Source organism: Diceros bicornis, chromosome 12 (assembly GCF_020826845.1).
Source record: "Diceros bicornis minor isolate mBicDic1 chromosome 12, mDicBic1.mat.cur, whole genome shotgun sequence".
Taxonomy (NCBI): Eukaryota; Metazoa; Chordata; class Mammalia; order Perissodactyla; family Rhinocerotidae; genus Diceros; species Diceros bicornis.
Genome location: NC_080751.1, coordinates 44,667,716 through 44,732,825, shown reverse-complemented (window position 1 = coordinate 44,732,825; position 65,110 = coordinate 44,667,716). Strand labels below are relative to the sequence as shown.

The 65,110-nt window shown below is 39.1% G+C and overlaps 1 protein-coding gene across 3 annotated transcripts; it reads right to left on the bottom strand.

Annotated features, from left to right (window-relative positions):
* Nucleotides 1-14,139: 14,139 nt before the first annotated feature.
* THUMPD2 (THUMP domain containing 2) lies at nucleotides 14,140-62,742 on the bottom strand. 3 transcript variants are annotated; one of them, XM_058551370.1, is made up of 10 exons: nucleotides 62,613-62,738; nucleotides 55,121-55,256; nucleotides 52,500-52,909; nucleotides 51,476-51,553; nucleotides 49,378-49,430; nucleotides 44,092-44,179; nucleotides 37,349-37,420; nucleotides 36,474-36,588; nucleotides 21,451-21,559; nucleotides 14,140-15,082 (listed from the first exon to the last, which is right to left on the bottom strand). In XM_058551370.1, exons 1-10 carry the CDS (start codon nucleotides 62,736-62,738, stop codon nucleotides 14,641-14,643), a joined length of 1,629 nt encoding a protein of 542 aa, XP_058407353.1. In that variant the 3' UTR covers nucleotides 14,140-14,640. The 3 variants fall into 3 exon arrangements, with proteins under 3 accessions (XP_058407353.1, XP_058407354.1, XP_058407355.1); XM_058551371.1 differs by lacking the exon at nucleotides 55,121-55,256 and having other exon boundaries at nucleotides 62,613-62,688; XM_058551372.1 differs by lacking the exons at nucleotides 14,140-15,082; nucleotides 36,474-36,588 and having other exon boundaries at nucleotides 21,488-21,559; nucleotides 62,613-62,742.
* Between the last annotated feature and the right edge of the window lie 2,368 nt (nucleotides 62,743-65,110).

Below are 65,110 nucleotides of genomic sequence, written 5' to 3'. Positions count from 1 at the left end.
CCCAGGGACATTGGCACAACTGTGTGTGTCCCCAGTAATGATTGAGGACAAATTCCCCCCAGTCTTGCAAAATAGAACTTTGAATAGAAAGTACATGGATTTACAGAACCCCTGGGATTGTAGACTAAGAATCGTGTTCATCTGCCATATATAAACAACATTTAAAAAAAGAAGGCTTTAAGCAAACCCCATAGGCCCCTCTTTTTAATAATGTTGTCCTTGGTTTATTTGTATTGTTGGAACCATTGCCACCTACTTCAAGGGAACCCTACCCCCTCCTTCTTTGGAGCACTGTGGATTCTTGACAATTAAGAGTCCAGGATATAGGAAACTTATATACAATGTAATTTCTCCAGAAAAAGCCATTGTGTCTTGCAACAAATATTTATCGGATGCCTACTATGTGACAAGCCCTATTCTAGGCACTTGGGGAACATCAGTGAAGCAAAACAGATAAAGGTTCTTGCCCTTGTGAAACTTGTTCTAGTAAAATGCAGTAAATTATAAGTAAAAAATTAAAGTTACCCTTTCAAGACCCAAATAATTTCATAAGTCCAGGATTAAAGTAATTCAATGTGGTTATTAAAATAAGTTTCTTTTGAATTACACTTTCATTGGCTGTGCATTTCACTTCATATCATTGTTATTTGGATCTATCCTCAGTAACATAAAAAGTACATTATTAACTTTTTTGGGGGGTTGCATCCCAAAGATTTCCCATTTGAAACTTAAATCTGAAAACGATAAAAGTGTACTGCACAGGTGAACTTCAGTTACCTGAGCTAAGGAGCCTTGGTTCCTGAGTTCCTAAGGTTACCTGAGCTAAGGATGAAGAAAAACATGGGATCCTGGAGATTCAAGAGGCCAAAGGTCAAGATAAACCACCCACTGGAGGCCAGAGCATCTGGGATGCCAATCCTGCCTGGTCACTGCCTCCAGGACTGCTCAGGCTCTTTCCTCTGCTGGGACACCCACTCATACTCTGCCTGGCTGCTCACGCTGACTTTTCCTTGTGTCTCAGCTTCAACACAACACTCCTTGAAGCCTGCCTTGAACATGCTACACTGCTTTACCCCTTTCTCAGCCAGTTATACTCTGCATGCTAATTGCTTGTTCACCCCTAACTGGATCATAGACTCTTGCAAGGTGTCAACTGTGTCTTGTTCGTGTTTTGTCTCCAGAGCTTAGCCCTGGAACACAGTAGGTACTCATAAATCTTTGCTGAATAAATGCATGGATTCAGAGTCACAAAGATAAACTCTCATCTTCCCTGGACAGAACTGACTCTCTTAGCACCAATTTTAGGGAGCCCATAAAAAAAAATAGTAACATAATGGGCTAAATGGAATGAGAATATGGCTTGGCAAGCAAGTAAGCCTCATTAGAATAATTAAAGGGACTATTAACCCAAACTAACCCAGATATAACTTGAAATGCGTTATGAACTAAGTACTATGGATCATTTATTTGATGGCTCAAACAGTATTAAGCTGGTAACCTCAATATGATTCTACACCTCAATTTAGAGCTTTCCCATTTATGTGCGGGTATGTTTTAAATCTCTAATTGGAATTCTGAAAGGAGTGCTTCAAAAATGACTTGTTTGAATGCAAATAGCTATACTGACCAAAAACCCTTTTAAATTGCATTATTTGAATTTCTCTGGAGCCCTGTCCTTTAACCAGAAGGAGAGGAAATTCTCCTTGCTGCAGGACAACCCTAAACACTTGGCGGTGCTCAGGGCACCCCACTGCATACTGGGAACATGGCTATCCAATATATTTCCTCTCCATATACAACCCATATTTTGCCAGCCTTCAAAGCAAGATTTCTAATTGTTCTAAAACCTATTAGAATATGTCTTCTTGTAGCTTCCATAAAAGGAAAACAAATTAGTTGACTATGACATAAGATACTTTTCTGTCTTTATTTCCTATTTTTTCTCCCTATTAGCTCGTCCTGTAAAATACTGCCTGCTATGCATAAGGCCCTGGGCTACTCATGGGCCTCTCTCAGGTCCTCTCTGCAGGTGGGAACTGAGAGAAAACTGTGGGGCTGGAGTGGCGAGAGCAAGGGGGCAGTGGTGTAGGTGAGATTGCCAAGATAGGCAGCGCCTTGTTGGTCACCAAAAGGAGGCCGGATTTTATTCTGGCAAAGGAAAGCAATGAAAGTGTTTAAAGAAGGACAATGATGTGATCTGATTTCCACTTTAAGAATGCCACTGTTGCCGCTGGATGGAGAATGGACAGGAAGAAGCCAAGACTGGAGGTGGAGAAGCCAGTTGAGGAGGAGGATGTTGCAGGAGTCCAGGAGACATGATGGCCTGGACCAAGAGGGTGGCAATGCAGATGGAGAGAAGTGGGTGGATATATTTTAGAGACAGAATTGAAAAGACTTCCTGGTAAATTGGATGGAGGGGGAACAAGGAAGGGACATTATCAAGAATGACAACTAAGCAATTTTTAGAGTTAAATTATTTACTAAAGAAATTATGGTCCTTGTATCAAAAAGGAGATAGCATAATTTGAAAAAAAGAGGAAAAGAAAAAAAAAGACTAAGTTTTATGGTAAACCCAGTGTTACATAGGATGGCATTTATCCTTACCTGGGTGGAACCCAGGACTGAAATCTGCAGTTGAGAATATGGTCCAATGACTCCAATGGACCTTCTCTCTAATTGAGCCAGCTGCCAGCCTCATCCTCTTTGATTTCTAGATGTTCTCCAGAAGCTACCTATACCAGGGCTGGCAAAGAGGATTTAGTTTGAGTGTGACCCTGATCAATCAGTGATGACTGGGAAGATTTCTGTCCAGCCACAAGGGGAAAGGACGAAGTGATTATGAGTGAATGGGAAAGGCAGATGTCACACACTGGCCACCCCCAGCTTCAGTCACACCAAATGGACTATTGCCCTGCTTTCGTTAAGTCCCCATCGTGTCTTAGGGCTGGCGTTGTCGACATTCACAAAATGCACAGACCACTGCCCCACTCATTTTGGATGGCCAAGACTCTGATGATGCCACTGCCTTGAGTGAGTTGTGAGGATGGATGAACTAACTGTACCCTCAGGCTCTTTAGGAACTGTTCTAAACCTATACAGGACCTTAGAGGTAAATTTCCTCAATATCTGCATGGATGTGGAGTGACACCCTCTGGGAATTCTGGAAAGTACAGGGAAGCCTTGCTAGAGCAGGGGTTCAAGGAGGCTCCATTAGATCCTGACAAGAAGGGTGTAGGACTCCATTGACTATGCTCCCAGCACACAATAGGTCCCTCACAATCATAGACAGCTGTCAAGCTCAGGACATTTAGTTCTTGAATCATAAAACACCTTTTATTTTTATCCTCATGGCTTTGGCTGTCAGTCAAGTTGACTGATGAGCACATAAATACTTGCTTTAGAAACTTGGCCATGCCTGAACTGAGCTTCACTCAGCTGTGGCTTCAGTGGGCTTCAAATTCATTCCCCGCATGTAAAACACATCATATCTCATCAGACCAGTTGGAGCTGTTAAGTATAAGAACACAAAAGGAACCCAATTCCTTTTGCATAAATTGCTAAGGTTTTCTCATTTCTCCCTAAGCCCTGGTTTTCCATTTGTTAGTTTTGAACTTTATTGGGTGCTCAGAAAAAAATCTTCTCTCTTTCAAAGCACTTGATTCTAAGAGGATGGTGCTGGAGTCCCATTCCTGTCAATTCCTAGATCTCCTTCACACTTGTAAATGTTAGATATAAACAAGAAGTGGAAAAGAAAGCTCTAATTCTCAAGTCCTCTCCTGTTCTGTCTCTTGGCGTGGATGAGACTGACACAGCGTTTCCTCAGTGACTATTCCAGGCCATGCTCTTTACAAACCTTATCTTGTTTTTATAACCTCTACTTTATGGATGGGGAAACTAAGGCTCCTAGTGGTAAAATAACCTTCCCTAAGGTACTAAGCGGCAGAGTCACGGTTTGGATTCTGGTCTGCTCACTCCAAAGCTATTACTCTTTCCACTTTCCCATGTAGCATCCACATCACCTACTTGAGACTCAGCACAAATATCAGTACTGCATTTTTAACCATATTTGAACTTATTTCTCAAAATTTTATACATCTAGATAGATTCACATTCCCCTGCGTTTTTCATGGTTCTCCTTGGAAGTTGCTGCTCCGCAGTGTTTAATCAAGCTGCTGCATTTCTAAACCCAAGCACACGCTGCCCTTTGTAATTCTGTAAAGAATGCCAAACCTATTTTATAAGCACAGAACCTCTCCCTACATGAGTGACCTTCAGGAGGTCCTACACTCTGCAGTAGCCTAAAGGTATGACAGCAACTTTAATTACCTTCTCGACACTCCCCCCTCCAAGAACATTTCTAGAAATTCCCATGTCACCAGGGCAGCTCCAAGATTAATATGTAAGTGAATAGGTCCTCCTTACTTAGTCCCGTGAAAGCTTTCCTGGTGGCTTTTTAAAAACTATTAAATGAAAGCAATTATTCAAAAAAGGAGGCTATATAGCTTTGTGGTTAGAGATAGGATAGGAACTCAGAGACTCATGAATTTTAGTTCTTGTTTTGTGACTGTCTTGACGTGTGGCCCTGAGAGTCAATCATCTCTTCTGAACCTCTGGAGACAATTATGAGCTGACGTGCTTTCCAGGGATGTTGACAATAACTACACATTTAAGAAGCCCACGAAACATTCTGAACACCTCTATAAAATTTTTATTTTCTTTATCCAAGTTGAATGTGAACTCATTTGAAAAACATAGCATGTAAATTACACAAACAATGAAATAAAGCCATCTGATGTTGAGTCAATGTAAGGACATCTTCTAAGTTTTTTCTTACACATCAAGGAGAGCACGTCATTTTATACTTTTTCTTCGAGAGGTTGGTCGCCGTGCAGTGACTTCAAAACAAAACCAAACCTCAAGACAGGCTTGGGAGGTATATGAAGGCTCTGATAGTCATTCCTGTCAGCAATAAAGGAAACTGAGACCCTGAGCATTAACCCATGATCTCTCAGCCAGTCTTTGGCAAGGTGTCTCACTCCACAACAAATGAGCTGACTAGGTTTTGAGGTCAATACGTCTGAGTAAGCATCTGTATTCCTGCAAACATGTCGATGGAGCATCAGCATGTGCTTTATATGCTTCTGCTGTGACTACAGTAAATCACTATCATGCCAACATGTTTCTCAAATAAAATGGACTTGGGAATTGAAACTAAACCAACTGTGAAAGGTAATCTGGGGGAGACAACACAAGTGATTAATGTGGTATTGATTCAAAGGATGAGCCAGCTCTTAAACAAAGAATTTTCCAAAAAAGTAACAGTTTAAAGAGTGTTCAGGGCTGGCCCGTGGCTTAGCGGTTAAGTGCGCGAGCTCTGCTACTGGCGGCCCGAGTTCGGATCCCAGGCGCGCACTGACGCGCCGCTTCTCCGGCCATGCTGAGGCCGCGTCCCACATACAGCAACTAGAAGGATGTGCAACTATGACACACAACTATCTACTGGGGCTTTGGGGAGAAAAAAGGAGGAGGATTGGCAATAGATGTTAGCTCAGGGCCGGTCTTCCTCAGCAAAAAGAGGAGGATTAGGGGCCGGCCCCGTGGCTTAGCGGTTAGGTGCGCGCGCTCCGCTGCTGGCGGCCCGGGTTCGGATCCCGGGCATGCACCGACGCACGGCTTCTCCGGCCATGCTGAGGTCGTGTCCCACGTACAGCAACTAGAAGGATGTGCAGCTATGATGTACAACTATCTACTGGGGCTTTGGGGGGAAAAATAAATAAATAAAATTATAAAAAAAAAAAAGAGGAGGATTAGCATGGATGTTAGCTCAGGGCTGATCTTCCTCACTAAATAAATAAATAAATAAATAAAACTGTAAAAAATAAAAAAATAAAGAGTGTTCATAGGAGTAGGGAGCGGTTTCCAAGAGAGTTAGAGAGAAGGTGAGGGAAGAATGAAGGTGAGCTGGAGTGAGGTGGGCTGAAGGGTAGGGAGCCATGTGGAACCATGTAGAGTGGGAGACTTGGATGCCCTCTTCTCACAACCTTGTCAAAAAAATACCAGTTACTGTGGGGAGTTAGATAAGTGAAGAATGCAACGGGTTAAGATGAAATTTAGTCCAATTTTATTATTTTTTAAAGCAATCAGCCTGTGAGTCTGTGATACGCCTACATAATCAAGAAGGGTGTCAGAGAAAATGTCAAGCTTTTACCTAGTAATGGTTGAGCAGCTGGTTCTGTGCTGCATGATTCCATACATTCCAAAGTCACAAAGGAAAAAAGGAAAAAAGTCTTCCTTCAGGGGATAACAGCTGAAAACCTTTTTCTTTTTTCCCTTGTAACATTGCAGTGCATGGATTTGGTCAGAGGGAGGGGGAGTTTGGTCTAGCATCTGGGCCTTTCTGGCTCTGTTCACTTGGTTGGCAGATGACCATGGAAAGTAACCTGCATGTGGTCATTTGACTATCAGATCTATATTGAGTGCCTGGTGCGTGCCAGAGACTGACTCAAGCGCAGGGATAATCAGTGAGAAAATCAACAAAACCATTCCCCTCAGGAGACGGACAATAAGCCAACATGTCATTTGTGCTGGTGGTAGGTGCTATGAAGAGAAACGGAGATGGCTAGGAGAATATTGTGAAGGGTGAGGTGATGGCTCATTTAGATAGGGAGGACAGGAATGGCCTTGCTAATAAGGGGACATTTGAGCAGAGAGGTTGAACAATGCAGGTATGTGGGGAAATGTCCAGGGAGAGGGAACAGCAAGTACAAGGGCCTGGGATGGGATGGAGCTTTGCATATTCCAGGGACAGCAAGGGAGTGGAATGAGAAGAGAGAGTGTTAGAGATGAAGTTGGAGGAGTACCAGGGGCAAGATCAAGACTTTTCGTTTGTTCTGAGTAAAATGGAAAGTCATTGGAGGGTTTTGAGCTGGAGAGTGATATAATCTGACACATAAAAACAGAAACAAAAACCCTCTGTCCCAGTGAATTAATTATCTTTGGCTCCCATGCCAGAGGCCAGTACTGGGCATTTGGGGCCCCCTGGAAGAAAACATAGTTAATATGCCCACTCTTCTAAGATGAACTCAACCTCAAATAATGTCGATGTATCAAGGGCAAGAGTTACAAAAGGGCAGCTGGAAGAATGACCACGAAGTGGTAGAAATAATGTGTAAGAGAGAGGGAGGCAGGTACGGGGGAGACCTGGAGTAATTGCTCTCATTTGTTACACCCTTGAGAAGGCAGTTACTTGCTGAAGGAACTTGATGAAAACTGACAATACTAAATGATTGTGGCATTCAGATGGCAAAATCATACTTCAAATCTCCAGATTCTCTTGAACATAATAAATTCATAGAATTTAACTAGAGCACAAAGCTGAGCTCTACATGTGCCTACACATGTTTTCAGTTGTGTCTTTAAACTCCCAACAAATCCATCACTTTTCACTCTCACATGTTTTCCTGGACTCTTTCTTCTTTCTCTCTCTGGCAAGCTCTTTCAGAGAACAGTTTCATGCCTCCATTTCCGGAGGTCAGAGACCATCTTATCTCTCAAAAACTTGGACTTTTGGTGGCGCCCTCCCACTCTCCGCTTACCTCTCTTTCTAGAGAGCCGTCATAGCAGCATTTCAGGCAAGGCCAGTTTACCAGGGAGCATCCCCAGTGTCCGACACATAGCAAGTACTCAGTAAATGCTGGATAGCTGAATGAATAAAGGAACAAATGAGAATTGAAAAGGCTCCAAAGACTGTGGGAAAACAGTGTTTGTATAACATGCATAAAAATACTCACTTGAGATTTCTTAATTACAAGGATTTCTCTGTGAAGACCTTGCATCTCACCTAATTTTAGTCTAAAGACTTTCCTGCTCAGATTCTTGAACAATTCTATTTACCTACTATCTAAGTCAATATGTTTGAAAATCAGTATATTTGAAAACCTTTTGAAAATCAATGTATTTTCAATCCCTGACGAGACTTAGCTTTCTGGGTTATGTAGGAAGCAGGTCTCTCCTGTGACAGCTGTCTGTCTCTTGTATGGCTTTCTGAGTGTCCCTTTGATTTGCTGTCCTCAGACCCACAGGCATTTGTTTGTTCCCTTCTAGCAGGAGCCAGTATAATTTAGTTCAAGAAATATTAATTGTTCTCATGTGCCACACCCTGTGCCAAAGGGGGAAAATACTATAAAATCCTCCAACTAGAAGATATCCTCAAATTTTAGAAAATTCTCAAAAAGCTTTATTGTCTTATGCATTTGCTATTAAAGATATTTTAGTAGTAATTGATACCATGATTTAATTCTGCAAAGCACAAAAGATAATTAGAACCACTGCCTCCTTTGATCTCTACTGCTGTCATTCAAGTCACTGAAGAAACACGTTTTTCTACCAGCCATTTGCTGCATCTTGGTTAAATACACAAAGATGTCCAATTCCACACATTTTTTTTTCCCCTAAAGATGCAAGTAAGGCTTAGGCACAGAATAAAAAAGACTGTATTATTCAAAATCTTTGAGCGGCCAAAACATTAAAATTAATTTTGGGGGAGTAGCAAAGAATGTAAAATTAGAAAATATGGAAAAGGAGAAAACGCAAAACATATGGGAGCACTCCACCGAGAATGAGCTAGGTAGTGTCTAGGTGACAGGGGTGTGCTTTCAGTAACCAATGTGTGTGGGGCTGCGTTCCCCGTTGCGATCAACAGAATCTCCTCTAGGTCGTTTAGCAAAAAAGTTTATTAAAAATATATTAAATTGTTCAAGAGGGCCAGAAAATTAGTCTGGGCGGCTATATAGCCAGGAACACCATCCAAACCCCATGACAGGACTGTTGCCACAGTGACCCATTGCAGCCTCTGCTGGGCACTCACACTGCAGCTTGCATCATTGATGTGGGACTCTGAATGCTGCCCTCTGTCCCTGCTGACCCCTGAGGCCAGATGCTTCTGCTGCCACCCTTCCAGAAAGTGGGTTCCATTATGGGGCCTGCTTCATTAGAGGTGATATGGTAACAGGTACCCCTCCCACTTCCACCCATTAGTCCCTTTATTCTGACTTTGGGAGAAAGAGCACCATCTATTGGTCACTGGTTCATAGCACACACAGCATCCCGTAGGGAGGCATCTTACCTTCTCAAGGAATTCTCTGTTGGCACAATAACTGTTCAGTAGGCTGCTCCACCATGCCATAAGGCCTTCTGTTTCAGGTGGTGGGGTACACAGTAAGTCTAGAAATCCTATGAGCATAGGTCTATTGTCTCACTCGCATCACTGTAACTGAACTCTGGTGAAAAGCATTGTTGCGTGGAAATAAATGAGAGTGAATAAGACAATTTGGTAAGTGCATGAAAGGTGCTGCTGGCCTGGAGAATCCAAATCCAGAATGAGTAGTTATTCCAGTGAGGACAAATTATTGCCCTCTCCACAAGGGAAGGGTCTCTACCACAATTCTGCTTCTGGATGTGGTATTATAACAAGGCTCAGGGTTGGTCATCGCTGCTGAAAATTCAGCAGCAGTGGCAGTAGGCACGTTAGCCTTGGTGAGGAGAAGTCCTTGGCGGGCCAATGCATTTTCTCTATCCCTGAAACCATGGCCACTTTGTCCGTGAGGCCATTGAGCAAGGATGGCTGGGGAAAGGGGAAGACTGCCATCCACAGGGCACAGGTCAGGCAATCGACACCTGCATACTTAGAGCCTCCCCCACAGTGAGAACTCTTGACCATTGTAGTGGGACACAAATATTCTCCCACACTGGGGCCTGTTCTGAGATGTCCATCCACATTCCTCTTCTTCAAACCTCCTTTCATGTCGCTGACCATCCTTTCAAACTGGTCGCCACTGCCCACAGCACGGTGAGCATCTGTCTCTCGGGCCGCCTCTCCTTCCAGGCAAAGCGTATAATGTGGACCACTCCAAGTTCTGCTCCCTGGGAGGATTTCCTTTTCCCACTGTCGCTCGGCTCCAAGCAGGGCTGAAATAGCCCAGCAGTTAAATTCCAGCAGGTGCCAGCAAAACTTGCAGAGCCATCTGTGAACCAGATATTATTTTTTCCCTTGGCAAACTGCTCATTGGGAATTCCCCCTTAGACCATGGTTGTGAGGGAGGGAGGGTAGCACAACGCAGGATAAGATGCTGACTGCTCCTGGAGCCCGTGAGGACCGTCAGCCACGTGGAGCGCGGTGCTAATATCCACTGCTTCCACCGGATGAGGGTGTGCTGCTGGGCTGGGCCTACTGAACTTGTGGCTTGGAGGATCAAATCACTCCCAGTTCAAGATGGGCATTTAGGCCATATGGTCACCTAGTGTTCTGTGGTCAAGCCCTCAGTGGCAAGCCAAGAGTTATTTCTAAAAGGAGAATAATTACCCACACAAGAGAGCTTGGCTTTGCTCCAAAAGCCAAGAGGCTGCGGCTGTACTTCCCCTGTTAGGACTTGCTGCAGGCTCCGCACAGCAGCCAGGTCGGCCACAGACACTTGAGCACCATTAGATCTCCCGGGTCCTACGGGCACAGATGCAGAGCTGCTTACAGTGGGCCTGGACCAGCCGGAGAGCACTGTCTTGCCCAGGCCTCCATTAAAAGTAAATGAGTCAGAGCAGCAAACCCGAAGGTGACATAGGTTTCCTTCAGATGCCGAAGAATTCCATCAAGCACCTGTGCGTCTTTCTTGTTGGTGGCACTCATAGCTGCAGTTCCTACAAAGACATGGTATTGCTTTTGTTTGGCCATTTTGGGAGGAAGGGGGAGCCGAAGGAGTATGTGACCTTGGCCCTCCAGTCATGACACCCTTACTCCATGGCTCCGAAGGCCGTTGTGGAGATTCTGCAATTGCTGAGGGTAGCTATTCCAACTATAGACTCAGGAACTGGGGAAATTACCGCATAATTTTCCACTGAGAAAATTGAAGCAGTTAGAAGAGAACTTCCATGGTCTACCAGCACCACATCCACCCACTTTCCAGCATCTGCCCCCACTTACAGTCTGTTCTCCAACAACGCATTTCTGTAATGGGCACGAACTCAAATATTATAGCTAAGTGGGGGATGATGTCACTGTAATGTGGAAGTGATTTTCCCCCCAGCACATTAACATTTTGTGCCACTAGATAAGAGCTGCTGAATGTGAAGGACACCAATGGAAGGAGCTGATGGAGCAAGCCGCAGAATCAGGTTCTTTACACGATGCCCACTCCCTGCCCTTTCTTCTTCTTAGGTCCAGTTTGACCACAGGTCCTGTCTTGGAAGTGCTTATTGTGTAACTCAGCAGCTTTTACCCTCCTCTACCAAATTCTATCAAGCTACCTTTGCCCTTTTTTTGGAAAGGTGAAATCCCTTATTTACTGATGTAGTTATTTATAGGGAATGTAACATTTTTTTAAACCATGTTGTTTTTGTGAGTGCCCAGGTTGTAAAGTTGGATAGGTTTGGAATGATCTGCGCCAACCCTAATTTTTCCATAAATTGTATTATTTTTAGGGCATGAATTTGAGAATAAAAAAATTTTCGGGGGCACATTTATCATGTTATTGCAGAAATGCCTGTTTGCTGCCTTCCCACTCGTAGCCATGGAGAAATTATTCATGCTCTTATCTAAAGCTCATTCTTCCACGTGTGGACTGCATTCCATCCCCTTATTCAGAACACTGTTCCAGCATTTATCCCTTTTTCCCTACACTTCATCAGTTTTTTGTCTTTCCTGGGACATTCTCTTCAACATAAAAACATGCCCCTACTTCTCCCATCTTAAAAAAAAATCGTTCTCTCAATTCCACATCCCCTACCAACCTACCACCTCCATTCTTTGCTCCTTTTTCAGCAAAACTAGTTGAAAGAGTTGTCTATACTCGCTACCTCCAGCTCTTTCCCTATTTTCTCCTGAGCCCAATCCAGTCTGGTTTTGCTCCTTGTCCACCCCACCAAAACTCCATTATCAGGGTCACTGGTGACCTCCTCATTGCTAAGTCCAACGGTCAATCTCCAGTCCTTATCCTACTTGGCCGGCTAGCAGCATTTAATAGCTGACCACTCCCTCCTCCATACCCTTTGTTCATCTGCCTTCCAGGCGACCACTCATGGTTTTCCTCTTGCCTCCCTGGTAGCTCCTTCTCAGTCTCCCTTGCGGATTCCTCCTCTTCTCCTGACTGCTTAGTGTTGGAGAAACCCAGGGCTCAGCCCTGCTCCTCTTCCTTTCTCTCCTACACTCAGTCTTTTGGTGATCCCACAGGATCCCAGTTTCATGGCACCTATATGCTGAAAATTCCCAAATTTATATCTCCAGAGTAGACCTTCTTCTTAAACTGTCGACTCCAATATTCAAGTGCCTACTCAATACCTCCACTTGGATGTATAATGCACATCTCAAAATTAGCAAGTCTACAACTGAACTTCTGGTATCTCCCACCCAACCCGCCCCTCGTGCAGCCTTTACCCATCAGTTGACAGAAACTCCACTGTCCCAGGTGCTTGGCCAAAAATCTTGTAGTCATTCCTGCCTCCTCTCCATCTATCACACCGCGCATCAAACACATCAGCAGATCCTGCTGGTTCTACTTTGAAAATATATCCAGAATCCAGCTGCCTCTTACTTTCTCTACTGCTACTGCCCTGGGGCAAGCCACCATTTTCTCTTGCCTGGATTATTGCAGATTCTCCCAAGTGGTCTCTCTACTTCTACCCTTGCCTCCCTACAATCGATTCACAATACAGTAGTCACAGTGAGCCTGTAAAATGTATGTTAGATTGCTACCTGTTCAAAACCCTCTAGTGGTTTTGAGTAAAAGTCAAAGTCCTCATAATAGTCTTCAAGGCCCTATATGATCTAACCTGCCACCCCCACCTGCCACTCTTTAACCTCTCATTCTCCCCCTCGCTCACTCTACTTTAACCACATTTGCCCCTCTGCTGTTCCTCAAACACGTCCGGCACTCTCTTGCCTCAGGGCCTTTGCAACGGGCTGTTCCATCTACCTGGAACACTCTTCCATGTCCTTTAATTTGCTCAAATCTCACATTCTCAATGAGGCCTGACCTATTTAAAAATGCAAAACACTCTTTGCCCCTCATCCTTCTGTACTCCCCAATCACTTTACTCTGCTTTACCCCCCCAAAATTTATCACCTTCTAACTTATCAATTACTTGTTATGTCTATTGTTTCTTATCTGTCTCCCCAACTCGAGTGTTTAAGTTCTAAGGGTTAGGGATCTTTGGTTCACTGGTGTGCTCCAAGGGCCTTGAACAGTGCCTTGGCAGACAGTAGGTGTGTCACTGGCACCAGGTGGATCTGTGCAGTGGGGTGCCAGGTTCTCGGATAGACACAAAAGAATTTGAGAATGGACACACAGCAGAAGTTTTAACAGAGGAGGATTTATTAGCAAAGGGAAAGTACACCCCCAAGGTGGGGGGCGGGCAGGCTCGAGGGGAGCAACTGCACCCAAGTTGTGGTGGTTGGTGGCTTTGGAAGGTGGGGTCCAGGGGTTGGTGAGGGTCTCAGAAGGTGGACCAACCGGGGCATTGTCTCCAGCCCCATGTTGGGAGGGGTAGATTTTTTCCTCACATTGGCATCTCCGGAACTGTAATGGCAGTGATCCCCCACAAGGGAGGTCAAAACCGCAACGCAAATGATGGTATAACAAGGCTTGGGGCTACTCTTAGTCAGGGTCGGGGGGGAGTGCTACACGTCTGCAGAGCCGCTGCCCGGTAATTAGGACGCTGCACCTGGCGGAGTGACCTTGCTCTCAGTTCATATCTAGCTTCCTGCCTATCTCGGGCACGCAATAAATATTTGTGGTATGAATACGTGGTAGGCTCAGGTTCCAATGGGCTTGCTGTGAGGTGTTCTCAGGTAAAAATTCCACTTATCATCACCTGTGCTCCACTCGCCGCAGTCTGACCTGTGGACCTTGATACTGGGCCTCGGTTACATGCCACACCCTAGCTGGAAAACAAATTTTCTGCTTCTGCTCTGGAGAGGTGGGATTCACAAGGTGAAAAATTTCCCAAACATGGAAAGGTCGTTCAAATGGTTCCAAAGTACCCAAGAAGCTAAGCCACCACATTAGGCTATTGAAAAAAATGAAATCATATTTTCATCAACTTCCTGTTTCTTCTTCTTAAGCAGTGAACACAAGGAATGCATTTAATTTAAATAAGACTAAGGTGACAATTTATTAATGCTTTTCGGAAAAAAGCAAACTTTATTTTCCATCATGTTGGAGGATACTGGCTTAATTCACATTGTTATTATTCCCACTGATGTTTTACATAATAAAATTCATTGCAAATAAAAAGTATTTTCATTGCAATGGAAAAGAAAATTAACAGGTTCAAAAAAATCAAGTTTAATATCAAAAGAAGTAATACATAAAAGTTTCTACATTTTAAAAAATCTGATAGTTAAAATATTACCAAGCTTGTGATGTTTACAACTCACTTTATGAGAACCTCTGAAAACATCTGTTTGGAAACTGAAGCTTCTGCTCAGAAACTGTGCAGGCAGAGCAGAACGTTTCACATTCTGACAGAATACAGAGTTTAAGAGTGCTTTAGTTTAAGTATTTATTCGTTGTCCTTTGTCAGACCACATTAAGCCCTTTAGAGTCTAAAGAGAAACTGCCTGAGGGCCTGGGTCCCTCAGTCACACTCCTGTCTTCAGGGGAGTCTGTGTACCTGGAGCTCTGTGGCACTATCAAGATCCTGGAGACAACCACCTTCTAGCTGCACAGCTGAGGCATAAGGACTTGACCTGGGCCTACAGTGGCCAGCCTGCTCTAGTCCAGAAGAGTGCGACTTCTTATATTTACATATGAATGCACCTGTTTTTCCAAGGCTAACTCTGTAGCATTCCACTGGCACCAAAGAGCCAAACGGTGGCATTTTGTCTATGCATTCCTGGTGACCGGCTTCGAATGAAGATGACACTGTCTCTGATACGCTAGGTTCTTCATCAGGATTCAAACACTTTTCAATTCCAGGTTCACCTGTGTGGCTGCCCTGGGAACTCACGGGGATGCTGCTCTGCTCACGGTCTTTAAGGCGCCTGTGGTGATCTTCGCTGAGCAACAGTACGACAGTCCCGCCAACGTGAAGCACTCTGGGACAAAAATGATAATTGGTATGAGTACTTCTTTCTTTTTATACAACAAACAATCTCACTTTACTTAAAATATTTGGTGTTTTTAATTTGAAATTTAATTTTATCTAGTTAAATACAAGGATTTTGACAATTAGGTAGTATCTTCCATAATGCATATTCCTTATAGTAATTATGGAATCACTAGTACAAATCTGCTTTAATTATCTATTTTTACTCTATTTAAAAGGCAAGCCTCAAAGTAATTTATCGTCACATTCTAATAGATGATTGTACAAAGGAAAAGGCAAATGAAAGAATCCTAAAGGATCAGCATATATTAAAGGCAGTAGGCTGATGGCAGAGGAAACTCACCAGGAAGCAGTGAGGATATGAACAAATGAATGCAACAGGGAAGACTGGAAAAAGAAGGGACACCTTGAAATGTCAGCTTATTGAATTCATTTACTCAAGCATTTGACCAAAGTCTGTAGAGCATTTACGTGGAAAAAGTGACAAATCACACGCAGTCCTCTGAGCTGCTAAAGAGATCACTGAACAGGGGGAGAGGGAGGCAAGTAAAGAGTTAAAGAGCAAATGCCACCATCAAGGTGAGTCTGAGGTGCCGTGGGAACACACTGGGGGGGGGGTCCCAAACCCAGGCACAAGAGAGTGGAGAAAATCCCTGGAGGAGGAGATTACCCACAGTGTGAGGTAAGGACAGGCAGGAGTGAGCCAGGCCAAGTGCCAGCTAGGGGCTGGAGCGAGGGAGGGTGCCGGAAGCAGAGCAAGCAGCACAGGAAGAGAAGAGGAGGAGGCACTGCAAGGAGTTCAGCACCAGGGTGAATCAGCGTAGTGGGAGGAGGAGGGAGGAAAAGAGTTCTGTCTGGAATGTGCGGAGGTGCCTAAGGAATACAGCAGTGTGGATTCCAACTGACAGCTGGATACACAGCCTGGAGGTAACTAGAAGGACCAGGGCACGAGGTAGGGATTTTGGAGTTTTCAACAGTCAGCGGTAGATAGAGCCATAATTGTGGATGAGATCATCTGCGGTGGGAGTACAGAGTGAGAAGAGAAAAAGGGCCAAGAACAGAGACTTAACACTTAAGGAAGGATGGAGGAGGAGGAGCCCATGAAACATATCCTGAGAGAAAATCTGGACAATGATGTCATGAAAGCCGAAGGAGTAGTTTCAAGAAGGAAATCATCTCAACAGTTTCAACGTTATAGGACGAACAAGTGACTAAGATTATAAGAAGTCAGTAGTGAACCTAGGGACAGCAATCTTACTTGAGGGAGCAGCAAATGCTGGTCTGCTAGAATCGAGGGGGGGACTGGAAGGCGAGGAAGCAGAGATGTCAAGTGTAGACCACCCTTTGAAGAAGTTCGGTTGTCTAGGTAAGGAAACAAGATGACAGCTAGAGGACCAAGGGTTCTTCCCCACGCCCGGCAAAGATGTCAGGACCTTAAGTAGCTTCCCCTCATTGAAACAAGCAGCAAATCTAGACAAGTCTGTCTCCAAACTACATCACATAGTCATCTACTTCATGCCATCCTCACATCCTGCCTGCACTATCGCAACAATCTCCTGACAGGTCTTGTTTCCATTCTTGTCGCTCCTCCCACTCTCCCTTCCCAGTTTCCACATGGGAGACTAATACATCCCTCTCTCTCTCTCCCATTAGACTTCTAACAAGTAGAAACTCCTCCCTGATCTGACCCTCACCCACCTTTCGCACTGCACTGCCTGCCTGCTTTGCTCACTGTGGTCTGAACACACTGACACTCCTTCAGTTGCTCCAACTCAGCAAGCTGCTTCTTGTCTTAGACATTCGGCCTCGCTGCTCACTCTGCGCTTAACACTCATTCCCTCGAGTGCCTTCTCATCATTCAGGTCCCAGAGTTCAAACACCATCTCCGTGGAGAGGCCTTCCCTGCCTATCTCTCTAAGGCAGCCACTGCTTCTCTCTCAGTCATTCTCCAGCAAAATATCCCGTTTTCTTTCCTTCATGTTATCACTCATGATCTGAAATGATCCTGTATATTTATTAACGACCTGTCTTCTCACACTGGAATGCAAGCCCCACCTGGGCAGGGACCTTGTCCTAGTCACAGCTCTATCCCCAGTGCCTAGTACAGTGCGTGGTATATGCAGACCTCCAAAAGTGTCCGGGGAAGGGAAGACTGAATCTGGAAAGAACCAGGTGATGCACAGTTTGAAGATAAGAACGAGAAGTGGGCAGAGTACGATCCTCGAGGAGGCAGGAACTGAGAGGATAAACCCTGGTGAGAAGAGAGAAACCTCTTCTACTGAGAGAGGAGGGGCTGGGATAAGCGCAGATGTGGTTGTATACCATGGGACAGAAACAAGAAAACACACAAGTATCTCTAAACACATAAGAGAAAACATATTAAAATAATAAATGAGATATAACTTTTTTCTTACTGTATTAAAAACCAAAAGACTGCCATATTCAGGATGGTGAGACTAGGAAGAAACGAGCACTCCTGAGATGGAACTGGTGTAACTTTTTTGGGACAGTAGCTTAGCAATAACATACCAAAAATCTGAAATGTGTATAACCTTTGACCCAGCAATCTCACTTGTAGGAAATTATCCTAAGAAGATATAACAGTAGAGGTAGTAGAATAATGGTGACAAGAATGGTGATGACGCTAATATTTTTCGAGCACTTATTATATGCCAGGTACTGTTTTAAATGCTTTTTATTATATATCATATAATCCTCAGAATTATTCTTTCAAGTATGTCCTGTTAGCATCACCATTTTGCAGATGAAGAAACTGAGGCACTGTGGTTTTAAGGAACCTGGTCATATAGTAAGTTTGAAAACTGAGGTTCAGAGCATTGTTCTTTATTAAAATGAAAAACTGGGAATTATGTAAATGTTCATCCATAGGTACTGGTTACATAATGGTATACACATATAACATAGTACCATGGCGACCACTGAAAATTATAATGCACACTATAACAATTTATCAGAAAAGAGATTCATGACATATTGTTGAGTGAAAAGAAAGGTTGGTTACATTACAATAAATTAAGGATAAGCCTACTTATGTAAAACCGAAAAATGTATCTATTTGTACATATGTACACAGAAAGATGCATACAAGGACATTCACCAATTTACTTACTGTAAATTTTTTCAAATAATGGAGAAAATAAGACAGTAAAAATCACTTGAAATCCTGCTATTCAGAGGTGAATATTTTATTTTTTTTGGTGAGGAAGATTGGCCCTGAGCTAACATCTGTGCCAATCTTCCCCTACTTTGTATGTGGGATGCTGCCACAGCATGGCTTGAGTGGTGTGTAGGTTCGTGCCTGGTATCTGAACCCGTGAACCCTGGGCTGCTGAAGCGGAGCATGCGAATTGAACCACTATGTCACTGGGCCAGCCCCAAATATTTTTGATAAATGTCTTTCTAGGCATTTTTCCATGTTCACATATACATAATTTCTTACTAAGAAAGCTATTCAGAATATGAAAAAATATTTTCCAATTTGCATTCCTCTGAACACCAGTGTAGTATGAAAGACGATTTCTTGAAAAAAAAAAAAAAGAGAATTCTGTGGTCAATAAGTTGGGGAAACTCTGTATCAATCAACATAAAAGAGATTGCTCTTTTGTATGTGAACCTGTAAGTCTAGGGTTAGACGATACAAATAGTCCTAAATTATTTGACCTTGGAACGCATTAGGCCTTAATCTTCTACCACCAATCTCTGTTCCAAGCAGTCTGGTGTATTCATTACTCCTTGAATGTGCCTTTTGGAGTATTTACTTAACAAATACTTATTGAACATCTGTATAAAACATGGTGTGGTCTCCTTTTTTATTCTTTTCAAATTTCTAAATTTCACTGAAATCTTGCTCCTTCCATGAATCCACCTCAAGCCTCTTGGGCACACAGTGACTTCTCCTTCCTTCAAACTGAGCAAGTTGAATTTCTAATTTTGCTCACATGTTTTACATGGTTATATTGGAGAGCAAAGCTCAAATATTAAACTTCTCTGAATTCCTCACAATGCTCTGTGCTCATGAGATGGTTACTAATGAAATAAATTAAAGGAGGAAATGATTGAGCTGAGAGTGCATAGCTCATGCCACCAGGGCAATCATTTGTCTGACAATCTTTAATTCTGATTGCGTATTCTTTCTTGAAGAATCTAGTTCAGTATTACATACAGGACTATTTCCATTGCCTATTATGAACAGGTTTACTTGTATTTCTTCTTATTTTTATTAACACAATTCCCCCTCCCTTCCATTTTCTGTCTAGAGCCTTAAACTATTCATAAACCATTGGGACAAAAGTTATTTGTATATAGATATATTTATATATATCCCTACCTACTTCCCAAAAGGATTTGAAGTTTATACGAAAACATCAGGTAAGAGCTAACCGTTACTGAGCACTTTCTAGGTGCTGAGCACTGTTCAAAGAGCTTTAAATCCACTGAATCCTCAGAACAATGCTATGAGGTAGGTACTATTATTGAAAGAAGAGGCACAAAGTGGTTAAGCAATTTGTCTATGACTGAAGAACTACTAAGTAAGAGAGCCAAGATTAGAACCCAGGTACTCTGGCTCCAAAGCCTGTCCTCTTCACCACTGTATTATGCTACAGTGCCTATATAAACCTCAAACCATAAAAAGTCAAAAGTCAAACCATAAAGGCTGTGGGCAGGCGGCAAAGAAGCTTGGTCAGAAGAGAAGTTTCATGTCCAAATATGTATACCTTCAATTGATCCTACTGAGGCACTCAAATTCTGCAGGAAATCTTGAATATCTTCCAGATTCTCAGGTAAATATTTAAATTTACTGCCACAAGGTGTGGGCAGTCATATCTATTACCACGTCATTTTCAATTACCTAGAAAAAAACTAAAACCAGCCTAGAGAAAGTCAGGCTGGTATAATTTTACTAGTGCTAGAAGGACTGTCTACTCAATACTGCCCTCCACTGACTTGTGATGTCTAAAATATGCAGCATTACATAGTCAGTTAGGTTAAGCCATTATCTCTGGAAAGTTCCAGGCTAAATCTAAGTCACTGCTCACACACATTAGTATCTCACCATGAGGTGGCTTAATAGCAGAGCTGGTGAATTACCTTGCTAGGTGCAAAGGCTGTGGTTATTAACCCTGGCTGCACAACAGAATCATCTTGGGAGCAGTTAAGAAATGCTGATGCCCAGATTCTGCCCCAGACCAATTAAATCAGAGCCTCAGTGGGGAGCGGTGGAGAACAGGCATCGATGCTTCTCGAAAGCTCCTGAAATGATTTTAATATGAAGTCAGGGTTGTAAAATCTGCTGAAGGGGAATGTGTTATCAGGCAGGAGGGAGTACAGGAACTCAGGGAATGTCTGAATTATAGGTGCTGCCCAGAAAGAGAGATCCAGGGAACATATCATGAGTTACGTAACTGTGTGACAGGGGAAAAGTTGCTTAGAAATAGGGTAATCCACAAAGAGTGGAGCACCCAGCTCACCAAATGGAGGAGAGACGGCTCCTAGTTAGGCTTAGACTTCATGTCAACCTTTAAATTTCCTCACAGAATGTCAGCAGTGACACTGATTTTTCTCCATCCAAAACACATGGCTCATTTTCTCAGTTGGTGGCACATTATTTATATACAGGCTGTTGAACATTTGTGTTGTCCTGCTCTATCAAATGCCCAGCTAAGATAATTGAATATGAACTGACCTCTTATTCATCCCCATTCATTCCTCTATGTATTCTAGGTTCTCTCCTTTATCAACTTAAATGATCAGAAAAATATCGATTCAAGCCTCACTGAACCTCTCAAAGAAATACTTTCACTGAATTATATATATTCCCTGAGGTCGACCTTAGAAACTATAACATGAAAACACTTCTGCATTTTCATTTCGCAATCAATAATGAAGATGTCCATTCTGTGTTACTGAACGTTCCTTACGTGAATTCTGTTCTGTTGGTTAGTAGCTGTGTGATCTTGAGTAAGGTAATCTTTCTGGGTCCCAGTTTCTCATCTTAAATTGTGGGGGATTAACACATAGGAGGCAGGGTTTTGTGAAGATTAGAAGTAAATATGTAAATTACCTAGCTCAGTGACTGAAATGTAGGTCACTATTTCAGATATTCAAAGTTCAGGCAATAATGAAAAATTAGTATTCTTTTCTGAATAAAACTTATAGTGTAAGATGATATGGAATAACTATTTATTTCAATTATAAACTTCTGATTTGAAACCTCAGAAAATTGAAACTCTGGGAAATCACTAAAATGCTATCAACTCTTTAACTGAAGAGCTATGATATATTTTGGTTAAATGTCCAATACCTAAAAAAATTATGGAAATAAATTCAACAACTTACCTTTCCATTTCTTGCAGAATGCTTTTGATGTCTTTTCCTAACTTAAACTTTTTCCCAAATGGAATGTCAGAAATAATAATATCGACACTTTCTGAAGGCAATGGCAATTCTGAAATACAGAAATCAGAGAATCCTATTACAGAAAGTTCAAATATTTATAACCAAAATATGAGAAAATTGAAGTACACAGGATTATTTTTGCATATTAAATAAAATTTGTGGTTGCTAATATTGTTTCTAAGGAATTACAAGATCCTGAAAGGCTTTCAGAATCACTAAGGATAAATGGTACAGTTATTGTATTCTGTTCTTTGAAAATTGGTTTTTCACATATGATAAAATATGACATAAGGTAAGCAGAATTTTAAATTAACCAGAAAATTCAATTCTCTAAACATATTACACAAACAGAAAGTTGCCAGATGCAAGAAGAAATATATTAAGCTGTCTAGAAAAACCTTTTACACAATTAGAATAACTTTCATCTCCCTTTCATAGTTATATATAAATGTTGCATGTGTAGATCTATTTGTTTCACAGCTTTCTGTATTTTTAAAGGGGACCCAAAAGGTTAAGAACATCTACTGAAGTCCCAAGACTAGAGAAAAGGCTAAATAATCAATAATAAACAAAATGAATATTATCACTAAACAAAATTAAATATAGTGTTTGATTATTAAATCTAAATTTCTTTCTCATCTTGACATTTTATTCTCAGAAATTAGATTATCATAAGGTAATGCATCCAGTCTTAACTTTCACATTTTCTGACCACACTTTTCACTTTCTACTTATTTTTCTTCCACTCGTCATCTCAATTAAGTTAGATATTCATAAAGTAGATGTCCCAATTTTCATTTTGAATAGCATCTAATTCTGTAGAAATACAATAAAATTTAAATAATCTTTACTATTCTAAATACCATATAACTTCTTTTGGCAGGAAATTTAAAAACAAAACAAAAAGTCCTGTTATCTGGGAAAGTCTAATGAACACTTGCTAGATCTCTTCTAGTTCTAACCTTTACCTGAAATGTGTAGAGGAAAGAAGAGGTTAGAAAAAAAAAGAGGATATTCTTTTAGAACTAGACAGGAATTCTTTTTTTCTGAATCACGTTTTAACTTGATGTGCACTAAAAACTAGGGTGTTGATATAGGACACATCCATTTGAATACTATAACCATACTTTTTGCAAAACTACTGAAGACAATGAAGGCAATCATGTTTATCAAATGTTTTATACATGACGAACTATGTCTAATTTACTCTGGAGTTGGAGCCCAAGTCTGTCTTTTGCCTTCTCTCACACACACACACACACACACACACACGAACACACTAGCTGCCCAATGGGTTTAGGCTTGGTAACATTTTTTTCTTTCTTCTGGCCAGTTTCTATTCTTATTTGCAACTCTCCTATGCTGTATTATATAATTTGCTAAACCACTTTAAATCATTTTAGAAGTTGAAGGAATAAACTTCACCTAGATAATTTTCAAAAAAGTTCTAGAACTGAGCAGTGTCATCTTCCAACAGAATAATGTAAGCTTTTGTTGACATGGCTGAGAGAGCAGGCTCTGGTGTCACATAGCTTGCATCTGGCTCTGCCACTCACTGGCTGTGGGACTTTGGGAAATTACTGCTTTATTTCCTCATCTGTAAAATGAGATCAGAGAACCTATCTCAGAAGTTAACAAGTAAGGTAATTTATGGAAAGCATTTACAACGGTGCTTAGCACATAGTGAGCACTCACTGTTAGCTATTGTTGCAGTTATTATTTACAATGTCCTCTCTGATGTGTACAGGGAGAGGACAGCCAGGTGGCGACCAGTGGGCCAGAATCCTTCAAAGAAGCCCTGCAAAATTCAGCGTTTCTTCCTTATGGGTCCTCACACGCCACGCAGGGCAACTACTTCCAGATGGGCCTCTTTACTCTCCTTTCCTACAGCAGTGGCTCTCAAAGTGTGGTCCCCAGCCCAGGAGCATCAGTATCACCTGGGAACTACCAATGCGAATTCTCGGCCCTCCCCCGACACCCCAAACCTACTATTTCGTGTGTATCAGAAACAACTGAAGGACTTGGTAAAACACTGACTGTGGGCCCCACCTCCAGAGTTTCTGATGCAGAAACTCCTAAAATCAAGAGCACCTGACCCATAAGATTCACTACCCAGTAAAATCTTCTACATTATTAAATGCTTTGAGCTGCCTGTGAACAAACAGTTTGCTTGTAAAATAAGGAGATAAAATGCTGAAATAGAAACACAGCTTGAAACAAACAAGTAAGAATCATCTCTTCTTTACATCTCTGCAGGATGACTCAAGAATATGAAAAATTTTAAAATACTCGTGTCTTAAACAAAAGAGCTGGCCTATTTCTCCCTCCTTCCAGGAGAAAAATGGGTGAGAACTGCTTAAAACTCAGGATAATAGCCCTAAGATATTTTCTTCCAATAGGTTTTAAGGGCCTTCAAGATACCTTTTTATGCATATATTTAGACAAAAGACTAAGTAAAATGAAGACTTTTATAAAATCAGGCACACTCTTCTATTTTCTTTCCTCGTATTTTCTGCTGTTTGAAGAGTCTTTCCATTGTCCAGGTTTATAACATTCACATTCTGTGCTGTAATTCCTATAGTTGTGTAAAATTATTGTCTATCTGTGGTGGGCTCAGTGGCATAGCGGTTAAGTTCACGTGCTCCACTTTGGTGGCCTGGGGTTTGCAGGTTCGAATCCTGGGCACTGACCAATGCACTGCTCATCAAGCCATGCTGTGGTGGCATCCCACATACAAAATAGAGTAAGATGGGCACAGATATTAGCTCAGGGCCAATCCTCCTCTTTTTGCTGAGGAAGATTAGCAACAGATGTTAGCTCAGGGCTAATCTTCCTCACCAAAAAAAAAAAAAAATTTTTGTATATTTGATTTCAGTCCTCATGACCAATCACTTTGTCTTTGCTTTCTCCACTCCTCGGTTGATTCATCTCTTAAATGTCTACATTTTATTTTTTTCCCCCAAAAGGGCTTTTTAGTGAAATATTTTTTATATTTGAAGATATCCCTGTACTAAAATGACATCTTGGTTGGGCATATTTTTGGGTCACACTTGGCCTCAGTAACCTTGTAAATAACCACAATTCTTTTGGCTATTGCTCTATAACTTTCTGTTTCTTTCCCTTGGGCCAGATTTTGAAGTTTATTGCATTAGATTATGCCCTTTCCTTGTTTGGTTGCTGCTGGTGAATTTTTTTCCTTTTATTTTTACTATTCTTATTCTTATTTCAGTAAGTGCAGGAGAATGCAAATCCTTCAGCGAAGTTTCAATCTGTCATCTTAATCCAGAAGTCCATAATTAATCTTAAATATGCTAAATATAGTTTGACCATTTAATTTATAGTCCAAACAGGAACATTTTTGAGAAAAACGGGGTTAAAAAAATTATACATGTTTTGAAGTACTAATAAATTAATTTATTATTATGCTGGACCTAAAAATAACATATTTGTGCACACTGGAGTTTTTTTAAAAAACACACACTTTTAAAATATTATTTCAACATTAAAACTAACAAGTGAAATAATTATTTGTAGTTTATATTCATATACTGATCAGTTTCTTAGATGTATCAGTCTCCAATCCCATGTCATCACTGATATTTTTCTGAAGAATGTAGTATTTAATACAGACTTTTAAATTTTTTCATAAATTGCCTGCAATATTGTTCAAAGTTTTGTTTTTATGGTTAATAAACTTCTCTGTAGACTACAACATTTTTATTTGAGAAAACACTTTCTCTACAGGAGCTAAGGTAGCAGTAGAGCCCAGAGCAAATTCTGCTAACTGAAGAATCCTCTCAATTCTGTTTCTTTCACAGGAAAGGGTAAATATTTCAGCTCTCCAGTTCATAGCTCTCCATTCAGAGTGCCTTTGACAAATATTTTCACAACACAAAACTCAAATAAGTGGTCTCTATTGCTCTTTTAATTGTTTTACCAAATTTAGAGGCTGCAAAATGGAAGTCCTTCTCAATTTCATTCCACTCCATTCCATTCCATTCTAGAATAAATATTTATCCAATTAAAATAAAGCCATCAGAAGATTCTTCCCATAAGATATCCTAAGTGTATCTATAGAATGTCAAAATTAAATCTTGTGCATTACTGAGCTCTCACTTTTTAATTTGTTCATTTCTTCCTTGGTGTTTTCGGGGATAGACTTGAATGTTCTCCTGTTCCAGCTTTGTTTTTAATAAGTGCAAATCATCAAAAGTTTCAAAAACAAATTTTTGGGCACGCCATTTGTTGAATCCTTTGATTACGGATTTCCAATGGACTTTGAAAAAAATGCAACCATGATTAGGCAACTAGTTTATTAAAAAAAGTTTATAGTACAATTGTAGGACACTTTGGCTGATTTACAAAGTAATTCTTCAAAGGCTTAAACATTTTTAAACCCAACTGATGATATATAAGCAAATAAAGTGTGTACTGTCATGCTGAGTATTTTTTGCATTCAATCATCTTTATTACAAATAGTTTGCAGTTCAGTTACTCTGTGTATATTTTAAAAATTGCTTAAAAGTCTGTTATGTTGATAATTTAAGTTTCTATTTCAATTACAAAACATCGTGGCTCGTTTGGAGGTAATTACGAATTATGTGGGTACCTCGTCAAATTCCAAGTACATTTCTGCTTCATAGATTTCTTTATTTAGTATGAATATTAATTTTTACCATGATGCTGTGGTCCACCACATAAAACATAAACAGACACATGTGCAGTGCTGAGCTGAATTTATAGCAGCATTCATAATAATGAAAGATGTTTCATCTTTAACAGAAAAAGCCTCCTAAATTTCCAAGAATTGGGGGGCGGGGGAAAGCTAAACCACTACTGGAATTGACTTAACTGATTGTCTTTTTGAAGCATCTGATAACACTGATACAAAACTGGCAACATTTAACTCTGCAAAGGTCTTCTGCTAATGGAGCCAACATATTAACAGCTATAGCTTCATTTTGTTTATGTACATAAGAAAACCTGGAACTGAAAATAAAATTAATTTAGAAGAGTAGTCATTTTATCTAAACAAAAAGTCATGCTTCACAGTGATATTTAAATGCATTTTCTTCAGTTGCATGTGATAAATAGTTGGCTTTGGGCTCAGCCTCCCTAAAATAATTACTAAGTTTTGAAGTAAATGCTAGATGCTTCTATAAACAGATGTGTTTCATTTGGTCAGTGAAATCACTGCAGCTGTCATAGTGCATGGTAAATGTCAACAAACTTACTCAAGTTATGTGCTCATCACTGGCTTTCTCGAGAAAGCTTTACTTCTTCATTAAATATGCTCTTTTAAAAACTTATAGCTGCTGAAAGAGTTTACAGGCACGCCCCGCATAAGGACATTTTGGTCAATGGCAGACCACATATACAACAGTGGTCCCATATGATTAATACCATACAGCCTACGTGTGTAGTATGATTTAGCCTAGGTGATTTATGTTTACGGGTGTATTGAAAAAGCATGCCTTACTCATACAAGGGTAGAAATGAATAACACCTGAGAACAAAGCACGGTTGTACCAATAATGTTATAACTCTTTCACTGAAGTAACGTATGACAGGCTATACAATGTCTAATTGGAAGGAAGGAAAACATTCTCCCTTTCTTTTTTCACCTGTTTATAATTTTGTCATTTTAATTAACCATACATGTGTTTCTTTTGCTCAAATCTGTATATATTACAGCTCTCCATCTTATACTAAGACTGTAAATACATCTGTAGATTTTTTTAAAAAGCCTAACCAATGATCAATTATTTCCTAAGATAGCTTGTAACTATCCAAGTTTTCATAATGTTCCAAATTTTCATAATGATTAAATCTTAGGAATAAACACATGCAATTTCTGCATGTTAAAGGAGTATTTCCTTTTATACTAGCAGAGGGTTATGAAATAAAGTGTATGTTACTAAAAAAAGTAGAAAAAAATAAAGTCATTAAGGCATACAAAGAGAATGAAGATAGCGATTTTGCAGAAACATAAATCATGATGAAAGTATTACTAATGTCCTAGACCTATCCATGCTTACAGAGATCTTTAATTCACGCTGTGTACTGGGCTCTGTAATCTGTGTGGTTATGTAATAAATCCTCGCTACAACCCTATGAAGTAGGTATTATCTTCAGATTACAGATGAGAAAATATGGAGAGGTCCAGTATTTTGCTGAAGGCCACACAGTGAAGAAACAATGGTGGAGCCAGGATTTATACTCGGTCTATTTCACTCTCAAGTCCATGCGTGCTCTTAATATAATAAAAAGGTGTGAGATCCTCACACCTGTAAATGTTCAACAGGGGATTCCTGGGTCTCAACATTCTAAATTGTATTCATGATTAAAGCTTTTAAAGGTAAAATCAAATTAATGAAGAAAATAAATGCTTATATCTAGCAGAATGTCCACCTCTAAAGTAGAGATGTGCAATGAAGGACTGAGGGTTAATTATTAAATGGTTAATATTGGCCCCTATGTACACAAGATATATAGATCCCCCTAGACTGAATTTTAATATTAAAAGGTTGTGATGCTGAAACAATTTAAAATAGATGTTTTATTCTTTCCTCCAGAAAGCTACCCTGAAACAAGTAATTAATTCACAAAAGAAAAATCTACAAATGACATAATGTGAAAAATGTTTTATCTCACAAGTAACTAGAGAAAGGTAAATTTTAAAAAACTATCAAATTTGTAAAGAGTTTTAAAAATTGTAATAAAATGATAATATCAGTCTCAACAAAGGTTGAAGGAAATTGCACTAATGGCCACTGCTGGTCTGGTGTGACGTATTACAACTTCTCTTCTCATGCGCTCTGCCCTCCCCGTTACCAGGGGTGCCCGCCCTACCACTTGTGCGCTGGGTCCCATCCCTTCTTGGGGGCCGTGAGTGTATCAGACGAGCAATTCTCTCTCTCCCGCATTGTCAAGTTTCTCATTCTTATCTGATCATTCTCTTTAGCATAGAAACATGCTGTACTGTTAAAAAAAAGTAAATTCGATTTTCTATCTTCAAAAAATCCCTCCTTGATCCCCAATCTCTCCCGCTTTCTATTACTGCCCCATGTCTCTGCTCCCCTTACCAGCCAAAATGTTGAAGAGAATGATCAAAACGAGCTGTCTTTAAGTTCTCTCTTCCCATCTTCTCTGGAACCCACTCAGACAGGTCTTTGCTCCCGCTGCTCAAAGGAAACAGCCCTTGACTTCTGCAATTGCCAGGCCTCATTTTACTTCACCAATCGGCAGCATTTGACATGGCTGATCACTTTTCCATGGGTTCTTTCTCACTTATTCTCTTATATCATTGGCTGTTCCTTTACTAGATCCTCACCTTCCAGAACTCTAAGCATCTCATCTCAGGCCTCTTTTTCTTCCCTATTTTACTCATTCCCTAGGTGATCCTATGGATTTAAATGTTATCTACACTGGTAATGCCCAACCTCTCCCCTGAACCACAGTTGTATATTGAGCTACTAACTTGACATCTTCTCCACGTCGCATCTGATAATCATGTGAAACTTAACAGGTCCAGAACTCTAACTTGTTCCCCCTGCAGTTTTCCCCAGCTCAGTAAATGGCAACTCCACCCTCTAGCTGCTCAAGCCAGAAAGCTTAGTCATTCCTGTTCTTTCTCTCACTCACCACATTCAACCCAACAGCAAATCCCGTTGGTTCTAACTTCAAAAGATGTATATCTGACCTCTTCGCAACATCTCCACGAAAACCAGTTTGGCCCAAGCTACCACCATCATTTCTTTACCAGGATTACTCCAATAGTCTTCTAACTAGTCTCTTTGTCTCCATCCTACCCCTATTACTGTCTGTTCTTAAGACGGCAGTTAGAGCAATCCTTTCAAAAACTAGGATTTATTTAGCTATTTGATACCATAGAGAATCTTTTCTTTTTTTTTTAAACACTTAAAAAAATTCGAGCCCTTTTCTTTTTTTTTTTTATTGATGTTTTAATAGTTTTTAACATGTGAAATTTTGGGTTGTACATTTTTGTTTGTCCATCACCATATATATGTCTCCTTTCACCCCTTGTGCCCACCCCCCACCCCCACTGCCCCCGGTAATCACAATATAGTTTTCTCTGTCCATGTGTTGGTTTATATTCCACATATGAGTGACATCATACAGTGTTTGCCTTTCTCCTTCTGGCTTACTTCACTTAACATAATACCCTCTAGGCCCATCCATGTTGTTGCCAATGGGACGATTTTGTCTTTTTTTATGGCTGAGTAGTATTCCATTGTATATATATACAACATTTTCTTGATCTAATCGTCAGTCGAGGGACACTTAGGTTGCTTCCACTTCTTGGCTATGGTGAATAATGCTGCAATGAACATAGGGGTGCATAAGCCTCTTTGGATTGTTGATTTCAGGTTTGTTGGATAGATTCCCAGCAGTGGGATGGCTGGATCATAGGGCATCTCTATTTTTAATTCTTTGAGGAATCTCCATACCATTTTCCATAGAGGCTGCACCAGTTTGCATTCCCACCAGCTGTGTATGAGGGTTCCTGTTTCTCCACATCCTCTCCAACATTTGTTGTTTTTTGTCTTGGTGATTATAGCCATTCTAATAGGCGTGAGGTGATATCTTAGTGTTGTTTTGATTTGCATTTCCCTGATGATTAATGATGTTGAACATCTTTTCATCTGCCTATTGGCCATCTGTATATCTTCTTTGGAGAAATGTCTGTTCATTTCCTCTGCCCATTTTTTGATCGGGTGGTCTGTTTTTTTGTTGTTCAGTTGTGTGAGTTCTTTACATATTATGGAGATCAACCCCTTGTCAGATGTATGTTTTGCAAATATTCTCTCCCAGCTGGTGGGTTGTCTGTTCATCTTGATTCTAGTTTCGTTTGTCTTGTAGAAGCTCTTAAATCTGATAAAGTGCCACTTGTTTATTTTTTCTTTGGTTTCCCTAGTCTGGGTAGGCATGTCATCCAAAAAGATTCCTTTATGACCAATATCAAATAGTGTGTTGCCTATATTTTCTTCTATGAGTTTTATAGTTTCAGGTCTCACCTTCAGGTCTTTGATCCATTTTGAATTAATTTTTGTGAATGGCGATAGCAGATGGTCCACTTTCATTCTTTTGCACGTGGTTGTCCAGTTTTCCCAACACCATTTATTGAGGAGACTTTCCTCTCTCCATTGTATGTTCTTGGCTCCTCTGTCGAAAATTAGCTCTCTGTATATGTGTGGTTTTATTTCTGGGCTTTCAAATGATCTGTGTGTCTGTTTTTGTACCAGTACCATGCTGTTTTGATTCCTATTGCTTTGTCGTATGTTTTGAAGTCAGGGATTGTGATGCCTCCTGCTTTGTTCTTTTTTCTTAGGATTGCTTTAGCTATTCGGGGTCTTTTGTTGCCCCATATAAATTTTAGTATTCTTTTTTCTATTTCCGTGAAGAATGTCATTGGGAATCTGACTGGGATTGCATTGAATCTGTAGATTGCTTTAGGTAATATAGACATTTTAACTATGTTTATTCTTCCAATTCATGTGCATGGGATATCTTTCCATTTCTTTATGTCATCATCGATTTCTTTCAATAATGTCTTGTAGTTCTCATTGTACAGGTCATTCACCTCCTTGGTAAGATTTATTCCTAGGTATTTTATTTTTTGTGATGCGATTGTAAATGGTATTATCTTTTTGAGCTCTCTTTCTGTTAGTTCATTATTAGCATACAGAAATGCAACTGATTTTTGTAGATTGATTTTGTACCCTGCAACTTTGCTGTAGTTGTTGATTATTTCTAATAGTTTTCCAACGGATTCTTTAGGGTTTTCTATATATAAAATCATGTCATCTGCAAATAGTGAGAATTTCACTTCTTCGTTACCTATTTGGATTTCTTTTATTCCTTTTTCCTGCCTAATTGCTCTGGCCAAAACCTCCAGTACTATGTTGAACAGGAGTGGTGAGAGTGGGCAGCCCTGCCCCGTTCCTGTTCTCAGAGGAATGGCTTTCAGTCTTTCCCCATTGAGTATGATGTTGGCTGTGGGTTTGTCATAAACAGCCTTTATTATGTTGAGGTACTTTCCTTCTATTCCCATTTTGCTGAGAGTTTTTATGATAAATGGGTGTTGTATCTTGTCAAATGCCTTCTCTGCGTCTACTGAGATGACCATGTGGTTTTTATTCTGTTTTGTTGATGTGATGTATCACGTTGACTGATTTGTGCATGTTGAACCATCCCTGCGTCCCTGGTATAAATCCCACTTGATCATGGTGTATGATCTTTTTAATGTATTGCTGTATTCAGTTTGCCAATATTTTGTTGTGGATTTTTACATCTATGTTCATCAGCGATATTGGCCTGTAATTTTCTTTCTTTGTATTGTCTTTGTCTGGCTTTGGTATCAGGGTGACGTTGGCCTCGTAGATGATTTAGGAAGTGTTCCATCTTCCTCTGTTTTTTGGAATAGTTTGAGAAGGATGGGTACTAAATCTTCTTTGAATGTTTGGTAAAATTCACCAGAGAAGCCATCTGGTCCTGGACTTTTATTTTTTGGGAGGTTTTTGATTACTATTTCAATCTCTTTACTTGTGATTGGTCTATACAGATTCTCCATTTCTTCTTCTTTTTTTTAATTAAAAAAAATTTTTTTTTCCCCCCAAAGCCCCAGTAGATAGTTGTATGTCATAGTTGCACAGCCTTCCAGTTGCTGTATGTGGGACGCAGCCTCAGCATGGCCAGAGAAGTGGTGCATCGGTGTGCGCCCGGGATCCAAACCCTGGCCGCCAGCAGCGGAGCACGAGCACTTAACTGCTAAGCCACGGGGCCGGCCCTCTCCATTTCTTCTTGGTTCAGTTTTGGGAGGTTGTATGAGTCTAAGAATTTATCCACTTCTTCTAGATTGTCCAATTTGTTGGCATATAATTTCTCATAGTATTCTTTTATAATCCTCTGTATTTCCGTGGTATCCGTTGTAATTTCTCCTCTTTCATTTCTAATTTTATTTACTTGAGCCTTTTCTCTTTTTTTCTTAGTGAGCGTGGCTAAGAGTTTGTTGATTTTGTTTATCTTCTCAAAGAACCAACTCTTTGTTTCATTAATCCTTTCTACTGTTTTTTGGTCTCAATTTCATTTATTTCTGCTCTTATTTTTATTATTTCTCTCCTTCTGCTGACTTTGGGCTTTGTTCTTCTTTTTCTAGTTCTGTTAGGTGTAATTTAAGGTTGCTTATTTGGGCTTTTTCTTGTTTGTTAAGGTGGGCTTGTATCGCTATGAGTTTCCCTCTCAGGACTGCTTTTGCTGCATCCCATATGGTTTGGTATGGCATATTTTCCATTTTTGTTTGTTTCCAGATAACTTTTGATTTCTCCTTTAATTTCATCAATGATCCATTGGTTGTTCAGTAGCATGTCGTTTAACCTCCACATTTTTGTCACTTTCCCAGTTTTTTTTTCATGGTTCATTTCCAATTTCATAGCATTATGGTCTGAAAAGATGCTTGTTATGATTTCAATCTTCTTAAATTTATTGAGGCTTGCTTTGCTTCTCAACATATGGTCTATCCTTGAGAATGTTCCATGCGCGCTTGAGAAGAATATGTAGTCAGCTGTTTTTGGATGGAGTTCTCTGTATATGTCTACTAGGTCCATCTCGTCCAGTTTTCCATTTAAGTCTACTATTTCTTTATTGACTTTTTGTCTGGATGATCTATCCATTGATGTAAGTGGGGTATTAAGATCCCCTACTATTATTGTGTTGCTGTTAATGTCTCCTTTTACGTTTGTTAATAGTTGCTTTATGTACATTGGTGCTCCTAAGTTGGGTGCATATATATTTAAAAGTGATATGTCTTCTTGGTGGAGTGTCCCTTTTATCATTATATATTTCCCTTCTTTGTCTTAACCTGTTTTATCTTGAAGTCACTTTGTCTGATATGAGTGTGGCAACACCTGCTTTCTTTTGTTTGCCATTAGCTTGAAGTATTGTCTTCCATCCTTTCACTCTGAGCCTGTGCTTGTCTTGAGAGCTGAGATGTGTTTCCTGGAGGCAGCATATTATTGGGTCTTGCTTTTTAATCCATCCTGCCACTCTGTATCTTTTGATTGGAGAGTTCAATCCATTTACATTTAGGGTAATTATTGATATATGAGGGCTTAATGTTGCTGTTTTGTCACTTATTTTCTGGTTCTTTTGTGTTTCCTTTGTTTCTTGTTCCATTTGTTTTGGACTGCCAATTCAGTTTGGTTGTTCTGTCTTATGACTCTTCTAGTTTTCTTTATCATATCTGATTTTGTTTTGATTATTTGTTTAGTGGTTACCGTGAGGTTTGTGTAAAAAATCTTGTGTATGAGATAGTCCATTATCTGATGGCCTCCTATTTCCTTATACTAAATCAATTCAATCACTTTCCTCTTCCCCTTCTAAGTCGTTCTTGTTATACCTTATTCTATCTTGTGTTGTGGCTGTGTGTTTACAGTGATGAGGTTAAATTTATTTTTGGTGAATTCCTTCCTTCGATCTTTGATTTTGATATTTAAGTGGTTGCTAACCTATTCCGGTAAAGATCTACTATTTTCTGAGTTTATCTACCTATTTTTCTCCTTGCTCCAAGCTTTGTATTCCCTTTCTCTTTTTTTTTTCAGGTCTGAGGGCCTTCTTGAGTATTTCTTGTAGTGGGTCTCATGGCCATGAACTCCCTTAGCTTTTGTTTATCTGGGAGAGTTACTATTTCTCCATCATATTTGAAGGATATTTTTGCTGGATAGAGTACTCTTGGCTGAAAGTTTCTGTCTTTCAGTATTTTGAATATATCATTCCAGTCTCTCCTAGCCTGTAAAGTTTCTGTTGAGAAATCCATTGAGAGCCTGATGGGAGTTCCTTTGTACGTTATTTTTTGTCTTTGTCTAGCTGCCCTTAATATTGTTTCTTTGTCATTGACTCTGGCTAGCCTTACCACTAGGTGGTGTGGAGTGGGCCTCTGCCTGTTGACATATTTAGGTGACCTGTTGGCTTCGCTTACTGGTATTTTCTGCTCCTTCCCCAGATTTGGGAAATTCTCAGCTATTATTTCCTTGAATAGGCTCTCTGTTCCTCTTTCCCTCTCTTCTCCTCAGGAATACCTATAATTCTTATGTTACATTTCCTAATAGAGTCAGATATTTCTTGGAGACTTTCTTCATTTCTTTTTACTCTTAGTTCTCTCTCCTCTTCCATCCGGATCATATCTATATTCCTATCCTCTAAAATGCTAATTCTTTCCTCCATATTGTCAGCTCTGTTCTTTAAAGATTCCAGATTCTCCTTTATCTCCTCCATTGTGTTCTTCATCTCCATCAGCACTGATTGGTTTTTCTTTATGATTTCAATCTCTTTTGTGAAGAAATTCCTAATCTCATTGAATTGTTTGTGTTGTCTCGTATTTCTCTGAGTGTTTTTATGATAGCTGTTTTGAAATCTCTGTCGTTTAGGTTATGGATTTCTGTGTCTTCAGGGTTGGTTTCTGGGTGCTTGTCATTTTCCTTCTGGTCTAGTGATTTCATGTATCTTTGCATTGTGGTTCCTGTATTGGCTTTCGTTTTCCTCATCCTGGAAATCTCTGGTTGCAATTTCCACCCACCGCGACTGTGTGGGGGTAAGAGCCCTTTTGTTTTTAAAGTGAAATCTTATAGCAAATATCCCCAAAACGCAAACAGATAAAAGTGGAGTTGGTAGTGCGGCAGAGATCCAGTGGCCAAGTCAGCACTTCCCCCCTCATGCCTCCAGGGCACTTTGGAGATTGTAAAGGGTTTGAAAAACCACTGCTCTGGCACAACTGATGAAGCGATTCCAGTTTTCTCAAAGGTCCCCCAAAAATAGCTTTCATAAAGAAATTAGGGTCACAAAAGCTTCATTTCAGTCTAATCACTCCTCAGTTTCCTTCAGAAACTTGTGTCTTATGCACCGAGTTCTATTAAAAACTTTGACAGAAAGGCTGAAAAATAGTCATTGGCAGCCAACAACTATGAGATCTCAATCAACAATACAATTTCTTCTTTGGGGCTGCTTTATTATGCTTTTACACAGAAGTTATCCTAACATTTTCTTCTTGTTCATAACTCATCTCTACTACTTTTCCACTACAATAAAATTTTTTAAAACAATACGTTGTTTCTCCAGATTATAAGTTCAATACTGGGACCTACCTACTACCTCTTCACACTGTGTCAAGAGAATACAATTTTCTTAGCTGGGAACTAAACGTACTCATTTTTAAGGGGGAAAGGTGTACTGGAGGAGGGAAAGGTGTACTAGGGGAAAGGAAAAGAAAGAAGGACTGTGAGGCTTCTCTAACATAATCTGAATACCATGGATCTTACGGAAATGTTATTTTGATTGGACTCCATAGACTTGATTCCTCATCATGTTTGTCACTGCTGATTCTCCACCAGTTAACAGCAGGGACAGTGTCCCTCAACCTGACAGTGTGACCAGCTGTCCCAGTATGCCCCAGACTTGCCTGGATTTGGCACTGAAAGTACTGATTTAGCAAACTGGGATGGCTGGTTACCTCACTCCTACATATCACACAAATACTGTCCAATGTGAGGCAAGGGGAAGGTAAGATAATTCAGAACATTTCATACTGTTTATCTGAGAGAAATCCAAAGAACTTTTAGTATTGTTACAGTTTTCTTTATTTTATGCCTCTATTAAGCGATCCCTGGTTATGAGAAATGGTTCAGATGCAACAAACATAACTGAAAAAGGCATGCTTTACTTAAATTCTTAGGAAATCTATATAAATGTTTCTGATCATGAATCTTTTGAAAAATAAAAAAGTTACAATTATAATATTGGAAGTAAACTGAGTATTAGCCCCACAGATACATTAGAGGGTACAAACAATTCAACCTTTATATATAGAAACTGAGTCATGTTTTACATTATGATTCTAAATATATTTACATATGTTCATTTTTCCAAATGTTTACGTTTTAATATCTTACCTATAACAGAGACTTTAAGGAGCTCAATTTTATCCTTAAGGCCAGCAGTTTTCAGATTGTCACACGCACCAAGTAACTGTGAGTTGCTGACATCAGCACCGACATAATACACATCCTTGAGGAAAGAAATTCATATTTTAAATAAAAGTAATCAGATATTTTGTGTAGTTAAGAAAATCTATTTGCATTTTCTCCAATGATGAAAATGAAATTAATAGATTTATTAATTCAGGTTAAAACAAATTTAGAGTATTTCTTTAAAATGATATTCAATAGCTAAAAATTAAAAATGTCAAAATTTTAAAATCCGTTAATAATGTTTTACAATTACAAATGTCTAAGAAACTAAGGGATTTGTATGATCTAGGTCATCATTAATTATTAGAATTCTGTCATATTTTCCTAAACTTATCACAGTATTTAAAGAAATAACATAGCAATTTAACCCTTCATAATCTATTTTGACTATAGTAAATAGCAACTTACATAATAAAAATAATAATCCCCAGGGGCCAGCCTGGTGGCACAAGTGGTTAAGTGCGCACGCTCTGCTTTGGTGGCCTGGGTTTCAGAGGTTCGGATCCCGGGCGCACACCAATGCACTGCTTATCAAGCCACGCTGTGGCGGCGTCCCACATAAAGTAGAGGAAGATGGGCACAGATGTTAGCTCAGGGCCAATCTTCCTCAGCAAAAAATAAAGAGGAGGATTGGCATCAGATGTTAGCTCAGGGCTGATCTTCCTCATTAAAAAAAAAAAAAAAATCCCCAAATAGACAAACTACATGTAAATAATTGGTAAGTGGATATATACACACACACATACATACTGATTAAAGTAAATGTGCTATTTGGTTTACCAAACTTTAGAACTTACTGGCCATTCTTTAGCAGCTTCCAAAAGTATTGTTCCAAGTCCACACATTGGATCTAAAACAAATGCACCAGCCTATAGATAGAAATATTTATTTCATATTATTAAGTCTATTACAATAGGTATCATAAAAGAAACCTAAAACTTGAGGAATCAATATTTCAAGAGTAATACTTTTTACACTTTATTGGGAGTTGCAGGCAGTTGAAGCCCTAAGGCAGGTGTATGTTTGGCATGTGTAAAGATCAGGAAGGAGACCAGTGTGGCCAAAGCACAGTGAGCCAGAGGGAAAATGTGGGGATTACGTCAGAGAGGTAGCCAAGCGATTCCATCAAGACAGGCTGCGTCATGCTGCATGTACCAACAATCCCCAAATCTTATAGATTTAAAACAACATATAGCTCATGCTACATGGCCACAGTAGGGCAGCCGGGGCTTCTGCCCCTCACTCTGATGAAGTGGTCACCATCTGGAGCACTGCCATCATTGCGGCATGACAAATTATGCACTGGCGCCTAAACGTGCCATCTGGAAGAGACACACATCACTTCCACCAATATTAAGCAGCTAAAGCCTGTCAGTCACATGACACACACAGTTTCAAGGGGCCAGGAAGGTCGAATCCTACATGTACCTGGGAGAACAAAAAATTTGGAGAAAAAACTATTACTCCTATTCTGGGGGTCACATCATGTCAGATCTGGTAGGTACCATAAGGATTCTGGTTCTATTCTGAAGGATAGGAAACTATCGGAGCGTTTTGAGCAGAGGAGTAATATGGCATTACATTTCAAAGATCATTCTGGCTGCTCTGTCGAGAATGGGCCACAGAAGGGTAAGGGTGTTAACGGGGGGCTAGGCAGGGAATCCAGGCAGAGATGATGGTGCTTGAATAGAGAGTACAAGTGGTGCAGACGGTGAGAAGTGGTTGGATTCTGGATATACTTTAAAGGTGGAGCCAACAGGACAGATTGGGTGTGGAATGTTAAAGAATGACAATAGTCTGAAATGACTAAAGTTTTTGACCTGAGCAAATGGAAGAACAGAGCTGCCTGTTACTGAGATGGGAAGTGCTGGGGAGGAGAGGCTTCAAAGGAGACAAGAGTATAGTTCTGGACGCGTAATTTTGAGACACCTCTCAGACCAAGTATGGATGTCAAATGAGTCATTCGACATATGGGGCTGGAGTTCAGGGGAGAGGTCAGGCTACAGATATAAACTTAGGAATAGTGAGTGTTAGTCAGTTTATAAATGGTATTTAAGGCATCAGAACTGGATGAGCCATCTAGGAAGTGAGAGAAGTTAAAAAAGAAAAGTCTACAGGTTGGACGCTGGTAATCTAAGTATAGTTGTTTGGTAGATGAAGATTCAGCAATGCACACTGACAGCAGCACATACTGATGCAGGAGAACCTAGAGTGGTATTCCTGAAACAAAGTAGACAAAACCATGTCAAGATGGAGAGTGATGACAGTGTCAAAGTGCTAACAGGTTAAGTAAGATGAGCACTTTCAGTGAAGCGTTGGTGATGAAAGCCTGACAGAAGTGGCACAAGAGAAAATGAGAAGAGTAGAGACACCAAATATGGACAACTAGTTTTAAGAGTTTTTAAGAGTTTTGTATAGGGAAGTAGAGAAAGGGGGTGGTAGCTGAAGGAGCATGTGGGTTCAGAAGAGGGCTATTTTTCTTTAAGTTGCAAGATATTACAGCAAGTGTACACGCCAACGGGAATGACCCAGCAGAGAGAAAAGTCCTTAAGTAGGCAACAGGGAATGGAATCCAGTACAGAAGTAATGGAGTGAAATAAGGACACTTATTGTAATGACAATAAAGCAAATTATGTGGGCACAGATTCCAATATGTTGGTAGATGTGGTAAGGAGAGGGTGTTGAAGTTCTCTTCTGATTCCAATACTTAAGTCAAACAAGAAGTGAGAGAGTTAAAAGTGTGGGCAAGGAAATGACTATAATGATAGACCACAAAATCCAAGCCGTGAAGGAGGGATGAGGACAAGTGGTGAGTAAGGGGCGGGGGAGGGTCAAATGACTGGAGGTCCCATGGCGTTCAAGAATTGTTAGTGTGCAAGAGGAAGTGAACAGCAAAGAGAAGAGGTTAAGAGCAGGATTCTTGAAATTGAGATTTTTGGAAGGTATACCCTTCTGGGTATGATAAGGTCTAGGATGTGACTAAGGCAGACCATTAGAGGTAGGGAAGCCAAGACTCTAAGGGATCAGGTTACAGACTGGATACTGAGATCATGAAGAATTAGGACAGGAATAATGGCCTGTGCTCTTACAGGAATGATGGGGAGAGATGTATATTTGACTGGGACAATCTGATAGCATGTGCTTCCAAGGCACTGAGAGGTTTTGGGCAGAAGGAGCAATGGGGAGCCAGCAGGACACCTACCCCACCTCCAGGCCCAGTGGTCCCTTGACATGTCTACCGAGGAAGCAGAGTGCTCAGTGGACAGGCAGGTTTCAGTCAGAGCCAGAGGGCACCTAATGGAAAGAAACAAAACGTCCTTCAGGAGAGAGAGAGACTTTCCCTTGGCACTAAATTCTAAGGAGAGTAGCACATGAATCCCCCATGAAGGGGCCATAAGTAACAAAGAGAATAATGATTTAAATGGCCATTTTGTTTAAAATTAATAGTGGTATAAGAACTAATTTTTATTAATATGTTAAAATGTGCCAAACACTGTGCTCTTCCTCCCCATGGTCCATGTTCAGTGAGGTAATCTGACCTTAAATATCTTTAAATGTCTTTATTTTACCATAGGACCTTTTCTAGCCATGGCATTTGTGTACACAGGCACAAGTAGAGCAGTATTTCTGAGTGCTTATAATAACAACTAAGATTTATAGAACTTGATTTTCCTTACTTGTTATAATATGTAGGAAGGAGAACAGTTTATAGCAAACATGAAAAATATCTACATCCCCAGGCTTAAATTTCATTTTTAGTGGCATTGGCCTACCCAAGGTTGAGCTGTCACGACTACCCTGGGTACCAACCTCAAAAGACGGGGCTGGATCAAGGCTGGATACTGGGATCACTTACATCGTGGGTCATCACCACTTTCCTCCAAAAGAACTCTGCTGTGCTACTTATCACATGCTTTAACAGACCTCCTTGCTGGTGGTTCCATTTAGAGAAACATTTCTTACTCTGGGTCTCAGCAGGGCAAATCGATAGTAAGGAAAAATTTTATCGAGCATTATTTTTGGACATTGTTGATAATTTACTTTCTACTCTTCTGAAAAATGTATGTTTATATCAAGATAAAGGTAACATTCCAAATTTGTAGGTGGTTATACAAATTTATATTTAAATATAAACTGCAGTGAAATCACTGGCAGTTTGGAAAAAAATAAACTGTACCATACCTCTCTCTCCTTATCCCGAAAGAAATTTAGACTAAAGATTTAAATCAAATAAAAAAGCAAATCACGGATTCTGGGAACATGGTAATCTGAAAGTAGCTCTCTCCTCTTCTCTCAATTGCAAGCTATTTATTTACTTCCCCTGAGCCAAGGGATGCTCAGACCTAGAGGCAACTGGCGCTGAGAGAAGCCCCAGGCTCTGTGGGGTCCCAAAAGAAGGAACTGGTGTGGGGCCTCCTTGCCAGGGGCTGGGTGGGTGATTAGAGAGCAGAATTGGAGGCCAGGGGGGAGAATCATTGGGACCAGGGAAGAATTGTCTTCAGAGATCCATGGACCTGCAGGGAGACCAGTGAACAGAAAGGTTTTCACTGAGTGCCCCAGCAAGGCTGACAGATTCTCCTACACTGCCAGAGATCATTTGCCTTTTACCATTTATAGGATTCTGGCATTTAAAATACTTTAATAAACACACTTGAGCCCCAGTGAGCTGACAAAGAAAAATAATGGCACATCTAAGGGGAGGGGTCTTTCAGTAGCTAGAGAATAAATGTGCAGGACAATCTGAACACACATCCAGTGAAAGAGAGCTCCTGGAGAAGACAGATAAATATTTGAATAAAAGAAGTTAAGAGCTTCTAGAGATATTCAAATGTACTGCAAACACAACACTTTCCAAAGCTAAAACACCATGATTATTAGGTTAAAAATTTTAATAACTTAGTTAAAGTAGAGCATCTCTCTATGACTCTTGTTATAGCTTGGAAGATAATGCTCAGGAATAACTCAAAATGCAGAGCCAAAATATAAAGAGATGGAAACCATGTGCGAAAGGAGAAGCGACCGAGAGGAGAGCTCCCGGAGCTGAACATGTTTACAACAGGAATTTTAGAAGCAGAAGAAAGAAAGCAGTTTAAGGTTAAAGTCACGAAAGCAAAACTGTTGAGGCAATAATAATTAAATTAATAATGAAAGAATGAGTGCCTGAGCTAGAAAAAAAAAAATAATAATTTTTGTAATTCTATATTGCAAATAATAATTATTATACCTATAATTATTATTATAGCAGCAGTTAATACTTCCACTCTTTCTATATGCCAGGCACTGTTCTAATCACTTGTAAATGCTAATTCATATAACCCTCACATGACCCTATGAGATATTATTATTTTCATTTGAAAATGAGAAACTCAGGCCCAGAGATGTTAAGTATCTTGCCCAAAGTTTCCCAGTCAGTAAGTGGTGGAGCCAGAATTAGAACCCAGGCAGTCAGACTCACCAGGTTCTGGGCTGAAGAGAAAAGACATAAGAATATCCTGGTAATATTCTTGAACTTCAGAGAATTAAAGAGAGAAGTCTCACAAGCTTCCAAGCAGAAAGAATAAGGTATCTATGAAGGAGGGGAAAACCACACGGGCATGGACTGCTCTCCTATAACACCTAGAACTAAAAGGCAATGGAATAGCATCTATAGATTTCTGAGAGAAAAGGAGTGCAATTCAAGAATCTCATACCCAGCCAAGATGGGTATACCCAGGATGAAAGGAAGACATTTGAGGATATGTAGGAATCAGATAGTATATTATTCAAATACTACCACATTTGAGGAAAATATGTAAATAAAAAACTTTAACCAAGCAACAAACGAACCAGAGCAGAGAACTCAAACAGGGAAAGATAAAAGTGAAGAAAAATGGCGAACAGTGAATGCCATTTGTGATATCTTTGTGTGTTTACACAGAAATGTGTGTTTGTTATACACAATTATATCTCAATGATTAAGGACAGACTGTGTAATCTAAGTGCTAAATAAAAACTTTTGAAGCAGAAAGGACATATTTTAAGGGAGATTCTGATACATAATAAATAATTTAGTTCAATCTAGTAGTTGGGGGATGAGAATGGAAGGGAGTAAGAAAGGTCTCATTGTGGGGAGGAGTAAAGGTGGGGTAGGAGAAGAGAAAAAAGCACTCTACGGGTTTCATCTTACGATAGGGAAGAAGGGGAAGATTAGAGTGTCCAGGTGGTAAAAACAGTATCTTGACAGAGGAAAGACTTGATATCTTGTTTTCAAGTAATAGTAGAGTTCTATGTGTTTAATTAAGAGAGCTGGGAAAGAGAACCACTAATGGAATAGAACAATAAAGTAAAATCTCCAACCTCAGAAAGAACAATGAAATGATTATCAAGTTACTTGATCAAACTGGCAAAAAAAGAGTCGACTGCAAGACGTTATAAACAGAGTAAAATAGGAAAAATACAATCAGGTGTGTCTGTCACAATACTGAACTCTCTCATCAAAAGACAGTGACCATCACAGTGGGATAAATATAGCTGTGTGTTTGTTAAAAAACACATTGAAAACAAAGTTGAAAATAAGGTAGGATCAAAGAAATATTAGGCAAATACAAAGAAAAAGAAAAGAGTGAAAATATTAATAAGACAGTGAAATTTAAGTTTCAACTCACTAATCAAGATAAAGTGAACTTTATATAACAAAAAAAAAGGCACAATTCTGGGACCAGCCCAGTGGCGTAGTGGTTAAGTTTGCACACTCTGCTTTGGCAGCATGGAGTTCGCACATTCGGATCCCAGGCGCGGACCTATGTACTGCTCACCAAGCCATACTGTGACAGATGTCCCACATATAAAATAGAGGAAGATGGGCAAAGATGTCAGCTCAGGGCCACTTCTCGTCAGCAAAAAGAGGAAGACTGGCAACAGATGTTAGCTCAGGGCTAATCTTTCTCACCAAAAAAAAAAAAGAAAAAAGGCACAATTCACGATGAAGCAATAGCAGTTATAAATGTGTACATATCAAACTACACAGCAACTGAATAAGACAACAACAAAAATGCAAAAAACTTCAAAAAATACAACAGTTAGATTTCAAATACCTCTTTCAGAATTGAGTAGACAGTAAAAGAGTAAGCAAAGATATAGAGGACATTTCTTGACTACAAAATAAAATTATTTTCTCATGTCCATGGAAAATTTACAAAAATTGATCAAGATCTTGGTCACAGAAAAAAAACCCTCCAATTTTAAGAAGTAGAGGTTTTACAGGCCACAAGATTGGGACACAAAAAATCAGAAATAATAGAATGTAGCCATCTTTTGACTCAGCTTTTTCATAGCCAAAATACTCTTAGAAGTTCAACAATATATAAAAACGTATCACTGCAGCAGTTTGTAAGTGTAATGGCAACAATAACAACAAAGATAAAAAAAAGAAAACAATGAAAGTAAAAAAGAAAAGAAAAGAAAGAAAGCAACCAAGACGTCCGTCAATAAGAGACTGCGTGAGTTAACTGTGGAAAGGACCTTGCTATTATATTAACAAAAGTGAAGACATTTTCCTTACCTTAATTTCAGCGAGAGAGGCCATTGCCCAAGCTATGGTAGATCTCAGGCCTGCTGTCCTGATGTAAGCTCTGCTGGCTAAAGGAACCCTACAATGAAAAGAAGCCGATGATATACCCAATATTACTATATGTTAAAGAAGAACCTGATATAAATTAAAATGATTAAGCTATCCATATCTGCGAATCATTTTAATATGTTCACACAACAGACACTAAAGTGCTCCCTAAGTTAAAGAGTATTTAACCTTATTACAAAAATACCTTCTCTAATTGGCACCCTGTTTAAACAGCCAGTGTGATATTTCAGAAAGGTAAACTTTTTCGGTAACTGAAATTTAACTCTTATGTCTTTAACTTATAAAAATTTAATCACATAAGAGAAATCTTTCTCAAGTGTTTACATGGAATTCCCATACGGAATTGACCTTTTCTCGCTGATCTGGAGTCATGAAGAAGAGCATACTGTTTTGGGATATAGGTGTAGTATGGGAAGTAGGGCTGAATGGATGCTAACTCTTGAAATATGTTTTCTATAAAAAGTCCCTTTTGTAAGTTTGCTTTTTGCTCATTTGCATCTTTTTCAAAAGAGGAAATGAAGCATGATATTGCATTGTCTAAAATAATTTATTGAATGAAGGGCTGAAGCAGACATCTCCCACATGAGTTCACTGGTTTCCATTACATATCACTTTATGCTTGATCCTCCATGTCATCACTGCTACTATCAGTTTCCAGATTTGACAGAAATTTTCAAAATATTATTTCTATGTTTCTAATGCAATGAACAAGCACTTCCTTGGAAATTTCAATGCACTTTTCTATTTCATTTACATAACTTGGTAAGATATGAAGATATGATTTCAAGAATTAGTGCTTGGTTGGTTTGGGGGTTGGCTTGTTCCAAAACCACTAAAAGGGCTTGTCTACGAACATTACACAAAGCTACAGTGTTCTCCAAACCCTATTTCTTTCATCATTTTGTTTCTGATCTTTCTTGGACCTTAAGTTATCCTGTTGCATGTATTATTGTAAGCCTCTTAAAATGTTATCATTAAATGAGGTATCTCTTTCAAATAAAACAGCATAATTGTATACTTATTGTTAATAATGAGGAAGCTCTGATGTTTTGGTAAACTCATGCACTCACGCAAATTCTTTTTTCAAAGGTTTTTCAGGAAATAACAATTCACATTGCAAAGAGTACTGTATCCATAGATTTGAAATCTGGGATATAACCTTTGCAGGTGGAAAGACTAAAATATTTTGATGACTGAATCTTGAGTTTACAGGCTAGGCTTAGCAACTGTCTTGCTACAAAACATATTAGATAAAACCGGAATTGAGAGATCATTTTTCACTCTAGATACCAAAAGAAAGAGAGTTGGTATGGAAAACTGTCTTCGTCCATATCTAGTCACAAAGTGTTTTTTCTAAGTACCAGGGATTTATGTAGAATCTTTGAAAGTTTTGACAATTATGTGTATATTTTTAGTAATAAAGGTTTTATTTTATGGGAGCCAACCCTATTAAGATGTGACAAAAGTGAATGTGTTCTTATTTTGCATAGACCTGGACAAACTGATCTGCTATTACTTCGACAAAAGGGCCTCCTTATAGTAATATAATAAAATTATTCAGGGGAAGAAAGTATTCAGAAATAAACTCCTAGAAAATAAAAATAATTCTCTACTTTCATAGAATCTAGCTAATATGTTTGATTAGATTTTAGACGGCTTTTACATAATACAAAAATAAATGTGGTTTTTGATCCTCCATATATATGCATTTCCTTTATTCTCTTACACACCATCTATTACCAAGATGAAGGCACTCTCATCTACATCTCTAGCCTAGACTTGTCACCTGAACCCCAAATCTTTCTCTTCAAATGTGTATTTGGACACCTTTTACCTGGAGGTTATCTACACACTGCGAATTCAACAGGTATAAACTGTCTACACTCTCCTCTCCCTGCATTTCATATCTCAATACATCTCTTCATTTTCTTGGGCCACTTACCCTCTATATATTGGTTATCCTAATCTACATCTCCAGCCTAGACTTTTCACCTGAATTCCAGAGCGGTAACTTTAAATACCTACTTGGACATTTTTCACTGAAGATACTACTTTTTTCCCCTACATTTTATATCTCAGTGACTGACACCAGTATCCACCAGTTGCCCAAAGCAGATATCTGGAAGTTATTCTAGACTCCTCGACTTCTTGCGTTCATGGCCTGCTTTTTATTACCCCCAATTTACCTTAGTTCAGCCTTTTGTCATTCATCGCCTGGACTATTATAAATGAGTTTAAACCTCCTTTTTCTTTTAATTTCCCTTTCATTTTAAAATACAATTTCCTGGGTAATTTTTCAAAATCACAAATCTGATCATATCACTCTTCTGCTTCAAATTCTTTCTTTTAGAATAAAATCCAATCTACAGCTTACATGGCTTGTTTCTAATCGTTCTGTCTCATCTTCTACCACTCTCCCTACGTATTACCTATCCCATCTATACTGAAACTACTTGCCATCCACCACATAAATCAAGCTTCCTCACACCTCCAAGCCTTCGTATATGCAATTCCTTGCTTGTAAGATCCTTTCCTTCTCTTGTCCACTTGAGAAACCCTTACTTATTCTTCTCCATTTAAGTGACACATTAAGTGATTCTCGTCTATGTTCTTTTGCTCACCTGTCCTCCATCAGAGTTAGGTCCTCCTTTCTAACTCTAGCCAAGCATTTATCGTCTATCTGTTCTACCACTAGACTGAATTCCTTGATCCTTAGATGTTTCTACTGAAGTTAACTGAATGAATTAATCTTACTCTAGTAAACGCTTCTCCTCTTTCCTCCCCAGTTGCTCGTCTGTTTAACAAAGAAAACAGTTAACATTTATTCAATACTTACTGTGTCCTAGAAATAGTTATCTCATTTCCACATAGGTTATCTCATTTAATCCCAACCACAAAGCTCTGAAGTAGGCACTACTATTGTCCTGATTTTACAGCAGAGGAATGCGATAATTTGTCCAAACTTGCGGAGTTACTCTGTGGAGAAGGCAGAATTGAAGTCCACAGTTCTTACTCACTATGCTATGCTGTCCTAGGTGATGTAGCAGTGTGCACAGCTGTACACAGGTAATGTCCTAAAGAGCTACTGATATCCAAATGGTTCTTTACTGCAAAGAAAGCAGAGCTCTATTATGAAGAATGTCTTCAGGAACTACTAAGATATAAATTTTTATGTGCACCTCAAACTTCATAGCTGCTGTATCCTCTGTTTCATCACTTCTGACTTTCTTCTGCTGTCAGGGTCACCAGGTTGCAGTTTCTGATCGCCACTGTCACTTCCTGTCCACTGCTGTCTGCTGTTCAATTCTTCATACATCCTCCTTTCCTCACACACCAGGGAATTGTTCTTTTTAGCCAACACACATCATTGAGACTGATTCCATCCCTTGCTGCGATTGTCAAACTGACTAGTGACAGAGCATCTAATGATGCTCTTCTTATCTTATTTTCAGCCACTGCTCATTCAGGGTCTGAGTCTTAATTTTTAGATACATACCTTTTATTTGTAAACTTTTAGGTACATATTACCAGTTATTATTTGAGATGTCATAAATATGACTCCTTGAGTATGTCTAGCAAGCATTCAAATAATTGTAAATAAAATTTAACACCTTTTAAAAATATTTATATAAGAATGTATACATATATACTTGTTAATAATAAAAGAGCATGAAATTTAGCATTTTTATATATAATTAAAAATTAAACACTGGTTCCTTTATTTGATGCTAAGAATCTAAATACATCCGTGCTGCATTCAGTCAACACTGCTGAGGATGCAATGTTCCTCCTAAGTCAATATTCTAGACACTTAAACTCACCCTTTTCTAGGCCAAAGTGTTAAAAAATGTTTAACTACTTTAAGAATTCTTCTAAAAATATATTTCATATTTTACTGTTTTACTAGTCTTTCTTACCCTTATCTTGGTGACCATCAATAATTATAGTGGGTTGAAACGTGACCACCTTTCAGTTTCCCCCACCTTTTCTGTCAACTATTATAGAATTTTAAAAATCCAAATAGGCAAAATTGTTCAAATTAAAGTCAATCAGTTTTTACAAATATTTTATAGGACTTAGGGCCTGGGGCTTCAAAAGGCACTGGAGTAGGTGCACCTTTTAGGTGTAGGTGTAAGACAGTGGGTCAGGTTTGATCTGGGAGAACCTGGAAGGGATTGGGGTAGGTGGGAGCCAAAGGAAACCAACAGGGTATTGAGGCATGTAATTACCTCATGGGTGTGAAAGTGACAAGAAATATTATTTATTTAGCTCATGATTTTTGTAATCTAGAGGCTGGTGGAGGCTGCCATATGACGAGCACATAGCAAGAACTCAGTCATTCACATTTCTTGAACATCTACAATGTTCTCAGCACTGTGGTAATCAACTGCTATACCTCCTCATTTGATAAAAGCTATTACAATAACTTTAAATGTTCTTTTTTACATCCTGAGTCAGGCTTACACATGCATAAATGTGAGCTTAGGGGAGATGGGGTATACCCACAGGACTTTTATGGTTTTAAAAATATTCCGTGCCTGGAGTAACCTAGAAAAAGGGTATCTAAAACACTTTATACTATGTAAACAGGGTTATGCATATAAAATGTTTTGAAGCTGCCAACAATATCTATATGCTCCCAAGAAACTGAAAATCACTATTTTCATCAACCAGCTTCTTCCTTCCACTGCATCTAGAAAAGTACCTGCTGTACAACATGCGTTCAATAAGTATCTTTGAACAAGGAAATGCATCATTTGCATTTATTATTATTATAGCACCCAGCGTAACTAGGGAGATACCTGAAGAAAATTTTAAAAACTGGAAATACTCTCCCACAATAACAGAATAATGGCAATAAAATTTGGAGAATGTTCAAGGTAAATTTTAAAGAACTGTGCTGTATTTTCTATTTTAATTAAAACTCCAAGATGCCAATAGACTAAAAATTTCAGCTTAAATATGGGCCTGTGAAAATCATTAAATAATTAGGTATAATGTTCAGTATGAATTACATAATCAGTGGATTACTGTGATCAAATCATACCCACTAAGCTCCATGAAGGCTCTTCGCTGGCTCAAACAAAGACTTTGCCTTTAGCCTCCTCTGTTATATCAATGTTTCATATTATAACTAAAAAGCATACAGTTCTTAATTTTACAAACTCTCCTAAGGGAGAAACCTGAAACTTAGAATACAATATCTACCTGAACACTGGAATTCCCACCACAGAGTAAATGTCATTTAGATGTATAAAGATCTGAAAGAAAAAATACAGAAGTTAGAATGGAAGAGGAAATGCATTACCAAATTATTGACAATTTGAAAATTTCCATTTTGAACCTATATAACTTACATTTTATTAAGAAATTTTTATTTGTCATATTTGGAAAAATGTTCCATAATATTTTTTTCACGAGCAAAGGCAAAGTGAATTTTAAGTACATTTCATAGAAAAATTCTGAGGTCAATTTGGAATACAAGTTATATGGAGAATCATGTTATGAAGAACTCAAGATCAACCGTCTTCCTGGAGAGTCTCTGAATTATCCTAACTGGATCAGATTTTCAGCATTCTGGGTTAGGGAAGGTGGATTCCTAAATTCACCCTAATTCTAACCTCCAGTAAGACTTGAGGCCACACATGGCTATCACAGGCCAAATATACTTTCAGGGTAACAGAAAACTTTCCTCAGGCCAAATATATGGCAGCAAAGGTGACCTTTTCTCTCTTTACTATCAGTAGGAGAGCTTCTTCCTCTCTATTACCTGTCTTCTCTTAGGCCATAAAGAGGACTTCAATGTCTCAAGTTATAATTAGTAGCCCACATAAATTTTAAAAGTTAGAAACTTACTTTTGTAGTCTGAAAAGGTTTATGGAGTATTCTAACTCTGTTGTTTGAATTCAGGGACATTTGATTCCTGATATTTTCATCCTAAGGTTATTTTTAATGTATGCAGTTTCATCAGAATTATTCCAATATTGATAAAGTTTCATCAAGAAAACAATGATCTTGAATGTACTCCATTTAGTCAATTTAATTCCTTGATCACAACAGCTTAAATTTTCCAATTTTTTTATATTATTCATTTTAGCTAAATTATTTATTGGAATTAATTCTCTTCTATTTGAAATTTATAAAAGACATGATATACTGATGTTTTTATATATCAAATGCTAATAGCTTCTCCCTTTATAGGGAGAAGCTAATAGCTTCTCCCTATTAATTTTGCAGAACAAAAATGTTAAGATTTGATTCTTCTGTCAATTTTGGTCACAAATTTTACTACATGCAATTTTAGTGCTGTCAATTTTATTTTGTGTTGACTTCTTCCACCAATAATAGCTATTATTAATTTCATTAAATGGCTGATAGGAATTAAATTAGCTATATTTATTTATGAGCTAAACTATGAGAAAACTATAATTCTGACACAGTGAGATGGAGTCACGGGGAGATAGAGAGGAGGAGATCAGGAGAGTAGAAGATATGAGAACTGGACAGGGGGAGAGGAAAGGAAGACAAGCCCATATCAAAACAGTTTTCAGGTCAAAATATTTTTCATGACAGCAATAAAGGAAATAGACCAGGCATTACTTTTTAAAAGTGAAAAATAGCATATAAAAAAATTAAAAAATAAAACAACACAAAATGTTCTGATTTGGTCAGCTATTACTCCATTTAAAGCTATATAACAATAAATTTATGAATTAATGAACCATGAAAATGACTACCTGTCAAATATATGACATGGTTTTCAAAAAATAGTGGAGAACATTTTTTATAGCTAGTATTTGTTTCCCCATGTTAAGTGTTTTACTTTGGTCTAATTAAAACTAGTGTAACATCATTAAATTAATTTTGAAAACACAGAAAAAGGAAAACATAACCCCACAACCCTAACAAAGTCATATTAACACACTATTGAATTTTGTGCAAGCCTTTTTGTTTTCTGTTCTTTTTTTAAAAAAACATTAGTTAGAATTTCTGATTACAGACACTTTGTTATGTATTATAGTGATTGTAGAGAGCATCTCTGCAACCTTATAACCAAAGCTTTTAGTTCAACTGTGACAAAACAATTCCATTCCAAAATGTCCTATTTGAGTAAGACATTTTCATAGTGACAACTACTAGCGAATTATCTGCACTATTCTACTGCTAAAGAGAAAACAGACTGTGGATCCACGCAGACATGCTTTTTAAAACTCTAAAGCAAAACTGAAAAGTACAGTAAGACTAGCTGACATTGTCTTTAAAGAATTACATTATAAACATATAAAATAAAATGAACAGTCAGTACCTCCAAATTTGGATTCCTCAAATCTGCTTTCCATCCAAACTGTTTCATAAGGGCAATTCCAATTACTCTTCCTACCTCCTAGAAAAGCAGCAAGTATGGAAAAGATAAGAATACTAAAAATAAAAATTCTAAGTTTAAATGTAAGCAAAAACTAACAGAGCCTGTATGAAAATCGAGTGAGACTATCTGATAATAACTTAGGGTTACAATGTTAAAGTATTACACAAAGCATTTTCTATTCCGGCAATAAGGTTGTCTTTTACCTCGTCCACCTCCCAACACATCCTACAGCATTACTGTCTACTCACGTGTGATCTCTATTCTTGTAATTTTAGATACATGAAACAACCAGATCATGACCTGATAAATATGGTCATTCTGAGTTTTAGGAAATAGATGCAAGCTCAAAGATTAACTATTTTAGCTACTGTAATCCTATATGTTTAAAAATTACCAGATGAGTAGCATTAGACTCAAACTTTAGGGTTTGTCTGATTTTAAGGTTGGCCAAGGTACCCAGACCTATGCCCTTTATATCACTAAAATTTGTAAAGGGAAACCGATAGGTATTTTGAAGTTTGTGGTGTTCGCTCTCCCCTAGTCAGTTGAGGCCTTGAGTGCGTTTGTGTCTTTGCAGTCTGAGTCCTGGTGACACTCATCCATGCAGGTCCCGGTGCAGAGTAATCACTCAATAAATACAGAACTGAACGAGGAGAAAACCAAAAAGCTTAGGACCATGATATTAGGATTTCCAGATGTGAAGGATATCTATGAATTTAAAGAAACTTTTAGGGAGAAAGTAAAAGGAGGTCGTTACATGGAATGGCACACTATTCCTCTTAAGCATCTGAGGTCAAGTTAAGAAGGCAAGTGCATTCTTAGAGAGATTTAATTATATGAGATTAGGCCTAGTTATCTGCCTGGGCCTAGTTATCTATTCTGTGAAAGGTGTTCATCTCAATTCAAATCTCAAGAGTAAAGAAGTCTTTTAGACAATGGGAGCCCGCTTTGGAGGTAAGCGTACCTGTGCAGGGAAGGCCTTTGCAATAGCTCCACTGCAGCGGCAAGAAACTCTGAAAGTCAAGTCGCTCTGGTTACGAGCAGCTGCCGCTTTTGCTACATCACTCTCAAATTCTTCTTGAAATTGTTCTCTCTCAGTGATAAAGTCTCCTTGCTCCAGTATTTCTTCTTCTATTTGTTTTTCCAGCTGGCATTCTCTATTCTCTTGTATCTCTTCCATTTGTTCTGTTTTTAATTTCTTAGCAAGGATGATGTCATTTTCTTCCACGTTTCTTTTTAGTGGGTTAGCATCTCTTTGAGAAAGTTTTTCCTTTTTTGCATCAACATCAAGAAGATTTTTCCAAATTGAAATGGCATTCAACCAGCTTTCAGGATCATCATTTATAAGTCTTTGCATTTCATTATATATTTTTCCTAGAAAAATAAAATCTCAGTTTATCCTATATATTGAAGTTTTTAAGACAGTCTGTTACACTCATCACCCCCAAATTCCATTACCTTTATTTCTTTAAAAGAAGTTTTATTAAATCACTACGTGAATAGTGACTTCACTTTCATCTGGAATTTATATAATTTACCATAAGAATATTGTGCAGAATAAAGTTCATTCTTATATTCCATACTTAACATGAAAACTAAAACCCCACAGGGCTGGCCCGGTGGCGTAGTGGTTAAGTTTGTGCGTTCCGCTTCGGCGGCCAGGGGTTTGCAGGTTCGGATCCCAGGCATAGACCTATGCACCGCTTATCAAGCTGTGCTGTGGCGGCATCCCACGTATAACGTAGGGGAAGATGGGCATGGATGTTAGCCCAGGGCCAATCTTCCTCAGCAAAAGGAGGAAGACAGGCAACAGATGTTAGCTCAGGGCTAATCTTCCTCACACACACAAGAAAAAAAACTATAACCCCATAGAATTATCATATACTTTAGCAAGATCATTTGTCCTATGATAATGTATTTATCTCTTCAATATATGCATAGACCTACAGTGTGTATCAACCCTTGAAATAATGCTGATCTTGCCTATAAAAATTAAGTTTAAAAAAACAGAGTAAATGGCAAAACACAAAGCTCAGAAACAGAGCAACTGAGTCTTGGGATCATTTGAGACCATACAATATTAGCATACATAATAAAATGAGTTTCCATAAAGTAACACTTCCAATACACAACCCATTCATAACTTACAGACTGCCAGCATGCTCAATAAAATGTAATTTTTTCTTGATGAACAAGGGTCATCAAGATGACCCAAGAGTAATTCCTGTAGTTCTCTAAGATGAGAGTGTGTGGAATATTGGGATGAAATTACATTGACCCCACAGTGTAATACCTTAGGATTTGCTTTTAAAACAATTTTCTGTCCTGTCTTGATTTCTTGCCATTTGTATCTTTCTTGACACAGTTTATTTATTTATTTTGTGAGGAAGATCAGCCCTGAGCTAACATCCATGCTAATCCTCCTCTTTTTGCTGAGGAAGACCGGCTCTGAGCTAACATCTATTGCCAATCCTCCTCCTTTTTTTTTTCCCCCAAAGCCCCAGTAGATAGTTGTATGTCATAGCTGCACATCCTTCTAGTTGCTCTATGTGGCACGCGGCCTCAGCATGGCCGGAGAAGCAGTGCGTCGGTGTGCGCCTGGCATCCGAACCCGGGCCGCTAGTAGCAGAGTGCGTGCACTTAACCGCTAAGCCACGGGGCCGGCCCTTGACACAGTTAGTTAGTTAGCTAGTTAGTTAGTTTATTTATTTATTTATTTATTTATTTGGATTTTCCATATCCTTTAATGAACTGCAAATATATTAACAGAAAAGACTCCCCCCCACAAGATTGTACAATTTCTGAAATAAGTCAGGAAAAGCAAAAAGAAGACAAAAATTACATTGTTTCAATGCAAATAGAACACACACATCACACCCACACTTGCATTTTCCCAGGTTTTCACAAAGAAAATGGGTCACCATATTTCTCAAGTTTATTAAAGACTATATGATTACACGATCTTTTGTGTGCAATCAGCAATCACAATGAAGTTTAAGGCAATGTTTAATCCAGCAGGGTCTGACCCTTTTTTGTTGCTTTTATCAAGCTCCTTAAACTATTTTAGCAGCATATTTATAAAATTAGGGAGTGGACAGGATATCTCTCAAGGCCTCTTTAACTACGATGCTTTATAAATAAGTGTAAGTTTATTCAAAATATTTAAGGTCTCCAAAATGGGAAATTTTACTATGTAGTATTTTTCCAATTATATCACTCATCAGTTAAAATTTACAAGGTGAGGATTTTAACCAATTTATTAAAACAATGCAATGGGCTATTATATGCTCCTAAATCTAAATAAATGCAACTGACCATACATATCTCTAGAGAAGGTGTCTGATCATAATTCTCAAGGAAGAAATGTGACTTAGGACACTGAAATCTCAGAAGACAGGCAGCAGATTGCAAAGAGAAGAGACAATTAGATGATAATATTCAGGAAATACAGAAAAGTACATAATTAATGATCCCATAGGTATGAATGAATCTTAAAAATGTGAAATGGCTACATGTCAATTATCAAGCAGAAAACTTCAGAGTACAATATATCATGTGGGTAAAAGCAATAGGTATACACCGTACCTTTACTTACAGAAGAAACAGTAAATGGAAATTGCTTTTTAATCAGCAAAAATAATCTTTCTGCAGATTTTAATTTTTTCAGCATATTCAAGTTAGAACAGGTAGTGAAAAATACTTTTCCTGAAATATATTCAACCTAGAGACAGAAAAAATAGATATTAATGTAGTCCAGTGTCAGAGAAAGAATTATTTCCCTTCCCCCCTCTAATGAATTAAAACATAGCATCTAGATTAATAATAATAAAAATGACCATTTTCGAAGTATCTACAACTTGACGACACTGTATTAGGCATTCTGAATACATTTTTCCGCCTTATCCTTATAACAACCCTCTAAGGTGGATTTTATCATCCTCCCTTTACAGACTAGGAAACTGAGGCCTAGGTAGGTTAAATAATTTGTATCTAGGCACATAGTCAGTGACCAAGATCACAATCTATGTTATGCTACCTTCTGTAAAGTGTGTGTCCATGCATGTGTGTGCACACACACTACTATAAAAATAGAACACAAAATACTCAGTAATTATATTACCAAATTTCACAAACTATTTGAAAGTGGGCAAAGGAAAGGTATAATAGATAGGACAAATTAGGTGTCTAGCCCAAGGTTAACACCATCAGCAGGTATTTGTTAAACACCTACCTTGTGGTCTACCAGGAAGCATACAGCATATATCCTAAAGATGAATAATAATGTAATAGACATACATTGACATATGAATTAAAATGTAAAATTTCTAAGACAATAACTTGAATTGAACCCAGAAGGAAACTTAATAATTAATATAATAAATGCATTGACAATCTGTAGGTACAATAAGCAGCACTGAATATGGAAGCTATCATTAGAAAAGTCTTGGGGAAGAATCCTGTAAGATTTGGGGAGAGGGATTCCAACAAAAGAACAAAGAGCAAGATGCAGAGGTGGGAGTGACAACCTGGCTGAAGTAAGGTATAAGTCAGCATGGCAACCTGCTGTGTTAGGCTGACGGAGTGTCAGATGGACGAATGGTGTAGTTCAGGCCAGCCTGATAAATCGTCATGAGATTTGGAGTACCACAGATGGTAATGGTCAACCACTATAGACTTTTGATGAAAACTGTGACAGCACTGAATTAGCTGGCAGAAAAAACTACTTGGGAAGAGGTATAAAGGATCGAGCGTAGAATGTGATGCTCGAGGGGGAACTAGGTTACTGAGGTGGAAATAATGAGACACTTGGCTGTGGGAATTGGAAAACAGACAGAAGCAAGAAATATGCATCAAACAGAAAGAGGCTTTGGGGACAGGATGGATATGTGGTAAAAGTTGGGGAAGAACGGAAAATTAAGAGCACTGACTCAGAGAGAGTCTAATGAGGGATGGCAAATGGTGCTCAATACCAATGGAATCCTAAACCTTTTTGGTCAACCCAACCCCCTTAAGTTCAGGATGGATGTGGATTGTCCTAGAATTCTCCTTTCAGCAGTGCCCATGGGCTGCCTAACATGGTTCTGAGTCATCTCCTAGAACTGAGGCAACAGGGAATTTGGGGTATCTCATGTGTTTAGGCAGCTCAATGGGAACTTGAACTCCGGGTATTTTTCTGTTTTTTTAAATCTGATATGGTCTAATTAAGCTTTGGGGATGGTTATTTCTGGGGTTATCACTCTAGCTGGATGAAGAAGAATCTCTGCCGAGGAAGTCTTCGGTTGACATCAATTAAAACCCCAATACTTCCAGTTATAAGATTAACAAGTTCTGGGGATCTAATGTACAGCATGGTAATTAACAGCTAATAATACTGTATTATATACTTGAAAGTTGCTAAGAGAGTAGATCTTAAAGTATTCTCAGCACAAAAAAGTAATGGTAATTATGTGATGGGATGGAGGTGTTAGCTACTGCTATGGTAATCATTCTGCAATCTGTAAGTGTTTCAAATCAACATGTTGTACACCTTAAACTTACATAATATGTTATATGTCAATTATATCACAATAAAGCTGGAAAAATAAATAAAAATAAAACCAAATAGCTTAGGCACCAGCAATGCAGCTGACCAAGATAGACAGAGGAAGTAGGGAATGAGAAGAATGTTTAGGAATCAATATTTAAGGGGACAAGGAAGTAACTAAAATAAGAACTTCTGGTTTCTAGAGTTTCTTTCTTTCTTGTTACAAAGGTGACATTTTCCCACTAAAGTCAAAACTAAATATATACCTCAAAATGCTTAAAACTTAAAAACAAAGTTTTAAAAAGTAAATTTTTAAAAATTTAGACTTTATGTTACTTGAAATAAAAATATAGCTGATATTAAAGACATCACAAAACAAGTTAACAGACATGAAATACCTTGCCAAGATTCTGGGGGAAATGAAATAAATATTTTACTGAAACTGTATGGTTTTAAGATTCAAGTCCTATAAATAAACTGACGCAAACATCTAGACCAGTGATTTTAATCTAAGTAGTCAATGATCTAGACATTAATTTATAGTTATTTAATTGTACAAAGATCTTTTCTTTCCTTACTTATTTGAATACCAAGGGAAACATTTTATCCAATGAACTTCCTCTAAAAATATCATCTATTTTTAAGAGGACCTAAAAGGTTTAATTTATTTGGGGTGTCAAATTATAAGAATAATATGTGTTGAGGCATTAAAATGCTAAATACATTCTCAAAACCAAAAGCAACCTTATTTTCTTTATTTAAAAATTAACATAAGGCCTACATTCCTTTTATAAGTAATAAGCATGTAATCAGAAGTAGTTTACTAAATTGTATAACAGTCACTGTGAAAATCAGATAATCATATCTATGAATGCACTTTAACAGTTTATTCCTTGTGAAGGTATTATATCTTAAAGCAGTAGGGAAAATGAATTCTGATGCTTATAATCTCAAAAATCGCTGAAGCTAGTCTTACCCTTTCTCTTTAGCTTATTGCTTATAACTGATCATATTCAATGACAATACTTAGGGAGAAATGTGGCATTTTAGGATATTTCATCCTAACATTTATTACTTGAAAATTTATTTACATATACAATCTAGATTTTTTTTCCATTTGGAACTAAATCATAACTAAATGTCTAAAACCAGCTGTTTTTATGTCTAATACTTCTGAAGATGAAATAACAGCCTTTATTAAAGTAAAAACAGCTCTGTTATCGGCTGGCATATCTAAACAGTTAGCATTTTTGCCTTTCTTTTAAAATTCAGGGATTCAAGTCTAACACAAAGATTAAAAGTGTAAGTCTAGGCAAAAACGTATAGTAATATAGGGAGATATCAAAGTTTTCCTAATTCTACAGATGTCATTTCATTTCAGAATTAATTTTAAAGTGCTAAGTGAAGAGCTGAGGTGGTGTGTGAGTTTTTTTGGTTCACTTTAGAAGAGAGAATTAAAAAATATATTTTACTTAATTTTTAGAAAGGCATTCACTCTACAAGGAATGAAGAGAATCTTCAAAAAAATCAGCCTTATTCAACCACCCTAGTAAATGAAATAACTATGAAATACCTTGACTATCTGCTTAGCCCTACCCTACTAGCATCTATCATCATGACCCAATAAAAAAGTAAAAATTGGTTGGCTTATTCATGACTTGGGTTAATAGTCTTTGCTTTGCGAGTTAATAAAGACTGATTAATCAATTGACAGGGCCTTTCTGGCTAGCTGGCATTAGGGCCACTTCTACTATATCAAATTTTATCTTAAAAAGAACTGTTCCTATTGTTATAATAAAGCTCAATATTTAATATGTTAAAACATTGTTACGAAAGCAAAGCTTAATTTTTCCCAATATATTTATTTAAAGTGGTCTAAGTAAAAAATATATAATGTATATATATAAAATATATCACATATATAAAAAATATTTATATAATAAAATTAAATATTTTACAATACCAGGAACCTATAAAGAAGTTTGCCCCACCACCAGGAGGAAAAAAATCAAACCTGAATCTAGATACAACTTAAGAGATTCCAACTTACAGGAAATACAGAGGATAGAGGAACAAGTTAAACCACACCGTGGAGAAGCAATTGGCAACATCTAGACCAGGGGAAAAGCCAGCAGTGCCGCCCAACAACTTTCTGTGATGACGAAAATGTTCCATAAGCTGTGCTCTCCAATACACTCACCACCAGCACAAGTGGCTTCTGAGAACTTGAAATGTGACCAATGTGCCTGAGAAAGTGAATTTTTTATTTTACTTAATTTTAATTAAAATAGCCACTGTGGCTGATGATCCGATTGGACAGTACAGCTCTAGACTAGGGGTCAGAAAACTAGGCTTGGTGAACTAAGGATGGTTTTTACATTTTAAAGGGATGTAAAAACAATAACACAAAGAACATGTAACCAACACAGCAAAGTGATCCACATACGTGATCCACATACGTGATCCACAGATAATCAAATATTTATTATCTGGCCTTTTACAGAAAAAGTTAGCCGACCCTTGCTCTAGACCATAGGACAAACAACCAGCTTCTTTAATAAATTGCGAGGGGAAAAAAGAGAGATGGAAGGAAACTCTATAGATTGAAAGAGATTTAAAAAAAATAACACAGACTTAAAAGAATATCAGCCAATCACAATGTGTGGACCTTATTTGAATCCTGATTCAAATACACAAACTTAAAAACAAAAGTGACATTTATGAGACAAGTTGAAATTTGAACACTGACTAGATATTTGATGATAAGGAATTATTAATTTTTAGACGTGATAACAATATTGTGGTTTATATTTTTAAAAAGATCCATTACATGTATTTTTTCTTTTGTATTATACTATATATGCCATAAAAGAGTCCTTCTATTATAGATATACAAGCAAATATTTACAGATCAAGTGACATCTGAGATTTGCTTCAAAATAATATGGGATGGGTAGTGGGAGGGGTGTGAATAGAGCAGAATTCACCATGAGTTGATTGTTGTTGCAGCTGGCTAATGAGTAGTGAGAATCATCACACTAATTTTGTCTACTTTTGTATATGTTTGAAATTCTCCATGATAAAAAGCTAAACAGAAGATAGGATATTTTCTATTGCAAGCTGTGTGTTAGAGGAATCACCTACATCAGAGTCACCTGGGAGGGGAGAAAGGTTGCAAGTTAAAATGCAAACACCTGAGCTTATCCTCAGCCCTACTGAAAGAAAAACTTCTGGGGGTGGCAACCAGGGATATGCATTTTCAACAAGCTCCCTAGGTGATTCTTACGTTCACTAAAATTGGAAAAACACTGATTAGAGCAGAGTGATTACTCCGTAAAAGTAAAGTCACTTCTGAATTAATTAGTTTTGTAAATTCAGATTTTACAATATTAATTTTCTTGAAGTGAACCAAAGTTTCTAATAAACTCTCGTCATTGCAAGAATCATTTTAAGTATTCCTGTGAAACTCATTCTTTGGGGACATTTATTGAGCACCTACTATTTGCCAGATGCCGTGATATACGTGCTATCCATCTTTACCTCAAGGACTGCACTAATCCTTTAAAGTAGGTATTATTATCTCTTTTATATCCAAGGAAAGTGAGGCTCAGAAATTTGAGTAATTTGCCCAAATTTAAAACTCTGTTAACGGGAGATGTAAGAATCGAACACGTCTTTTGACTCTAAAGCCGACATACACTCTATACCATGCTGTTACAGAAATAACCTGCATCCAATGCTCCAGGGCAGTTTCCCGTGGGGATTTAGCAGTGGTAAAGCACATGGGCTTCGAAGCAAGGAAGATTCAGATACCAGTCCCAGCTCCACCACTTAGCAACAGTTTTCTCTTTATTTCTTTGTAAAATGGAGGTAAAAATGACGATTATCACATAGGATTCTTTTGAGGATTAAATCACATCACGTGCATAAAGTGTCTGACACATTTTAATTGCTTAATATTTATCTAACATTTGTTAGATGCTATCATCATTATTTCAGGATCGCCTTAGCTTTGAGAGATTATATAAGTGAAACTGGGGTGGAATTTCAGGGGTTATTTGTTCAGATCCCATTTCCAGGCATATCTATCCTTAAAACACACACAATCAAAATATGGAAATTCCCAAATCTCTCGGCATTTAATTCTCCTCATTGGCAAGAAGTTTTTCCCTTTCATTAACTGAATTTTTTTGCTGTGATTAAAATCCATCCCCCCACCCTCCACCTCATTTCATCTTTAGAGAAGATGGAGAACAAGCAGAGAGGGTCTTTCTTCTTTCTAATAATCCGACATTCTCCGACTGGGTCAAGCCTTCTATTTTCCATACCAAGAACTGTAAGTTAACACCAAAAAAAAAAAAAAAAAAATCAGTGCAGCAGGATGTCACGGCCACACAGTGGTCAAGGAACTGGACACAGGTGCCAGCCTGCCCGGGGTTGAACATGCCTATCCTCATGCCTGACATCACAGACAGCTTGGGTTTGAACCTCAGCTCTGCCATTTTCCGGTTACCGCACCTGAATAATTTACTTGATTTACCTGTGCTTCATTCTCCTTTTCTGTTAAAAGTGGAGCCTGCCTTATAAGGCTGTTGGGGAAATTAAGCAAGTGAATACAGAGTAAGGACCTAAGAACACGTGTCTGACATAATAAATGCTCAAGCAATGTTTGCAGTTGTTGTTATTCTTTTTAGATTAGCTACATTCAATACTCTATTAAATTCTGTGACCGAAACCACAAATGGCAGGTAGTCTAAGAAGACTGATGCCATTCTTTATGACCCCCTCTCACCTCCTCTCCCCCCAAGCTCCTCATCGCAGAAACTCCTTTTGTGGGCTTCCAACGCTGTAGGAGCTGTGGGAATGGAGCGGTCCATTTCATTTCGGAAGCTTTCCTCTCCAAAAACATCATTCACACTGTCATATATACTGGTCACTTTTACTATTACATCTTTTTCCTCTGCTTTCAAGAAACCAGCTCAGCATGTTCTAGAACCTAAACTTACGTTTAAAACCTTGTTCATTTCATTGAAACGAAGATAAATACCGGCAACTGTTAACTTCCTCCGGAAGTCGGACTAGGAGGCCTCCACGAGTATACTATTTTTCTAGCTACTATTTACTGTGTTTAGGTGTACTTTACATACCCCATACCATTTAGTCCTCACGACAATCCTATGAGGTAAATACAACGACTGTCAGGAAACTGACGAGAGTCAAGTAACTGAACCTGAAGATTATATCTGCGTTTAAAGGATGGAGAAAGGATTCTAACTCTCACAAGTCTAATTACAGGCACGATCAAATACTTTTAAAGAATCTAGGAAATAACTTGCCTTAACCCCCCTTTTATAGAAACTTCAGCCGCGACAGATGTGCGGCAACAGATGCGTGGGGACTAACGACTGGCAGTTGTTTCTAGCCGCCAGCAGAACTCCCCGCCTCGGTGGGTCCGGGGCTGAGAGCGGGGCTCGCGTCGCCTTCCCCGTGCGCGGCGGGGGGCCGGCAGGGACGCCCTCCTTCCCGCCCGGGCGCGCAGCGAGGCAGACTCACCTGCGTGGCCGCCAGCCGCGCCCGCACCTCCCGCATCAGGAAGGGCTCCAGACCGCGGCCCGCCGTGCAGAAGAAGCGGGCGCCCGCTGCAGGCCCGGAGCCTGCATCTCTCGGCACTGCCGCCATGGCGGCTCGGGCGCGGTCCCGCGGCTCGGGGGGGGGGGGGGTCACGTGGCCTCGGGCGCGCGCGGCGCGTTCCCGCGCTCCCGGAGGCGGCGCGCAGGGCCCGGAGGGCGGGGTGGGGCCAAAGGCGGGCGCTGGCAGGGAGAGCCCGAGAGGGTAGGGTCGATTCAGAGGGGTGGCTGTGTGTCTTCTTGGCTAGCTACTTGGAACCTTCTTGATTTGGCGTCTGGAATTACTTAGAAAAATAGGTGGAAGGGATATAATTGGGATATATAAAAGGGATATAAGATATCATCTAATCCATCTGCGTTATTTTTCAGATTAAGGAAATTGATGCCTAGAGAGGCCAAGGGACAGCGAGTTAGTGGCACAGCTGAGGCAGGAACCGAGACTTATTAATTAATATCTAGTATAATGAACTTTCTTCCATTCCTCCCAACTCTCCCCTCTCCTTCATCCCTCCCCACTACTCTCCTCACATAAGGAGCCCCGTCTTCACCAAGAATTGGGCCCAAACTGGGAATCCCCAGGACCAAGAGCAGAAATTCCCACTATCCAACAAAACGTCTTTATGTGCGTGAAACAGGTTACAGTTCTTGGACTACTTAGTTAACCATCAGGATAATGAATGCGCCATCCAGTCTGGGCCACTTGATTTGATTGTCTCAACAGTATTTGAAGGGATTTTGTTTTTAACTCTGAATTTTAAATTGGCAATGAAAAGATTACTTGAGAAAAATAGAATCCATACTACAAAATGAACAGCATTAAATTGTTCTATGGTTACATATTGGATCAGATATATAGAAACTATTAAATGAATCACTATCTCTCTGGCAAGTGCCTTCCATGTGCTTCACAATGTGATCCCAAGGTGGATAACAGGATACCTCCCGCCTCTCCCCCTAGCCCCTCCCCAGCTCATGGTCTACTGGGGCAGTATCATGAAAATTCTTATGGAGTCATGTAACACGAGCTTTTCAAAGGTTTGGTCCTAAGACTTCTTTTCAGATCCTTTCATTTTGGTAATTCTTTTCTGTTGTTTTCCTCCAGAGTTATGTTCTCATTCTCTTGGCAGTTGCCATAGCTCACTCCAACTTCTCTATACCTTGGAGTTCCTGACTCTCAAATCTGTCTGGGGAGACCCAAGAAACCTCTAGTACTTCCCACATTCTGTACCCGAGATGGTAAGCAGGCAGACATAATGTGTCCTATTCAGTGCAACAAATACTGGACGGCTACTCTGTGCTAGACATCACACTAAGTCTTGAGGGTACAAAGGTGAGTGAGCAAGAGTCTGGACTTCAAGGCACTTAGAGGGTGGTGAGATTGATTTAGCAAGGATTGATTTACCCAGGATGCTATGGAAGCACCAAGAGGCAGCAGGAAGAGCTTCCTGCAGAGAATCACTTCTGAGCCAAGCCTTGAAGGATGTATAAGAGTTAAATGACTCATTGGGAATGGGGGATGGGAGGACGGTTGTAGTAATGGTGTAGCGTTTCGGGTAGAAGGAGCAGCAGATGCCAATGTGAGTGTGAGTGTGTGTGTATGTGTGTGTGTGGGGGGGGACAGGAAGGCCACAACAGCGGTTGGGTGTTATTAGAGCATAAATTATATAAGTTGAGAAGCCGATAGAGATAAAGGTAAAGAGGTGGGTAGGGGCCGGGTTACGGCAGTGCTCCCCAAGGCAGATGAAGAAATGACCTCTCCAGCCTAGGGCTGGCCAGCAACGTGCTCTCCTGGACAGAACCACAGCTGAGCTGGGCCTGCAGTCCTGCAGAGCCAGTCTTCCCCTTACATTCCTCTCTGTTCCCTTCCTCTGTTGTCCTTCTCCCTCCGAGAGCCTTTGGTCAGCAAGGTGAGGGGCTTCTCTTGTTCCTGTTGGGGGTCAAGTGCTTTTGCTCACCTTTGGACCCTGCTGCAAGCACAGGACTTCCACCAATGCCTTTCACACAATGCTTGAGGTGAGGTGAAGTAACTGGAGCTCTGCCTTTAAGGAGAAAATAACTGGTTTTCTGAGAGGAGAGTTGCCTGGAATTTTCTCCCCATTACTCAAATACTCTTTCCTCCGTCATTTCTGCTTCTCTTTAAAAAATGTCTCCATTAAAAAAGAACCACTGATCCCTAAAGATGTTTAGCATATCCAGCTGAGTTTTGCTGTTTGAATGTTGCATGTTCAACGTGTAGGAAGTTAGAAGTCAGCAGGGGCAATTTTGAACAGGTACACTTTTAAGTGGAGGGTTTTAGGAATGTAGGGCAAGATCGTTTGCTTCAAGATCTCTCCCTGTTTTGGTGCGATTGGCAATTCCTTTAGTTCTTAAAAGTGTTTGATGTATATACTTAGATACTAAAATGCAAACACTTTAGATCGTGAG

Bases quoted from the DNA above. Each gene is read 5' to 3' on its own strand.
- THUMPD2 (XM_058551370.1), bottom strand. From the start codon at position 62,738: ATGGCGGCAGTGCCGAGAGATGCAGGCTCCGGGCCTGCAGCGGGCGCC. The intron at 55,257-62,612 runs GTGAGTCTGCCT...TTCTGTCTCTAG, and splicing joins CGCGGCTGGCGGCCACGCAG to GTTGAATATATTTCAGGAAA. The intron at 36,589-37,348 runs GTAAGTTCTAAA...TCTTTCCTCAAG, and splicing joins AAGCTGCTAAAGAATGGCCA to GATGTGTATTATGTCGGTGC.